This window comes from Euphorbia lathyris, chromosome 3, assembly GCF_963576675.1.
Source record: "Euphorbia lathyris chromosome 3, ddEupLath1.1, whole genome shotgun sequence".
Taxonomy (NCBI): Eukaryota; Viridiplantae; Streptophyta; class Magnoliopsida; order Malpighiales; family Euphorbiaceae; genus Euphorbia; species Euphorbia lathyris.
The window spans coordinates 6,168,881-6,240,969 of NC_088912.1; the positions used below are offsets into that span (position 1 = coordinate 6,168,881).

Here is a 72,089-nt window from a genome sequence, read left to right on the forward strand (position 1 = left end):
AGATCTTGATATTCACCAAGTAGGCGGGTCACCTCAGTTGGCGTCTCCCTTTCGCCCCTTTGGGCGGATTCGTGATTCGCCTTAACCATTACCACATACACCATCTGGCTCTCCTCACATTCGTTGACAAAGGATTTGTGTGTAGGACAGACTACCAAGGTAGACTTCTCGTCGGCCTTTGGCTCTCTCATCATTGGCGTAAGGACGAACTTCACCCCATTCTTCACAAATCTGTAAGTGTTCTCTCTTCCTGCGTGGATGGCGTCGTTATCAAACTGACAGGGTCGGCCCAATAATAGGTGGCAGGCATCCATATCGACCACATCACAACAGATTTCATCACTGTAATCACCAATCACAATAGGTACCCTACATCTCTGGGTCACCCTAAGTTCACTCACGTTTTTGATCCATCCCACCCTATAGGGGTCGGGATACGCCTCCACCAACAACCCGAATTTCCGAACGGCGCTGCTGCTCACAATGTTCTCTTGGCTTCCACTATCTATTATCACATTGCATCGCCCACCTTTCACAAGACAGCGGGTCCTGAATAGTCGGTGCCTCTGATCTCCCTCTATCCGGCTGGAGACTAACAAACGCTGTACCACATGAATGGCGTATCTCTCTTCATCCGCCTCATCATCATCTTCTCCTAAGGGTTCACAAAATACTTCATCCCCTTCAGCATAGTCATCTTCATACCTCTCCACCATGTTGGCGCTCTTCCTCCTAGGACATTCGTTGGATCTATGGCCTGGCTCATTGCACCGAAAACACTTAAAAGGTGCTGGCCTCACATACAGATTGTTGCTCTTAGGTGGTATAGGTGCTTCCTTGTACGGCCTAGTATATCCGACAGATCCCCTTCCCACACTGTTGACCTTGGCCCCACTGGCACTCGCCACCTGCTTGCCTTTGTCATAAGACTTCACATTATCTCTTCCTCTAGGCGTATACTCAGTAGTGGCGGATCTCCTGGATCTCCCAGTTAGGTGAGACTCAGCCTTGAGGGCTAAATTCCTGGCATCTTGTACCCGAACCACCATCTGTGTGCCAATACGATCCTGGATGTTGTATCTCAACCCTTCTAGATACCTAGAGGTCTTTTGGCTTTCAGTTTCTGATAAGTTGGCCCTTGCCGAAAGCCTCAAGAACTCGGAGGTATACTAATGGACACTTCGGGTCCCTTGAGAGCATCCCCTATAGGAGCTGTAAATATATTGCTCATAATCCGGCGGTAAGAACCGCTCCCTCAACATCGCCTTCATCCGTAGCCAAGATCGAATCGGATCTCTGCCCCTCTTCTTCTCTCTTCCCTCATCTGATCCCACCAAACTAATGCGCCACCCTTCAAGCGATACGCCACCAGCCTTACTTTCCTTTCATTAGGAATCCCAGCATACTCAAAGAAACGTTCCACTTCCGATAACCAGTCTAAGAATCCCTCTATATCCAGTTCGCCTCCAAAAGACGATAAGTTTATTTTTAGCTTAAAGGCATCATCTCTATCAAAGTTTCCTAGACCTGGGTATACTCTAGCAACCTCCACACGTCGGTTGTCAATAGGCCCAACATCCCTCATAGTTCTAACGGTATCATCATTCCCGATACCCTCAAAGTCATCACTATCACTATCAGCGTTATGCACAAGGACAAAGTTGGGTCTTCTTATCTCAGGATCCCTAGGACCCATTTGTGGAAGCTGTTGTTCAGGGACTCCTTCCTTTCTCTGGGTTGATCCTCCCGCGGTTGGTCGGATTAGAGCCAGAACCTCCAGTTTGGAGTTTTCTAGGGAGGTGGCTAGCTTCAGGAACCGTTGGTCGGTTTGCCTCTGTCGCTTATGGCTGGCTTGGATCTGCTCCGCGAGGTGCTCCCTCAGCTCCTCATACCTCCGGTCACTGGTCTCCATGGAATCTTGCGGTTGTCGGGGTTGGAACCATTGCCAAAAGAAGTTTCGGGTCAGGAAACGATCGGCTCTGATACCAACTGATACAGATTGAAAGCGATAAATGAAGGTTTTAGTCGTAAACCAACAAAGAGGTTCTTCTCTAGCTAAACTAGAAGGAGTGAATCCCAATAAACAAGGTATAAACCTTAGGTTCTCAAAGAGAATGATTTTGATTGAATAAAAGTTGTTTCATCCTTACAAAATGGGGGGTTTAAATACAACCCCCTAATGATAACAAAAGACAAGGACTACCCCTACTAGGGTTACAATAAGGTTATCAACAAAAGGGTAAAATAGGTGCTACGCCCCGGCAATCAGTACAAAGGTACAGGTACGGAGTGTCAGGGTTGTTGGTGAATTCCTTCGGGAGGAAGTAAACCTGGAGATCTGCCTAGGAGTGGCTTGAGGATCCTCCCCTGGTCAGATGTTGATACGCCTCCTTGTGTACTCCTAGATCTGCCCCGCTCATATGTCCTTGGGATCCGTCCTCCTAGGTACACCCTCCGTGGATGTGATGTCTGAGGATCCGTCAAGACGCACGTGATCAGTGATCCCAGTTAGGATGTCCGCATCAGAGACTTCAAGAAAATATGAAATAGTATTATTGAATATAAAAAACTGAACATTACAACTGAATTTATTGTTTAAATAGCAAACTTCAAACCATAATCCTAAACATAAAAGGAAAGAAATAAAGAAAATTATATAAAAAGCATAAAAATCAGTAAATTGCATTTTTTAGCAGTAAATGACCGAATTAGGCTAAAAGAAGATGGACCCATAGTTAGGCACTAGATTTGTCGGTTGGCCAGTTTTAATCAATATAGGGTCTGAAAATGCCAAAATCTGAAATTTTGGAACTTCTTAGAAATTACCGAACTGCCACATTGAGAAATGGCACAAGATTCAAACAAGGATGGAACAAAAAGAAACAAAAAGGTACTTGACGCATCACCAAAATCATAGCAAAACATAATATTTCAAATTAGATCACACAACCCTCCAAATCAAAACAATAAATCATATATTAGGCATTTGACATTTTTTTACTAATTTGACGGTTATTAAATTATTTTTAAGTTCATTTTGCATATCTATAATTCGATTTAGGGTCTTGCATTTTGTCTATAATTAAATATACAAGCAATTGAAAATATATGAAATTGGTTGAATTTTGCTAAAACTATTTTGATATATTAATTCAAATGTTTCATAAAAATTACAATTGAGTGGGTGAAACCTAACCACAACCAACAAAAAATAATTCATATATATCGTGTAAAAGTAATTTAAAGGGTATCAAAGTGACTTAAAAAATAAGAAAGTGACTGATAATATATAAAATGAAAATTAACTCCATCATACCCATTCTATCATGTAAAAATGACAAAAACTGCGGTTGGATGAAATTGCCTGAAAGTGGATAAAGTGATTATCAAATTTCTAGTAGTGAAAAAGCCGAATATAAATACATTTTCTTTTTTTTTTGAAACGAACCAACTTTTATTAAGAAGAAACAAGATCAGTACAAAGAATATGAGCCAAAAAACTTGGCGTAACAAAATCACTAAAACAATTAGCATTGGAACGAGCATGCCTAGCCATAGCATGAGCAGCACCGTTCGCTAATCGCGGAACATAAGTCACAGAAAAATCTTGACGTTCAACAAGTATCCTACGGATCTCCCCAATAACTCCCCCGACTTCCGTTCTATCAATTTACGGCAAATGAATACTGTCAGTGATGATCTTTGCATCCGATTCGAAACAAACATTGGTAAAAGACAGTGAAATGCACCATTCCAAAGCGTATTTGATTGCTAATGCTTCAGCCAACGGAACGGATATAACTCCCGATTCCCACATACTGCAGCAAACCAGAAAACGTACTAAATGATTACGCACAACAGCCCCTGCACCGAATTGGATTGTATCAGCAAAAATAGAAGCATCAACATTACATTTTAGTGTCCCCTCAACTGGCTTTTCCACTTATTTTCACAACCAGCTCGCATACCAGCACTGTTTTTAGCCATTCTATGATTCGCCTCCCTCCATTCAATTACCAACGTTTCAGCTTGTGCCACCACTGAACTAACATCACCTCTTTGACCCGACCACAATTTCTGGTTCCTATAGTTCCAAATAGCCCAAAAAACTGCAGCGTACTTACTAGCTATCTCGGAAGATGAATTAATCAACATATTGAGAACCCAATCTTCGATCCAATCCCCGTCACAACCAGGAGCATTCAACCCCGACAACTGCCAACAAGAAACCGCGAAGTCGCAACCCCCGAAGAGATGCCATCCATGCTCAACTTCCCTACCACAGATTACACATTCAATAGGAACCGCAATGTGCCGATACGACAACCGACTTCTCAAAGGCAGAATCCTTGCACATAATCTCCACAAAAACGAATGGAATTTTGGAGGAATTTCTAAGCTCCAAATCCGTTTCCATCCTTCATTCAGTTCAGATACAGGCAGACTAGGGTCGAGCCGGTGATATCCAGATTTAGCAGTATAAATGCCTTTAGAATTAAAATGCCAAATGATAGAATCATCCAAAAATGATAACGGCACAACCATATTAAGTATTATCCTACTATCCTCAATAGCAAACCACTCCCTAACTTTCCCTCTATCCCAAATCCGTGTGCCCGGTACAAAAAGGTCGGCAACAACCGCATCCTTATTCACATCCATACTAAAGGGTTCCACCATTCTCCTATCATCAGATCACAGCCAAGGATCTCTCCAAACTGAAATTTGAGTGCCCCTTCCGATTCTCCATCTCACTCCCTCCCTGATAACGGCTAATGAACTCCAAACGCTCCGCCAAACTAGACTGGGATTGCTCCCCAAGTTAGCTGAAAGAAGTGAACCGTGGGGGTAGTATTTGGCTTTGAACATACGGCTCACTAACAGGTTTGGCTTTTCAATTAGCTTCCAACTTTGTTTACCCAAAAGGGCGAGATTGAACTCATACAACTTCCTAAAACCCAACCCACCATTTTCCTTTCTAACACTCAACCTTTCCCAACTACACCAGTGAATTTTCCTTGATCCGTTTTCCTTCGTACCCCACCAAAATGAGTTCATCATCCTTTGAAGCTCCTCACAGGTTGACTTAGGGAGCAAAAAAGTGCTCATACAAAAAGTAGGTAATGCTTGTGCAACCGCCTTAAGTAAAATCTCCTTCCCTGCATTAGACAGAAATCTATAGGACCAGCTACGAAACCTTCTAGTCAACCGATCCTTTAAGAAACTGAAAATTGCTTTTTTAGACCTCCCAATCAAAGAAGGCAAACCAAGATATCTCCCAGTATCAAGTGGAAGAGAAATTTCAAGTAATTCTTTACACCTCTCCTGATTGTCAATACTGACATTGGTACTGAAAAAAATGCCTGATTTCTGCCTATTTACAGCCTGACCTGACAATATTTCATAAGATAGAAGAATAGTACTGACCGTTCTGCATTCAGCTTCAGTTGCACTAAAGAAAAGCATACTATCGTCTGCAAAAAATAAATGCGAGATGCTAGGAGCCCCAGTGCAAATACGACATCCAGTAATTAACCCATCCATCTCAGCCTTAGAAATTAATCTAGACAGGACCTCTACACAAATTATGAACAAATAAGGAGATAAAGGGTCCCCTTGTCTCAGCCCTCTCTTCGGAATAATCGGGCCAACCAATTCAGAATTCAAAGAGATTTCATAAGAGACAGTGCAAATACACAACATCATCCATTTTACCCATACTTCATCAAAACCCATACGCACCATGACAGCTCTAAGAAACTCCCAACTAACCCTATCATATGCTTTACTGATATCCAATTTCAAAGCTACCTCCCCTCTCCCCCCTCTGTGTTTTCTTTTCATAAAGTGTAGAGATTCGAACGCAATTTGCACACTATCGACCAAGGATCGTCCCGGAACAAAAGCCGATTGGCTTTCAGAGATGATATCCGGCAACACACTTTTTAATCTATTAGCCAGAACTTTTGCAACCAGTTTATAAAGTACATTACATAACGATATAGGTCTAAGATCAGTCATTTTCACCGGATTATCACATTTAGGTATCAAGGTAATAATGGTCTTATTTAGCTTTTCCGGGAATTCATTACAACCTAACCAGCCCGAACATGCCTTAAAAATATATAAACCCATAGTATCCCAAAAATGCTGGTAAAAACCCGGGTTCAAACCATCGGGTCCAGGGGATTTATCGGGTTTCATTTGAAAAATTGCAATTGAGAATTCCTCATAGGTAAAAGGTGCAACCAGGATAACATTCATCTCATTAGATACGAGGGTAGGAATAAAATCAATGTCATCAAAATTTTGGGCAGGGGAACCAGAAAATAACTCAGTGAAGTAATGAAGAGCAATTGTACCTTTATTAGATTCCTCAGTCTGATATATACCTTGGTCATCAACCAAAGAATGAAAATGATTCGTCTGTTTCCGAACCTTGACACACGCATGAAAAAACCTTGTATTCCTATCACCCTCCTTAAGCCAGAAAATCTTAGCTCTTTGCCTCCAATAAACAGCTTCCTGATCCAATGCAATGTTAAGTTGTTCCTTACCTTCTTTATACCTCATAATAGAAACCGCATCAGTTCGATCCCTATATAATTCCATTTCTCTTTTAAATCTGCTTATTTTGTTGACAAAACGCCTTTTATAATCAGCCCCCCATCGTTCTACAAGAGCCCTGCAAGAATTAATTCGATTCGGAACAGTGCTTCCATGAGAATTTTGCCAACATAACTGAACAGCTTCGTCGAACCCCACTTCCTTGCACAAAGCTACTTCAAAACGAAATCTGTAACGTTTACTTCTAGGGGTAGAAAAATTGAAAACAAGAAGTAAGGGGGAATGATCAGAATATGATGCCGTTAAGTTCGTTAGTCGGTAATTATTAAACCGAGCCATCCAGCCCCCCGACCCAAGAGCCCTATCCAATTTTTCACAAACCTAGTGATCCGACTCGTGACCTCTTTCCCAAGTGAACTTACTGCCCCTCATAGTTAGATCATGAAGATCATTGTTTTGAACCGCTGCATTAAATCTGTTTATAAGAAAAGCCGGATATATCGGACCTCCCCGTTTCTCATCCATATTTAAAATACAATTAAAATCACCGATGAATAAACAAGGCAATATTGAGGTTTGAACAATTGATCCAAGTAAGTTCCATGAATCCGCTTGCCTCCCTCTATCCGCAAAGCCGTAAAACCCAATTAACCTCCAATCCCCGACTCTCCTGTCCATAACAGACATCTCAATATGATGGTCAGAAAAGCTTTTGACATCAACCCCCGCCTCCTCCTTCCATAACATTGCAAGGCCCCCACTGTGACCTCTAGAACCAACCTTAAAACAACCTTTGAACCCGAACTGTCGTTTTAAACTTTCCATCCGAACTCCATCAACCAAGGTTTCCATCAGGAAAACCAACTGCGGCTTGTGAGTCTTCAGTAACTGACCCAGAACCCGAACTGCCCGGGGGCTGCCGAGACCCCGACAGTTCTAGCTAAGACAAGTCATTTACCTCGGTGGGTCTGATCTCCAGACCTCGTCGAATCCATAAAACCAGGAAAAGAAGAATCCGACTGAGTTTTGGAAACTTCATGATCCACCAACACACCCTTCGTAACCCTTTCAGGAATCGTTGTTACATTCTGATCAGCACTCTCTCTATCACTTCTTCTGCGTTTCTTAGCTTCTAACAATTCCATTTCATCCTCTTCCCCTGCGCTTTCCTCATCCTCTTTGCCATGTCCACCTGTTTCCATTTTGGAATTATTTCCAGCTTCCCAGTTATTCCTTCCACTATCAGTAACAGAATCAATCCACATCCCTTCGTTCTTCAGTCCAGGTTCACGCAACCATTTAGATACAGGCGGACAGCTACCTCTCCTCCCTTGAGCAACCAGCCATGTACCCCAGCCTCTCTTAACATTGCGGGTATCAGTATCGAACAAACCATCACAAAAACGCTCAGTATGTCCCAAAACTCCACAGAGAAAACAGAAGTTGCTCAATCTCTCGTATTTAAACTGTAAGAAAGAGCTTTCCACCTCCGGTCTTTTAATACGTTTGCAGCGTTTTAGCGGCTTCCGAACATCGATACAAACATGGATATGCATGAACTCAAGTCTCCTACTCGTTATCTTATTTAACGGATCATACTCTTAAAAAGATCCAATAAAATCACCAACCTGCTTCCCCACCGATTCTGAAAACAAACCAACAGGGATTCCATAAATCTGAACCCAGATATTCAACAATGATAAGTCGACTTCCTCAGGGGGCTGACCCCTCTCAACCTCTTTTAGCAGCAACATCTTGTTGTCAAAGGACCACGGCCCCCCTTCCATCACTCTGTTTTTATCAATTTTATGATAGAACTCAAAACAGAAAAGGTTGGGATTTAACGCAGTGATCCAAACCCCTTTCTTGGGCATCCAGATATCCTCAATACGCGACTTCATAGTTGCAAAATTGATCGTTCTTTCAGATAAGAACTTCCCCACCAATTTTAGATTCTCCCCATCATTCCGTATTTCCTTTCCTATTAATGGAAAAACAATCGGTTCATCCTCCTCTTCAGCCAAAGATAGGTTGTCAAAAGAGGTATCCATGGGACACTAAGCGAAGATGAACCCCAATACAAACAGACACAAAGGCTTCAACCTTGGAGAACACGTAACGCAATCCACACAACACCCAAATACTAGAAACCAAATAATTCGATCCCAACTAATTAGAGATTATTAGCCGCAGACACATAGGGATTCAACTACTTTTGATTAAACATATCAGAAAAGCCCTAATCCAAAAAATTCCAAGATTCAATATAGTTAAGCACAAAGCCCTATCCACAAATACATCCCCGATCGCCAGAAAACAGAGAACAAACCTCCACAGAGTCACGGCACTCAGCAACACCAGTCGCAGACCACGATACAGCAGCACAGATGCAGAAGAAATCAATCAAGACTCCCACGAGAAGGAGAGGAAAAGCGCTCCCACGAGAAGGAGAGTTTCATGAGTATTAAGTCAAATTCATAAATACATTTTCTTTAAACTAGGAAAGTATGTTGAAATTCGGTGGAGTTTTAGTAACATTTGTTATTAAAACCCATTAGAATTAAAGCGAGCCTGTTATAATTGTGGTTATTATTATTATTATTATTATTATTATTATCATTATTATTATTATTATTATTATTGTTGTATATACGGCATATTTTTTGGTCCATCACATTTCATCAATTTAAAACTAATGTAATGTAGGGTGTTAAAATAGGCTTATATATTGTGCCGTAAGTAATAAAATTGATAATTGTATCATATGAATTGGTTCCAAACAAATAATCATACATCTGCTATGGTGAGCAAACCATCATATGTATCAAGAAGGAGATAAGTTGTGGATTTCCGATTTTCTGTGCTTTCAGACCCTATTTTATAAAGAAACAGTCCCACTAGGAAAACTCACTGATGTGCTATGACGTTTGTGCCTTTTTAGGCCTTCAATTTCACAACTTAGAGGTGACGTTTGGTAAGATGTAATGACCTTGGTAATGGAATGACCATTATATTGAAGGCTTATTATCATGTTTGGTTGCATGTTAAAATTTTATTGTAATGGAATGAGAAAACCTTGAGTTAAATTTTATTGAAGAAATTTTGTAATCCTAGTTATATAGAAAAATGACTTGAATTCTCATTACAATGACATCTAACCTCTCATTTTTCAAATCTCACCTCTCAATCTTACATCTCATCCTTGTAAAAAACGCAAAAAGTAGAAAAACATGAAAATTGAAAACGAGAATGAAAAAAAAATGAAAAACCAAAAAAATGCGAAAAATGAAAAATGAAAAACAGGAAAAGGACGAAAATAGAAAACGTATTAAAAGACCGGAGGTGGAAAGCTCGTAACATAACTATCTTAATGAATAAATCTATCATTAAGAAAAATGATAAATTACATAAAATGATTGAAATGCAAAAAATTCAAGAACTATTAAACTCCTTTAGAATCAGTGGTGGAGTTAGGAGTTAAACGTCACAGGGGTTAGATTGTGTAAAAAAAATTTAATGCTACTTCAAAAAATTAAATATGGGGTTCTTCAACAGGCCTGGAGGGTCGGTTGACCCTCATCTCCCCCTCTGGCTCCGCTCCTATTTAGAAGTATGCAGACGCGAAGTTGATAAGCCTTGGCATCGGGGATACGACAGAACCTATACCGAAAATCATAGCATTGAGCATGTCAGAAGTAGTTGTTTTTCCTGAGATTTCATGTTTTTTTTTTTTTTCAATTGATAAGTCTTCTATATGATCTGTTACAGTTTGCAAATGCTCTTTCAACAGATGAAGGTTATAGAGGCTATGGAGTTGAGCAAGGAAACAAGGTACATGTAACGTTTTTCGGGTTAACTCGGGTTCTACACTACAACAAAATGTGTCGAAGTTCTACACTATTTTTCGAGCTTTCCACCTCCGGTCTTTTATTGGATCATTTTTCTTAATGACAGAAGTTGCTCAATCTCTCGTATTTAAACTGTAAGAAAGAGCTTTCCACCTCCGGTCTTTTAATACGTTTGCAGCGTTTTAGCGGCTTCCGAACATCGATACAAACATGGATACGCATGAACTCAAGTCTCCTACTCGTTATCTTATTTAACGGATCATACTCTTAAAAAGATCCAATAAAATCACCAACCTGCTTCCCCACCGATTCTGAAAACAAACCAACAGGGATTCCATAAATCTGAACCCAGATATTCAACAATGATAAGTCGACTTCCTCAGGGGGCTGACCCCTCTCAACCTCTTTTAGCAGCAACATCTTGTTGTCAAAGGACCACGGCCCCCCTTCCATCACTCTGTTTTTATCAATTTTATGATAGAACTCAAAACAGAAAAGGTTGGGATTTAACGCAGTGATCCAAACCCCTTTCTTGGGCATCCAGATATCCTCAATACGCGACTTCATAGTTGCAAAATTGATCGTTCTTTCAGATAAGAACTTCCCCACCAATTTTAGATTCTCCCCATCATTCCGTATTTCCTTTCCTATTAATGGAAAAACAATCGGTTCATCCTCCTCTTCAGCCAAAGATAGGTTGTCAAAAGAGGTATCCATGGGACACTAAGCGAAGATGAACCCCAATACAAACAGACACAAAGGCTTCAACCTTGGAGAACACGTAACGCAATCCACACAACACCCCAAATACTAGAAACCAAATAATTCGATCCCAACTAATTAGAGATTATTAGCCGCAGACACATAGGGATTCAACTACTTTTGATTAAACATATCAGAAAAGCCCTAATCCAAAAAATTCCAAGATTCAATATAGTTAAGCACAAAGCCCTATCCACAAATACATCCCCGATCGCCAGAAAACAGAGAACAAACCTCCACAGAGTCACGGCACTCAGCAACACCAGTCGCAGACCACGATACAGCAGCACAGATGCAGAAGAAATCAATCAAGACTCCCACGAGAAGGAGAGGAAAAGCGCTCCCACGAGAAGGAGAGTTTCATGAGTATTAAGTCAAATTCATAAATACATTTTCTTTAAACTAGGAAAGTATGTTGAAATTCGGTGGAGTTTTAGTAACATTTGTTATTAAAACCCATTAGAATTAAAGCGAGCCTGTTATAATTGTGGTTATTATTATTATTATTATTATTATTATTATTATCATTATTATTATTATTGTATATACGGCATATTTTTTGGTCCCTCACATTTCATCAATTTAAAACTAATGTAATGTAGGGTGTTAAGATAGGCTTATATATTGTGCCGTAAGTAATAAAATTGATAATTGTATCATATGAATTGGTTCCAAACAAATAATCCTACATCTGCTATGGTGAGCAAACCATCATATGTATCAAGAAGGAGATAAGTTGTGGATTTCCGATTTTCTGTGCTTTCAGACCCTATTTTATATAGAAACAGTCCCACCAGGAAAACTCACTGATGTGCTATGACGTTTGTGCCTTTTTAGGCCTTCAATTTCACAACTTAGAGGTGACGTTTGGTAAGATGTAATGACCTTGGTAATGGAATGACCATTATATTGAAGGCTTATTATCATGTTTGGTTGCATGTTAAAATTTTATTGTAATGGAATGAGAAAACCTTGAGTTAAATTTTATTGAAGAAATTTTGTAATCCTAGTTATATAGAAAAATGACTTGAATTCTCATTACAATGACATCTAACCTCTCATTTTTCAAATCTCACCTCTCAATCTTACATCTCATCCTTGTAAAAAACGCAAAAAGTAGAAAAACATGAAAATTGAAAACGAGAATGAAAAAAAAATGAAAAACCAAAAAAATGCGAAAAATGAAAAATGAAAAACAGGAAAAGGACGAAAAAAGAAAACGGTGAAAATGGAAATTAAAAGAAACGAGAAAAATGTAAAAAAAATATGAAAAAGCGAAAAGCTATATACTAATTTATTGATTTTGGTTAATCTAATTTTGCATTTGATTTGGGTTCGATTTTTCACATTTTTCGTGCTTTTCACGTTTTCCATGTTTTTGGTTGATTTTAATTATGTAAATAAAATTTTATGATTGCATTTAATTAGGAATATATACATATTGTAATGGTTATTAGATTCCATCATAATTGTCAACCAAACATGGTAATAGAATCATTATTCCATTCCATTACATTACAACTTTGATTACATTACCACCTTTATTACATTACATTGCATTATCTTTCCAGTTCCTTTTCAGCTTGTGCTTTAGCGCTCCAGGGTTTTGCCTATTTAAGGGTTTGTTTTTATTGTAAGAGTCAATTTGAATTAATGAAATCTTGATTTTCTATTTTCCAAACTTATTGGAATTTTAAAGACTACTAATAGGTATTCGCACGTGAATCAACTATTAACAACAAATATGTTTTTATTCTAATGCGCCAGATATGATTCTTACTCTTGAAATGAAAGCTAAGATACATCTCTCGAGTATGCGAAATGCAAGAAAATAGATAGTTTGGTTATTTCTTGGATCTTAAATTCTATTTGATGTGATTTGGTTTAGTCTTTCATTTAGGCAAAAACTGTAAGGTTGTTGTTGTGTATTGAGCATCATTTTGTGGAAAATAATGGTCTGTTAATGTATGAGGGAGATAAGTTCATTAGTTCAAACATACATATATATATATATATATATATATATATATATATATTTGTAGTTTTGGATTACAACACGATGGGGTGAAAACCTCATATCTTTTAGTACGATTTGTTGGGTCTTCTTATGCTACTTCCTGTAAATTAACATCAATTTCTCATGCTTCATTTCACATTTATCAATTATTTAGTTTCTAGCCCTCTTTTAGCATTTTTATCACTTTTATGTAGTTTTTATATCATTTTTAATAAGATAATATCAAGTTAAGCACTCATCTAAATTTTCCTTTATCTTTTAGGCTAATTGATAAACCAAATGTCACTATAAATCAAATTGATACTTAAGATCTAGGTTTGGTGAAATAATTTAGCCTTAGAACTAATGTTTTTGGAGTTTTAGTGTGATGTTGCAAGTCAAATACGAAAGAGGCAAGACCGTCCAAGACTTTGATGAAGGAAAATTCGCATTCGGACCTGCTGCAGTCCAGCTGGGTGAGTTGGCGGTTTAGCTGCTTGAGTTGGCCCTAAGTTATATTTTTTTAAATATGTTAAATGGTGCTGATGTGAGGGTGAGATGTCATGTCAACAATTTCGTAGAAATATGATTAAAAAAGTTTAAAGTGATATAAAATCGAAACTAAGTGATTTTAGAGAAATTGAACTTTCCATAAAAGCATATGATAGTGAAGGCACCCTCCCAGACAACCTCATAAAAGGATATACCCAAACCTCCTGCCATAGCAGAACCGAAACCAAAACCCAAACTTGCTAGTATAGTCATAACTGTTACATAGATAGTTGGGAAGAAAAGGTGGATGGAAAGTTGTGAGAGTTAATTTAAGTGTTAATCATTGTATTTCATTTTCCAATAACAATTATTATTTATCTTAGTTTTTTATTCTCATTTCAGACAAGTTAATAAAATTATAATTTATTTACATTCACTATGTCTGTTAAATTAATTTCTTTGTTACAAAATAATATATTTATAAACCTTTCAAAGTATCAACACCACTATACTAGAGCTCTTATTTTTCAATACAACAAAACAATTTTCAAATATAACTGGTCGGTATAATTCACACGATACAATTATCATCTTTGTTATATTTATCCATATATAATGCGTTTATGTGACAATAACCTATTTTAATGCCCTACATCACCATTAATTGTAAATGCACGATATGTAGCTGACCAAAAAAAATGGGAAATTGTAATAAGGGATAAACTTAATCCTTTTTTAATAAACATAATTATCCTTTTAACAAGGGATAAACTTAATCCTAAAAGGATAAACTTATATTCAATTTTGATCCTCATTATCATCAAAATTGGAAATAGATTAATTCCAACTTGTGCATGGAAAAAACAATGATCAAGTGGTGGATATAATAATTTTAAAGTCTGAAAGCTCAAGAATTATAATTTTATTATAAGGGAATATAATTATTGTAATGAATTTCTAGTTGTTTCAGAACGTGTTTTTGATCAGTATTGCAAATATATATTTATTACGTAAATAAGCTGATGTAGTGATTATGTGTTTGTAGACCAGATGCTTTTTTCTTTTTTAATTCTCAAGGCTAAATATTTTATGACAGGAAATTTTACATCCTCGGTGTGGTTTGAGATAGAGAGTTGGAAATTTTATATGTGTAGATAAGGTATCAAAATAAATTAAAAGTTTTTCAAAAAGTATCAATATGAGCTCCATTGTAAAATTGCATCAATATGAACTTACCGTTTATTTCTTTTAATAAAACCTAGACATAGTGTTTAGAGGGTTTATGAAGGGGTCAATAATTGGGATGTTGGAGTTTTTTTAATTCCTACCTTCCAATTTTTACTAAGAAAAAATTAAACATAATTATTTATTAATAAACAACCAGTTGGTCAGATGTATGCTTCATGGAAAAGAGTTGAATTCTCTATATAATTGCCATAATTGTCGGGTCAACATTAAAACAAACAAAAAAAATAATAATCTCAATGTAAAACCAATATATAATATTATAACATCGAAGAAAAGTGATTCTTTCCCCAATCAGTAAGCAAAAAAGATAAGATAGGGGTTTAATCGGTAAAAGGAAGTGATCTTTCCGCAACGCAAGAGAAGAGGGTGGTTACCAGGTCCCAGGAAAGCCTAAAAGAAAAGGCTGGGATAGGGGCAGGTGTAGAGGTAAAAGACAAGGATAAGAACTAAAAGACAAGGATAAGAGCCAGGTGTAGAGGTTAAAGACAAGGATAAGAAAGAGGCAGGTTACGAGGTTTCTTATTAATAGGGTTTGAAGAAGCACTTGGTGTAATTATGCTATAAATATGTAGACTATATGATCAATGGATACAAAGAAACTAAAAGCATTGAGAAATGTGAGGAAATAATAATATGGGAAACTTCAAAAACAACGTCATCGCAAATGGGAATATTAATGGAAATGTTAATACATCCAAACCTGCTGATAAAAAGAAACCCAAACCCCCACCTAAACGCAAACCTACCAAGACAGTTATAACTGTTACGAAGATAGTTGGGTGACTCTTTTGATGCAGTAAGGGAAAGTTGTAAGAGTTGATTTAAGTGTTTCTCATTGTATTATCATTCATGTTTCATTTCTCAATAACAGTTGTTATTTATCTTGTTTTTTAATCGCATTTTAGATGAGTTAATAAAATTTTAATTTTTTTACATGCACTACATTAGTTAAATTAATTTCTGTTGGGGGTAATTTAATTTTTGTCTTTTAGCATAGTTTATAATTTTTACTCTATAGTTAATTTCTTTTAATTAAATTCATTTTGCAACAAAACAAAAATGCGATAAAAATAGAAAATAATATCAAAGATTATTATCAAAAAAAGGAAACAGAAATAAAAAAGAAAAAGAAAAAGAAATAATAAAATTCAGAGATAAATTTGCACCATTTCTTTAGCAACCTGTCTAGCAACTTCGACGATTAAAATGGATCCCGAAACAGTGAAATATTAAACACCCAGTATTTTTCTCAGAAAGTTCGGGATGTTAGCTTTCCAGAATGTCAAAAACCGAGCAAAACAGAACTCTAACGAAGTCTGTAGAAATTTTCAAAAACCACTAGTTTTGTGTTTGAAGTTTTCTACCTCTCTACAAAACGTGTTTCATGGGCTCACCTCCACATTTGATGGGAATCATGGATGCAAATTTTACGGACCATTTACATGAAATTTATTGCTCAAAGTACTATAAATTGAACTCAATCCCTTCATTCCCAACTCAATTTATCTATCAAATTTCTTTCCAAAATCCGTCATTTTATCAGTCTTTGGCTTTTTAGAAATCATCCTTTAACATCTAATTAATTTAAACAAACTTTCAATTTCTAGAATTAGTTCTTCAATCTCAATTTCTTCAACAAAACTTCAAATTTTCAGAAACTTCAAGTCTGCTAAGGAATTGGATAATGGATCTTTTCCTTCGTAGTGGTTTATAGTCCGTCCCCCTTTCTTTGGCAGCTGCTCTCGCTTGGTTTTCTTTGTTGAACCTTCTATGGTCTACCTCTTTCTCGATATCCCAATTCTATCATTCGTTAGCTCTGTAGCCAAGCTCAGGTGGTGATTGATTCAATCAATTCCCAAATCGTTTGTTTGTAATTTAATTGATTCAATCAGGCGGTGAGCCTAGTAGCCTCCTCGAGCATGAGGGGGCAACTTAGTTTACTCAATCAATTCCCAAATCGTTTTTTAGTAATCTCTTAGTTAAGTCATTAAGATCATTACCAAATCCTTAATTCAAACTCTCTTAGCCTAGAAAAAATTTCACAATTGTCATATTCCTCCAAGCTGTAAACATTTTTCATGAAATTGAGATCTGTTGGAGAGAAAATCGAAACCTTATTTTCGAGTCATTCTTAGTCCACACACCTATTTCAAATCATTTTAGAAACTTTTTATTGATCCAAATCAATTAAAAAGACCCAGAAACAAGCTTTTGAATTTTTCATTATTGAACAATTCATTAAACAATTTTTCTGGAGAGTCATTTTCCAAAATTTATTCTGAGTTCCATAGTGCATCATTTTGTCCCAAATTAATTTTTATCTCCTTAGTTACATCAGTTTTCGAACTCTCAATTTTTATTTGGTGAAAAATGACCCCTACAGACTTCTTAATCGTCCTTAAAATACCATCCATGAAACAAAATCAAGCTTTTGATTTTTCAACCATCAAACAACTATTATGTTCGAGCAAATCTCAATAATTTATTCCGACTCCGTTACTCGGTATTTTTTTGAAATTCAAGTTTCAGACCCTTCCTTGCAGACTAACTTTAAATATCAGTCACTGTTTCGCTCCAATCCGACATATATAACTCCCGAAATTGAACCCGAAAGTCCGACGAAAGCATCATTTTAGTCCAAGATTTACTGCTGACCTGGTGGTAAATTGCTAGTTAGGTCCCTGAACTCCCTGAATTGCTCCAAATTCATCATGAATTACCCAGAAATGGCAACAGCCCCCAAGACGAGTTTCTAGAGTTCCATTCCTCATTTGCACGTATCCCAACAACGCTAAAAAGATCGGTTAATTTTAGTTAATCCTGTTGGTCCCTTATAACGTAACAAGTTAGTTCCAAAGGGGGGATAGAAACTATTTAAAATTTTAGTACGTTAAGGCTGACTTCTTTTTCTTTGAAAAAGAATTACACAGCGCGCTGAGTAAATTAAGGCACTAGCTTAGTCAACTGGTGACTAAGTCAGCTTCTTTCTTTGAGTCAAGAGATAGCACTTGAGTCTATTCCTGAACTCAGATACTCAATACACACAACTCAGCGTGACCTCTTTTCTTGGTCAGTTTTGTTTAAGCAAGCAATATATATATTAAGGAGTTTAAGGTTAGAAAGATGTTACTCAGCAGATTTATCCAGGTTCGGCCTCTAAGCCTACGTCCTGTCCCCGGAACACGTTCCGAGATTTCGAATTCTCTACTGAGCTCTTTAACGGTAGAGCATCAAACCTTTTACAACTTAGAAGCTGAGTATAACAAGAGTACCTTCCTCTATACCTCTACTCACTCCTAATCTCTCGCTGAGTACTATAACCGAGTACTCAGCATCTCCTTTCTAATCTCTAGAAATGATAAAGATTTGTGCTAAACAATAATTGCTAAGACACCTTAGATGATTGAATAATCACTCTAGACTTTTACACGAAAGATATAGAATTTGGTGTAAGTATTTGTTTTACTTTTTCTCACAGAACTTTGAGTAGAATTTTGGTCAGCGTAATGGCTTGATAAAGTTCTGTGTCGAATGAAGCAACTGAAAGGCCTTATTTATAGACGTCTGATGCATCAGTCATTTCGAATTTCGAAATAACTGTTGGAGGGAAACGGCTTCCTGTCGTTGTCACTCAGTCCTGCTCAGTGCTCTTGGCCAATCAGATTCAAGTATCTTTTGTCTTCGATCAGAGCTGAGCAGCTTTTAGTCAGTCTGACAGAATGTCTCTCCATTTATGGTAAGGTCAACTAGACAGCTTTTTGTGTCTTCTGAACTTTACCCAAAGTAGAAATACTTTGTCTGGAAGTTGTTCTTGCTCAGCTGCTGTCTTGTACTCTTTGTCGATACAACTCAGCAGCTTCGTTCCGAAGTTGGTTAACGAAGGTCTTCTCGATCCTTCTTTCGCCGAGCTGCGTTTTGTACACAACGACAGCGTTTTGCACACGCGGGCCGAGTGGTCTTGATCTGTTTGACTTGGGCTTTGACTTCCGTATTGGGCTTTAAGCCTTTTAGTCTTTATGTCTTATAAACAATTTAACTCAACATTGAACAAACACATTAGTGTAATAAATCAAAGCATTTAAACTTAGTGTGTTTAGAATATACTTAATTTTACTTAAATAATTTTGTCAAATCAAAATCATGTGGAAAGGTGTTTCAACAAATCCCGTACATATTGTTTTTACCATTTATTTGTATTTCTAGTTTGAAAGTTATTTTTTTTAAGTTGTAATTTTTATGCTTTAGACTTATTTGTAATACAAAAAACATTGAAAAATATCTAGAAAATCAATAAAATATAAAAAAAAAATAAAAAATTTATATCTTTGTGTCATTTTATTGCTTTATTTTTGGTACTTATATTAAAAAATTGTTTTCCCGACCAACTTATCAAGTAACGTCGGGATCCAAGACCGTTTTTTTATTTTCAATCCTTGTAACGGTCGTCAATCATTTTTCGTGTAGAATTCAAGTATTTTAGGCGAACTATATTTATTTATTTTATTCAATTACCATTTTACCCTTTGAGAATTAGTTTCTCTAGTACGCCCACATTATTTTTACCATTTTTAATCCCAACACTCGCGTAACAAGATTGAAACTTGAGATATTTCGAAAATATCGCCAACAATTTCTTTGTTACAAAATCATATACTTACACGCCTTCAAAAAGTATCTACACCGCCACAATAGAGCTCTTCATTTTTAACACGATAAAACCATTTTCGCAGATAACTGGTGGGATAATTTGTTACGTACAATTATGCCACAATAACCTATTTTAATACCCTACGTCACATGAATTATAAATGTACGAAATGTAATGGACAAAAAAACCTGCCGTATGTACACTACTAAAGAAAAAAAACAAAGTCTAATTTGTAACCAGCTCATTTTGTATATGCTACAAACAAGTTAATTGTGATGTGGTTTAATAACAACAACTGTTACTAAAAGGCCATGGAATTTGAACACAGTTTTGCGGGTTCTTTTACATTGTCTCTTACTAATATTCATTTATATATAACATATTTGTTTAGGCCTGTACATTACGACATTTAATTACAAACTGCCTTACTGTATACCCACGACTTGTATAAATTTACTCTTATATATGTAATTATCATGCACTAATGGAAAAATGTTCATTAGTGATAGAAACATGCTCACTGTCAATTCCATACAATCACCCTTAGCTGATTGTCTCCCACCTCAACTGCTCATTCCTCCAACAATCCAGAACGCTCCTCTCTTTCTCAATGATGCAAAACAATGATGATTTAAAGGATTGTTATGAAAACCGTTACTTGTCCCTTTTAGTCTTTTTCTCCGTTATTCTGTTTTACACGAGCCTTGACCCTGCTCCTCTTTTCTTTATATATTGTGGCTCTTTCCCTGTATTTGAATAAAAAGAATTTACAGAGTTTCTTGTTCAATCTGTTTTATCATATCTTCTTGCTCATATAGCTTTTAGCTTTATGAAAATTATCATGGTATCAGAGCAATAAGCTCATGCGTTTTCTCTTATTCTTTTCCATTTTTTTTCTCTCTCTGTTTCTAATGGCTCGCAATGATTCTCCTTACTTTCTAGCTGCGAATGAAAATCCGGCTCTTACCCTATGTTCATCTGTCTTGGATGGCGCAAATTATCACCAATGGTCGCGTTCGATCAAAATGGCTCTCATATCCAAAAATAAATTTGGATTTGTCGATGGTTCTTTAGAGCAACCAGATTCATAGGATATTAACTTCTCAAATTGGCAGAGATGCAATAGTATGGTGACCTCATGGATTGTTCATTCCGTATCAAATCAGATTGCCCAGAGTGTGATTTGGTTCGATTCCGCAGCGGATGTATGGAATGATCTCAAGGATAGGTTTTCTCAAGGAGATAATATACGGGTCTCTGAGTTGCAGAAGGAAATTCAAGCTTTGGTTCAAGGGAGTCTTGCTGTCAATGATTACTATACTCAATTAAAAACCTTATGGGATGAATTGAGCAACTACCGTCCTCTGCCCAAGTGCGCTTGCATTCCTATTTGTAATTGTGGAGCAATTCTGAGATTCAGATCTTATAAAGAGAATGATCAGGTAATTACCTTCCTTAGAGGCCTAAATGCAAATTTCAGTACCATTTGTTCCCAAATATTGCTCCAAGAGCCATTACCCCAACTTAATCGTGTGTTTGCTTTAGCTATCCAACATGAGAGACACCTTAACTCATACAATCCACTCATTTCACACATAGAGCCTACAGCCTTTGTAGCAACTCAAACCTTCCAACCACGTTTTAGTCAAAACCCAAATTCTGGTTTTAAGAAACCAACTAATGGCCCAAGCAAACTTCATATTTGCAACTATTGTGGAAAAGAAGGACATATGGAATCTAGTTCTTACAAGAAACATGGGTACCCTCAGGGTTATAATTCCAAATACAGGAAGCAAAATGCTAGAGCTAATCAAGTTCAAATGCAGCATCATGATGAAAATCAAGATGAACAATATGGTGAACAATATTCTCATCCACAAGCAGATCTGGACCACGAACCTTTTATGCTCACAAGAGGTCAATATCAGCAGATTATGAACCTGATTCCTGCAGATTCAAAAACAGCATCACAAAATGTTGCAAGTTCCTCTCACACTGTTACTGCTAATAGCAACCAGAAGCTGACTTATACTGGTATCACTTTATCGACTCAATTTGATTATTTTCATTCCAATAATTGGATTGTTGATACAGGTGCAACTGATCATGTTGCTTGTGACTTGTCATTTTTTACATATCATAAAACTGTGAGTAATTATTCTGTCCAATTGCCAAATGAACAAATAGTACCAGCTACTCATATAGGCACCATCCAATTGAGTCCAGATTTTATTCTTCTTGATGTCCTGCTTGTCCCACAGTTCAAATATAACCTCATATCTAGCAGCAAACTAACCCAAAATTCAAATATCTGCCTGTTGTTTACCTCTCAGAACTGTGTGATCCAGGATATGACACATCACAAGAGGATTGGATATGCTAGCCTAGTTAGTGGTCTCTATCAGCTTAAAGAACCACAGTTTGGCCATTCTTCCACAACCCTTTCAGTCCAAGTTCATCACACCTTTCCCCTTTGGCACTCAAGACTTGGACACCCCTCACCACAAAGAATTTCGTTTTTACAGTCTTTATTCCCTTCAATTTCCCTAAATTGTAAAGACCCTTGTGATGTATGTCATTTCTCTAAACAAAAGAAATTGAGTTTTCCCATTAGTACCACTCACTCTCAATGTAGTTTTGATATGATTCATGTTGATATATAGGGTCCTGTCAAACATTCTATCAACGGAATTCATTATTTTCTTACTATAGTGGATGACTATAGCAGATTTGTTTGGTTACATTTGATGCCCAATAAATCAGAAGCTAGAGATGCACTTGTTTCTTTCTGTGCTTATGTCTTTAACCATTATAACACAAATGTGAAAGCCATTAGATCTGATAATGGCCAAGAATTCAACATGCCCTCATTTTATGCTAAACATGGTATTATCCATCACCTAACATGCCCTGGAACACCACAGCAAAATGGTGTTGTTGAGAGAAAACACCAAGACATCCTAAACATTGCAAGAACACTGTTAATGCAAAGTAATCTACCAAATGACTATTGGCCAGAAGCCATATCCCTTGCTGTATACCTTATTAACAGATTACCCACTAAAGCCATTTCAAACAGCATTCCCTACACACTTCTCCACAAAACTAAACCTGATTGGCTTAACTTGAAAGTATTTGGTTGTTTGTGCTTTGCTTCTCCTCTTGACAGGTACAAAACAAAGCTCTCACCTAGAGCTCTAAAGTGTGTTTTCTTGGGATTCAAATCTGGTGTAAAGGGTTACAAAGTTCTAGACTTACAATCCAATAAAAATTTCTTATCTAGACATGTTCAGTTTTAAGAGGACATCTTTCCATTCTCCATGCCATCTGCTGAGCACCCAACACCCTTACCATTGAACATTGAAACTCTTGATCCCTTCCTTGATTTGGATCAAGATGATACTGAACCTCCAAATACACAACCTCTCACATTACCACCTCATCACTCACCACATGTACCATCCACTACACCTCAACCACAAATTCGCAGATCCTCTAGACAAACACATATCCCATGTTATCTTCATGATTATCATCACGAAATCAACCCCACCATCCAAAATAGAAATGATTCACATCATATCTCACACTTCATATCCTATGACCAACTTTCATCCTCTAAACGCATATTTTCCCTTAACCTTATGGCACATTCAGAACCTCAATCATATAAAGAGGCCATTCAATATCCACATTGGCAGGAAGCTATGAGAGTCGAGTTGGACGCTTTGACAGAAAACAATACTTGGACTCTTACCCCTTTACCACCAAATAAAACCACAATTGGCTGCAGATGGATTTTCAAAATCAAACACAAAGCTGACAGTTCAATCGACAGATATAAGGCTAGGTTGGTAGCCAAGGGCTTCTCACAACAATTGGGAATTGATTTCACCGACATGTTTGCACCCGTAGCAAAGATTTCTACCATCAGATTATTGTTAGCATTATCAGCTCAATTCAAGTGGCACCTTGATCAGATGGACATCACAAATGCCTATTTAAATGGTGATCTCAATGAGGATGTCTACATGAAAATTCCACTTGGTTTTCAAGCACCTGCATCTCCTCCAAACCTTGTCTGTAAGCTACAGAAATCTTTATATGGGTTGCGCCAGGCTGGTAGGCAGTGGCACATTAAACTCAGAGAGGCATTACTACAGTTTGGGCTTCAACAGAGTCAAGCAGACCCTTCTTTATTCATATATTCTTCAGGGGGATTCTTTTCTAGCTATCCTGGTTTATGTAGATGATCTGCTTTTAGCCAGCAACTGCAAAATTAGTCTCAGTAAGGTAAAATCTCACCTTAACAACACCTTTAAACTCAAAGATCTTGGACCACTGCAATATTTTCTTGGTTTTGAAATTGCCCGTAACACGGCATACATTTTTGCCAACGAAAATATGCCATCGAACTGCTAGAAACCTTCAACTTCCACAATGCTAAACCTGTTGATACCCCTGCAGTCCCCAACTTTAAATTTGATCCACAAGCTACCCCTCTTGATGACATTACAGGCTATAGGCAGCTCATTGGCAAATTATTGTATCTAACCCACTCTAGACCTGAGCTTTCTTACATTGTTAATCACCTATCCCAACACCTGTCTTGCCCATCTACTGATGATCTTCAAAGGGCCCATAGGATACTGCGATACATCAAAAAATCCCCAGGACAGGGTCTATTCTTCCCTTCGAACAATACTACCAAACTCCAAGCCTTCTCTGATTCGGACTGGGCAACTTGTCCTGCAACCAGGAAATCTGTCACAGGTTTCTGCATATTTTTAGGGTCTGCCCTTATCTCGTGGAAATCCAAGAAACAAACTACTGTTTCTCGCAGTTCATCTGAAGCTGAATATAGAGCCTTAGCTCATTGTACTTGTGAGATACAGTGGATTCTCTACTTGTTCAGGGACCTTCTGATCTCTCATCCTGGTCCTGCATCTCTCTTCTGTGACAACCAGGCTGCTGTTCATATTGCCCAGAATCCTGTCTTCCATGAGCGTACGAAACATATTGAAATTGACTGTCACTTGGTTCGACAAAAACTTATGCAACAGATCATTCCTCTTCTCCCTATACGCTCCGAAAATCAACTTGCTGACCTATTCACTAAATCACAGCATGGTCCTGCACTCCACTTGTTCATGTCCAAGCTTGGACTTCTGAATATCTATCAATCCAGCTTGAGGGGGCCTGATAGAAACATGCTCACTGTCAATTCCATACAATCACCCTTAGCTGATTGTCTCCCACCTCAACTGCTCATTCCTCCAACAATCGAGAACGCTCCTCTCTTTCTCAATGATGCAAAACAATGATGATTGAAAGGATTGTTATGAAAACCGTTACTTGTCCCTTTTAGTCTTTTTCTCTGTTATTCTGTTTTACACGAGCCTTGACCCTGCTCCTCTTTTCTTTATATATTGTGGCTCTTTCCTTGTATTTGAATAAGAAGAATTTACAGAGTTCCTTGTTCAATCTGTTTTATCATATCTTCTTGCTCATATAGCTTTTAACTTTATGAAAATTATCAATTAGTGACACCATATTAGCATCGGTCATTGTGAAATCCGACACGAGTAACCTTATTTGTAAATGAAAAATGTCTTTTTCGTTCGTCTTTAACTTTTAACCAACACATCTTTAACTTTTAACCAGCGCGTCTTTAACAACGACCTTTCTCTTGTGTTCGTCGGCAATATTTTAACATTGGGGTTAGTCATTTATACAACCGTCCTAATGTTGAACTATTAGCGACCGTCCTAATGTTGAACTATTAGCCACCGTCACAAAACCAACACTGACTCTAAAGCTCCTCATTTCTATAGGGGATATTTATAATGGCTTGAGCGTCATTTGTTTACTTATAACCGTCACTAATGTTGGAGATAAAGAGGAGATTTAATAATAAAAAAAGAACTCAAATTGATATTTATCAAAACATTACATCAACTCAACAACATTTTCGAATTACACTGCTCAATATAGACCCTCACTCTCTTCTACTATTTTTATTTGCACATCTCTCTACTTATATATATCTATAAATTCAATACAAGGCACTTATATTTATATATATATATATATATATATATATATATATATATATAAGTGTCAAACTTAGCACACATTTTTGACTAATTTGTCACAAGTCCAAATTCATAATTCATGCATTATTATTTTTGTCTCCTTTTTTAATAAATGCATTACCTTACCTATCACATGAACATGCATCTATTTTCTTTTTTTTCTTTTTTTTTTAATAATAAAATTAAGTTTATTAATTTTAACATGCCCCCTTAAACTTAATTTTTCGTGACTCCCAGTTGACCTCTCAAATGGCTGAACGTATCGTACTTCAATGGCTTCGTGAAAATATCTGCAATTTGATCATGAGTCTTCACGTACTTCAATTTCACCTCCTTTTGCTCAATACACTCCCGAATGAAATGATACCTCGTATCAATGTGTTTACTTCGATCATGAAACACGGAATTTTTTGCTAATGCCAGTGCAGACTTGTTATTGATAAAAAATCTCCGTTGGATCATTTTGGCTCATCTGAAATTCATTTAGCAATTTCCGGAGCCAAATTGCATGACACACACATGAGGTTGCAGCAACATATTCAGCTTCATAGGTTGACAGCGTCACAATTGCCTGCTTCTTCGAACTCCATGTAAATGCAGTATCACCCAGAAAAAATACAAAACCAGTTGTACTTTTTCGGTCATCCTTGTCACCGGCCCAATCACTATCATAGAATCCAACTAATTTGAAATCACCAGTTTTTGAATAAAGTAATCCCAAATTAGTTGTACCTTTCACGTAACGGAGAATTCTTTTTATTGCGTTCCAATGTGACACCATTGGGGCTTCCATGTATCGACTTACTAAGCCGACTGCATAAAGAACATCCGGTCTCGTACACGTCAAATATCTGAGACTTCTGACCAAGCTTCGGAATAATGTCGGATTGACTCTGTCTCCACCTTCATCTTTCGTCAACTTGATTCCACATTCGACTGGTGTGCTGACAGAATTACAATTTTCCATCTTGAACTTCTTTAAGATCTCTTTTGCAAAACCACTTTGAGAAATAAAAATTCCGCCGTCATTCTGCTTCACTTCAATGCCAAGATAATATGACATTAGACCAATGTCAGTCATCTCGAACTCACGAGCCATTGTCTTCTTGAACTCTTCAAACATCTTAGGATTGTTCCCTGTAAAAATGAGATCATCCACATACAAACAAACAAGTAACATCTCTCCATTTTTCACATTTGCATACAGGGCATATTCATGTGGGCATTTGACAAAACCATTTTCTTAAAAATATTTGTCAATGCGACTATTCCAGGCTCGTGGTGCTTGCTTGAGACCGTAAAGTGCCTTTTTCAATTTTAGCACTTTATTTTCTTGATCTTTCACAACATACCCATGTGGTTGCTGGATATAAATTTCCTCTTCCAGATATCCGTTGAGAAATGAGGATTTCACGTCCATTTGATGGATTCTCCACCCGTGTTGAGCAGCTACAGAAATTACCAGTCTGATACTCTCCATTATGGCAACAGGAGCAAAAACTTTATTGTAGTCAATTCTGGGTCGTTGACTGAACCCTTTCTCCACCAATCTTGCTTTATATCGGACAATTTCACCGTTTGCATCTTTCTTTGCTTTCAACACCCATTTAACTCCAATGGGTTTTTGACCGGACGGAAGTGACGTCAGCTCCCATGTTTTATTTTTCTCGATCGAATGAATCTCCTCTTCCATGGCTTTTCTCCATTTTTCATCTTTCATTGCTTCTTCTGGATCTGTTGGTTCATCATTAACAAAATGACAATAAAGAGTTAATTCATCATCGAGATTTCTTGTTACATCATAGAGATCTTTAATAGGTATGAATTTTTTAGGCTTTCCAGGCGGATGTTCATCTGAACTGTCTTCATTACTCGAGGACGAACTCGAACTAGATGAGCTTGCTGATGTCGAACTAGTTGCTGGTGTTGTGGCTGCGACTGTGGCTGGTTCTTCCTGATCATTGTCTTCATCCATGAAAGGATAAAAACTGTAACTGTTTTGTTTTTCACCGGTCCAGTCCCAAACTGCTTCTTCATCAATGGTGACATCTCTACTGATGACGATTTTCTGAGTTTGAGGATCGAACATTTTCTACCCTTTGGAATGTTCTGAATAGCCCACAAACAAATATATCTTGCTTTTATCATCTAGCTTCTTGCGTTCGTCATCCGGTACATGGACATGAGCAACACTGCCAAAAACACGCAAATGAGAAATATTGGGCTTTATTCCGCTCCATGCTTCTTGTGGAGTTTGATCCCAAACACTAACAGTTGGCGATCTGTTCAACAGGTAGACAACACAGTCTACTGCTTCGGCGCATAACTCCTTCGGAAAATTTTTGCTTTTTAACATGCTCCTCACCATGTTGAGCACCGTTCTGTTCTTTCTTTCTACTACACCATTTTGCTGAGGTGATCTGGGGACTGAAAGGAAATGACGGATTCCATGCTTTTCACAAAATTGCTTGAAAGAGATGGACATGTATTCACCGCCTCTGTCTGATCTGAGTGCTTTAATAATATGACCACTTTCTTTCTCCACTTGGACTTTGAATTTTTTAAATGTCTCAAAAACTTATGTTTTTTCCTTCAAAAAATACACCCAAGTTTTTCTACTATAATCATCAATGAAAAGTAGAAAATATTTATTTTTACCAAGAGACTGTGGATTGATCGGTCCACACACGTCTGTGTGAACTAGCTCAAGTGGCGCCTTTGCTCTTGACATGGAATCCTTTGGAAAACTGGTTCTGAATTGTTTTCCAATAAGACATCCTTCACACAGTTGTTGAGGCTGTTCAATGTGAGGCAATCCGTTTACCATCTGCTTCTGTCCCAACTGCTTCAGTACTCCAAAATTGAGATGTCTGTACCGTAAATGCCAAAGCCAGGGGGGACTTTGCACACAAGCTTTCAAATATTTGGCCACGTCCGTCTGAATGTTAATTGTGAACATTCTGTTTCTCGCCATGGGTACTCGTGCAATCAGCTCCTTTTTCTCATTCAACATGAGTAGTTTTCGGTCCATCATGTGAACTTCATAATTTTTCTCCAGTAACTGTCCCAAGCTCAAAATATTTCTTTTCATGCTAGGAACATAATAAATATTATCAATAAACTGGTGAGCGCCATTTTTGAGCCGAATAAGAATGGTTCCTTTGCCTGTAATATGAACCTTAGAGGAATCTCCAAATACAACATTACCGTGAACGGTTTCATAGAGTTCCACGAACATCTTCTTGTCACCACACATATGGTTACTTGCCGCATTGTCAAGATACCATATATTATTTTCGCGATTTTCTTCACCTTCGTAGGTAAGTAACACTGTGCCAGTTACTTCCTTATCTTGAATATTATTGGCAGTCTCCTCTACCTCTTTAGGCGGACTCCAACATTCCACCGCGTAGTGACCGTACTTGAGCAATTATAACATTGAATGTTGGACTTATCGCGTCCTTCATTTGGCCTCCAGTTTCCTCTTCCATGACCGCGTCCTCGGCCTCTTCCTCTACCTCTGGTGAATTGAGTGCTTCTGTCATTGTTGTTGTTGCCGTTTTCATTTTTTGCATTGACTTCTGCCACGTCCTCATCCTCTACCATTTCCTCCTCGACATCTTCCACGTCCTCTACCGGATTGACTATTTTCGCCATTTTTAAACACAATCTTCGTTGCTAAGACTTGTTCTGCGGAATCTTCTCTTCGTTTCTCAAACCGCTCCTCACGTGCTTGTAATGACCCTACAACCTCATCTACAGACATTTCGCTGATGTCTCAGGACTCATCCATAGCCACCACTACGTAATAAAATTTTGGTAGTAGTGATCGCATAATTTTTTCAAGCATTCTGGACTCTTAAATTTTTTCTCCATACTGCCGTATCTGATTTACAACAGATTTTACTCGGGATGAGTAATCACTAATGGTCTCCGTCTCTTTCATCCTCATCATCTCAAATTCTCTTCTCAGCATATGCAAACGAACTTTTTTAACTTTCTCCTCCCCTTGAAGAGAAACTCGTAGGATTTCCCACGCTTGTTTGGCGGTGGTAGCTTCGGCTACTTTCTAGAACATTAATTCATCCAACCCTTGATGGGTGAGAGTAAGCGTCTTTTGATCACTTTTGCGATTTTTCTGCAGAGTATCTTTTTCTGCATGTGTCAACGCTGCCTCGTTGGTCGGGACTACGTAGCCTTTTTCGACAATATCCCAGACATCTTGACATCCGAGTAACGCCTTCATTCGAATAAACCAACTTGAATAATTGGTTTTAGTGAGCTGAGGGTATTGATAAGAAAGTTTGAGACCGTCTGATATTTTTTATAGGGTCTGTTTTGCGGAAGACTGACTCTCGTAACGTGGCTCTGATACCACTTTGTTAGAGATAAAGAGGAGATTTAATAATAAAAAAGGAACTCAAATTGATATTTATCAAAACATTACATCAACTCAACAACATTTTCGGATTACACTGCTCAATATAAACCCTCACTCTCTTCTTCTATTTTTATTTGCACATCTATCTACTTATATATATCTATAAATTCAATACAAAACACTTATATTTATATATATACAAGTGTCAAACTTAGCACACATTTTTGACTAATTTGTCACAAGTCCAAATTCATAATTTATGCATTATTATTTTTGTCTCCTTCTTTTTTAATAAATACATTACCTTACCTATCACGTGAACATGCATCTATTTTCTTTTTTTTTTCTTTTTTGTTTAATAATAAAATTAAATTTATTAATTTTAACAACTAATAATTCGACGTTGGGGTCATCATTTTGTAGAACCAACTGCAATGATTAAATTATGTATATTCTAAATTTAAGTCTAGTTATGGAGTCAATTAAAAAAAATATAAATACAATTCATAAAAAAAAATTATATTTACAAATTTAAATTCTTCACTATTTACAAATAAATATTAGTATTAAATATTAAATGAATATGATATAGTAATATTCAAATTATGAATTTATTTTATTCATTTAGTGAACTACTTTAAATATAGAAAGCAAATTGTTTAACTGTTCCAAATAACTTCTTAAGCTACTTAATGTATTAATTAGAAATTTAAATAAATAGTGTAATGTTAGTTTAGAAAATAAATATTAATTTGTTATTTGAGTCGGTATTTAGTAAAGGAGCAACCCTCAAAAATAGAATGGCTTCAGTCTGACCAACTGACAAAAATGACTCTTATAACTAGGGACAGATCTACAGTGGGAATAAATAGGACACTTGCCCCCACTAAGTATGATGAATTTTTTTACGAGATGCATTTTTTTTAATTCTCAAGGCTAAAGATGTTTATTGTAAGGAAATTTTAGATATGTGGATTCTTGACAGCCCTAGTTTTTTGATTCGATGAAATGTCCAATTATTCTAGTTAAAAGTTTTCGATAGAGGGAAGTCTTTTATTTATTATATTATCTCTTATAATATTTTTAACAATAGGAATAATTCTTCTTACTATTAATTTACAATAATAGTAAATGTACCTTTATTAAGAAAATTTATTTATAATAAATAAAATTCAAATTATTTACAATCATTTCACATCTTATACCATGGATTAAACATCGAGTTCTAAACAATTGGTGCTTTAGGTTATGTTCTTGCTCAACCGACATTAGTACTCTCTTCACAATGTAAACTCCTCGTTCATCCCAGGATAATCCACTCTTAATAGGCTCATAATACACCTCATCATCATCTTCCTCCTCACCTTCATGTATTACCATGTTAGCACTTCTTCGTTTCAGGCATCCAATGGATCTATGGTCCGTCTCATTGCACCGCAAGCATTTAAAGAGAGCGGGCTTTGAATAAGGGATATTTCCTTTAGGGGTGGTGCCATTCTAAAAGGCCTTACATCCCCGCTAGGTGATTTATCCCACTCGAAGTCTTGGTGCCACTTGAACTTGCAAACCCTTTACATCCACTATCACATTTAGGGTATGTTTGGTTCAACTGTTAGCTAATAGTTGTTGCGGTTGCTGTTAGCTGTTTGCAGTTGCAGTAAGCTGTTAGCTGTTACTGTTAGTTGTTTGTTATTAACTGTTTAATTAGTAGTGTTTGGTAAAATTATATTAAACTGTTGCTGTTTGGATTTAAAATGTCTAAAATGGACATCTTTTAAATTAATCAACGATGAAATTATAAAAGAAAAAATGTGAAAAAATGCACATAACGTTTACAACTAGAAATAATTTTACTCTTAATGTCTAAAATGGAGCAATTTTACCCATAACGCTGGCAGTTAAGAGCAATTTTACCTCTAACATTGGCAAGTTAGCTCGATTTCAGATATTATTATAAAACATAAATATTTTATTTCTTATTATACACCAATTGCACATACTAGTAGTTCTAAAAAAGATATTTCATATTTTTTTTGTGATTTAATAATAAAATTGAAAATTAATATTTATAAATTCGATTAAATATCAGAATTTTTTTGTCCAACTTGTACAAAAGACAATATTGAGGTATTTTTGCACCTTATCCTATTATAAAATAAAAAAATGTGTTACACAAATTAATAAAAATAATCTATATAAAAAATAAAAAATTTATTGAACGCAACAAAATCTTGTTTTCCGGTAATTATGTTGTAGAAATATAAATAATGTTAAAGAATAAATATATTTTGTGGAAATAAGAAGAATAATTCTGTCAATAACAACTAACTGCAAACAGCTGTTTATGAAAAGCTCCAAATAGGAGCTATTCGTGAAACGCTCCAAAACGCTGCAGTTTCCAAAGAAAATGCTAAATGCTGCGGTTATATAAACCTAACCAATTACTATATTTCCTGCGGTTTGGAATGAAACGTTAAACGCTCATCCGAAAAGCTGAAACAAACACCCTCTTAAATTAATTTCTTCGTTACAAAATCATATATTTATACACCTTCAAAAAGTATCAATACCGCCACACTAGATCTCTTAAATTTTAACAGGAAAAAAATGATTTTCACATATAAGTAGTCGGGTATAATTCCCAAATACAATAACCTATTTTAACGCCCTACATCACACAAATTGTAAATGCACCAAATGCAAATGCAAATGCGCAGATACACTAGTAAACAAAAAAAAAAACAAAAAATAAAACCCTCATTTCTAACCTGCTGCAAACAAGTTAATTGTAATGGAGTTTAATAACAACAACTATGACTAAAAGGCCATGGAATTTGAACACACCTTGTCAGGTTTTTTTTATAACAAAAAAAAAAAAAAAGTATATTTGTATCCGGATTTTACATTTTCGGTTACTAATATTCAGTTATATATAACATATTTGTTTAAGGCCCTCTTTTTTTTGTTACTTAATTTCAGTAACAATCAGTTCAATTCAGTTCAGTACCAATCAATTCAGTTTAGTTCAATTCAGTTTAGTTCAGTTCAGTATTCAGTTTGAGCATTCAATTTCAATATTCAGTTTCAGTATTCAGTAATTTATCATTATTTATTATAATTATAATTATTTATTATTATTATTTATCTATAATTTATCATTATTTATTATTATTATTATTTATTTATAGTTTATCATTATCTATAAATTAGATAAAAGTCAAGAAATGATAGTTTATTAGAGTATATATCGTTTAATAAAAAAATAAAATTAAAGAATGCATCCATATTTGAAAATTAGGAATTGCATGCATATTGTAAATTATTACTGAAATTTACCGAATTTATCAATGTTAGGGATACAATTGCACCATTTTAGACGTTAAGATAAAATTACTCCTGATCCAAAACATTAGGGATATTTTTTCACCTTAACCCTTAATTGTAATAAAAAGTTAAGAGTTTGTATTCATATAAAAATTTGTATTTAATTTCGTATGCTTTAAATTATATGTAAATTTGTGTTTGTATGTAATTTGTATTTTTAATTTAAATTAGACTCATTTTTATTTAGGTTTACAGGCTTTTATCGAGTCAAGATTTTATCAAGTCGAGCTTTTATTTGATATTCAATTTAATTTTATCTCTAATAATATTTTTTTTATGAATCTTTAATAATATATTTACTTATTATTGATATTATTATTATTATTAGAATCATTTTATTATTATTATAAGCTTATTAATGTCCAATATTATCATTAAAATTATTTTAAAGTCTAATATCATCATTATTGTTAAGTTCGGTTAACTTTAGTTAAGTTCAGTAGCATTCATTGAAATTCAGTTCAATTCAGTTCAGTATTTAGTAGCATTCAGTTCAGTTCAGTTCAATTAGATTCAGTTCAGTAACATTCAGTTCAGTTCAATTCAGTTCAGTTTTTTTCAACGATAAAGAACAGAGCCTAAATTTTTTTCCAGATTAACGACAGGATATACTTATCCCTTAGTGAGTCTCTGATTACCTAATTCAAATAATCATCTTAAATTGCTACAATTTAAACTGGTTTAGTTGAATTCATGAATAAATAAAAAGACAATATGCTTGACGCAAAAGAGTTGAATTCGCAAAAGAGTTGAATTCATCTCCATATAATTGCCATAATATTCGGGTCAGCATTTGAATATATATTAGTTTTTCTTTCAAGCACAATAAATTTATGATAGTTGCTTAAATAATGTAGGGGTAAAATATAAAAATAGAGATTATTCCTATACAGAGTATTCCTATATACTGTATTCCTATATAGAGGTTTTACTGTATTGACAAAATATATTAAAAGAAGACAACGTCATCGCAAATGGGAATATTAATGGAAATGTTAATGCTGAGAAAAAGAAACCGAAACCCCCACCTAAACCAGCACCACCCAAACAGCAAGCCCAAGCTGTTGGTGCAATCCTAATTTTCCCTCGGAGAGGCTGCTGATGCAGCAACAGATTAAAACTTGATAAGGGAATTCCAGAAATTAATCGGAAAGGGTGTTGAAATTATTTTGGAGTAGAGTAACTCAAGTCGCCACCAATCAATTTAACGATCTAATTTGATACTAAGTGATTAGGAATTGATCATTTAATGGTGTACAATAATTTTAATAATTTGAAAAAGATGTAATCTCATTAAAGCCATCTTGAGGCTTCGTCCTGCCTTCGATTCTCTTACCTTCTCCCATATTTATAGGGAGCAAAATCGCGTCGCGGATCGCTTGGCAGCTGCTGGGCATGGGGGGATGTTAGGTGTTTCTACCCTTTCCGTTCCTCCTTCTTTTCTGTTACCTTCTATTCTTGAGGATAGGATTGGGTCAGTCTTCCTAGACTGATCCCCGGTTAGGTAGGTTTTTATTTGTTTGTTTTTTTCTTCCCTTCTTACCAAAAAAAATCGCCTGTGATAATTAATCACTTATGTTGTACATTCATATGATTGCTACTTATTCCTGTTTGTTTATTATTCTTTTAAAAAAATTATTAATCATATATATTCCAGTAGTTTTTTATCATATTTGTCAAAAATCTTGAATTTATAATCATGAATACAGTTAGAATCTATAAATGCTTATGTCTAATGTTCATAAGGTGCATCGACTAGTTTAAGATTATGTCTAATGTATAGATGCTTCCTTGGCTTGTTTTCCATTTGAAATTTCAGCAAACCTGTACAATCTGAAATTATTATTCTTGAAAAAAATGTGATTTTCGAAAATAAAAAATGTGGTTTCATGGTAAATATCGTTCTGAACAACTTTAATTCTTAAATATTTTCATTTTGAGGTCTTTAACGGTCATTTTGAGAAGTTAGTTAAAATTCAGTGGCCAACCATGTTAAAAAGTGTGAAGTTCAGTAGCCATACCAGGAAGAAATGAAGTTGAGTGGTCGTAATGTGAAAATGAATAAAGTTCAGTAGACATGGGTGTAATTTAACCTACATTTACAGCCAAAAAGAAGTAATAAATTACTTACCACTAACCAAAAAAAGTAATTAATGATTAAAATAAACCTCTGCCTCATGGCACAGGTTAGATTATCTGTTTATTAAAACACTGCAAACACCAGAGCTTCTCAATGTCTCCAATAACTATCTTATCGTCTTGGTAGTCATATAAACTCATTGATGGTAATTTTTCCTTAGTCATATAATTCTGGTACCTGTTCTAAATGTTGTTGGTGAATAAATTGTTTTTTTTAATAGAAATTGGGACCGGACAGAATTTGGGCGGGTGAGCACTAATGGCCTAAGAACTGATAAATCCGCAATATATTAATAAAAGAAAAAAGTGAATGTTTGAACAAGAGAGGAGGAAGGAGAACAAACAAAAAAGAAGGGAGAATGAGAAAAGTTTAGGAAAGTCAAGAAAACCGCAAGTGAGAAATACTACAAATGTCATCATTGATAAACCTGTGGGAAAAAACAGGAGCTGAAGCCCACCAATTGATCACTGAGAAAGATGCTCCAAAGCCAGCGTATCAGCAACTCTATTTCCTTGCCTAAATATGTGATAAAAAAGAATGTTCATCATAAAGCAAATACTGGGACAATGCAACCACTCTTGATGAATACTCCAAAGCTGATGCCAATTTTTCTCTCAAACAAGTTCAATTGAGAAAATAGCGGCTCTCAATTCAGGCAAAAGAATGAGGGGTAGAAAAAGCTTATAATTAATGGAGTCTTTAATTTGGTTTAGTGTCTTGTCCAAATGTCATTTTTCTATTTATTAAGAGTTGTATTGTTTCTCAATAGTCATGTGTATTTATTAAGAGTTATGTTTCTTACCAATAATCATGTTTGTAATTTATAAATATCTATCCATATAAGTAATAGGTAAAAGAATTTTTTCTAACAATTATACTCTTCCTTTTTATCTCTGGATGTTTATTTATTTGATGCAATACAAAATTACTTGTTCAGATATTTTGATAGATCTTATACCCATAGAAATGAATTTCAACCATAACAAAGTTTAAAAAAAAAAATAAAATTAACCCTACAATTTATATACAGTTAAAAATAAAATTAGTGATTGTCCGCCGCTTATCCTTCTTCGCTAACCAATCTTTAATAAAAAAATAATTTATTAAAAAAATAAAATTAGTGATAGATAAAAGTATATAGATAGGTCATCCCAATAATTAAAACTAAAGATATAACATTTGTTATTTGTTATTATCACATTTAGAAGAAACACTTTTTTTTTTTTGGCTAAATACTAATCTAACCAATTTGAGGGGTCCATTGAAATATTTGATACACTCTCCTTTTAATTTAACCAAATTAGAACTTTTATCCATTCTCGAAAAAAAATACCCTAACCTCCTCCAACGTTATTTTCCCTCTCATTTCTTTCAAATTCTTATAACAAAATTTAATAATTCAACCCAAGATATAAACATATTCATACATTATTCAAGTTCATGTAAATATTTTTTCTTCATTTTACATACACATTATTCAAGTACACAGTTGGTTAGTTGAATGTTTTCTCGTTGAACCCGTCATTTTCGATTTTCTCCATTTTTGTCGCATCAATAGTTGCTCCGGTTGCATCTGTCGTATCTGTGACAACAGTTGTCGCATCTGCGACAAAATATCTGCTATCGCGGATGCAACAGCGCAGATGCGACAACTGTTGTCGCATTTGTGACGAAATTCGTTCGCCTCTGCAACAAATTCGTTCGCATTTGAAACGATACCGTTATAGATGAAGAAAGAGGCAAGACCAATGAGAAAAGCAGACATATAAGCCAAAATCATACCATTTCTACTGGAAAGCTTCATGTGTATTGTGTTTCCTTTCCAAAATTTAGAATACATTAATAATCTCAACAATAGTACATGCTCACTTGTGTCGCGCTTGAAGATAAAGCGACACAACTAAGTATTCTGTGTCATCACTTGTGTCATTCTATAAGAGCATGCGTCACAAACGAGTTACTTCTTGTATCGTCTGTCTTACCGTGTGACACAAGAGCAAGCTTGTGATGCGCCTTTAACAAAGCGACACAAGGAGTGTGTTATCTTTGTGTCGCTCCTTTCTAAAAGTACGACACAACTAATATAAACTACTATTTGAATATAATTATTTTTTCTTCATATTTATTGAAATACTAAGGAAATTATTCAACAAAAACGAACTTCTTTCTTTCTTTCGTTTAGATTTCCTAAAATTTTCACCATTTTGGTCTAAAAGTAGTGAGTTGATCTAGAGTTGAAAGAGAGCGAGCGAGTGGAATTAAGAATTGGCAATCACGTGAGTTCCCAAATCAACAAGGGGAAGGCTCTGGGAATTCACGTGAGTTCCCAAATCAAGAAGGGGAAGGCCCTTCCCAGAGGAAATTTGGTAGGGGCAAAATCGAAATCAAAAGGATAGAAAATACAACAGATAGGCAAGTCACTTTCTGCAAGCGTCGCATTGGTTTGCTTAAGAAAGCTTATGAATTATCTGTTCTTTGTGATGCTGAAATTGCTCTTATCGTATTCTCCACCCGCGGCCACCTCTACGAATATGCTAATAACAGGTTCGATCTATCTATCACTCTCCATTCAAATCAATTAGGGTTTCAAACCCTAAAATTTTCAATTCGCTAAAGAAACCGAATTCAGCACACATATTCGTGAGATCACCATATTCAAATGACATTCATATAAATATTTCATCTCTACTTTTGGTTTTGGCTGTGACTCTCTTTGATTTTTTTTCTACTTTGTTTTGAGATGACGAATAAGACGTTGAGAGGAAAGTGAACTCTTACAATAACTATATATATATTAGTCTCCAAAAGCTTAACAATAATTATTACAAAGATAGTTGGGTGACTCTTAGACCCCATTTCGCTATTTGTTATTACATTTTGAAAAAACACTTGGTGTAAAAATGAGGGCAAATTCAGTTCCAACCTCATCACCAATGTAAACCAGAGTCTTCCCTTATGATGCCCCAAGAAAAAGCTAAAAGGAACCATGTAAGAGTCAATCTAAATGTTCCTTATAGCATTTGAAAATTTTCGGTTTCAGTTACAGAAATTTCCATGTTTTCCTAATTTAAATGTTAAAAATTAACAAACTAGTTTATGGCTTAATATATCATTTCTTTTTTAATTTGTCCAAAAAACTTGATTACCGGATAACCTTCTGAACTTTAAGTTAAATCCCGAAGATATCAAAACAACTACAATACTCACCTTACTTACATAACAAATATGATATTTGCAATACTGATCAAAATCACATTCTCAACCAACTAGAATTTCATTACAATAATTATATTCTCTTATAATAAAATTATAATTGTTCAGCTTTCACACTATAAGTTCAACTTTAAAATGTATTTGTGGAATTAAAAACGAGAACACCAATATTATATCCACACCATAATGTAGTTCAACTTATGCTTCTATGATAGAGATAAGGGAAAATTACAAATCAAGGCCAATTTAAAAACTCATTTACATATTTAGCTTAGTACTCCAACTTCTTACCAATCTAGACAGTTTAATCTCATTTGAAATCTTCCTATAATAATAATAAGGGTAATTAATTTATTAGTCCCTATATTTTGACAAAACACACTGTTTAGTCCCTATATTTTCAAAAACACACGGTAAAGTCCCTAACGTTTTTCCCTAACGTCTAAAATGGTGCAATTTTACCTCTAACGTTCATAAACTGGGTCAATTTTGAGAAATAATTCATTAAACTGTCTTATCGGTCATGAATCTTGTCATCTACACTTCACATTTGTGTCATTCGATCAGTAATAAATCACAAACATATGTTGGGATGTGAAAAAAATAAAAAAATAAAAAAATATACATTTTTGTACAAATTGGACTAAAAAATTCAAAAAATTTACCGAAATTTATAAATATTAATCTCCAATTGGTGTAGAATAAGGAATAAAAATATCCTGTGTTTTATAATAGTGTCTGAAATTGATCCAAATTATCAGCATCACCGGTGAAATTGCTCATGACCTAAAACGTTACGGGTATTTGTGTATCTTAACCCTAACAATAATAAACATGTTTTTATAATCAATCTGCGCATTTGTTCATAATTTAATGTTGTTTCTCATCCCCACAAATAGAGAGCTGGCCATGTTCATATTATAATGTATGATTGAATTATGATCAAGTGGCAGCTATAATATTTGTGTTCCCATTTCTAATTCCACAGCTATATTTTAAAGTTGAAGTAATAGTCTGAAAGCAAAAGAATTATAATTTTATTATAAGAGAATATAATTATTGTAATGAAATTCTAGCTGTTTCAGAATGTGATTTCACACTATAAGAAATATGGGCTTTACCAGCCATTGTTAGTTTTATTTATTTAATTGTTATTGTTCATAATTTAAATGTCAAACTTAACATATCACAAAAACATAATGAAAAGCTGTTGGGTTGAAAGTTATTACAGCAATGGATCAGAATAATGTTGCACTGACATTCATCAATGTAAAAAACAACAGTAAATCAGATCAGCTTTCGCATCTTACTAATAATAAAAATTTTAAAACCAGAATCATAAATAAAACTTATTTTACACCAAATTAACACAAAGTCATATATTTGTTTGTCTTTTGGTAAAAACCAGAAAACATAAATCTATCTTAAAGAATGTTACATGTGATTAGCCAAAAAATAAAACGAATACAAAACAATATATGAACAGTAAATAGAAATCAAAAGAAAAGAGTTAGCATTATTACCTGAGCAGAAAAACAAGAACAATATGATTAGACATAAAGCAGAAAACTTTCAGAAAATCTATTTTTCAATAACCTTTGAATTTAAGAGTTTCATTCTGTACAAATAGAACTCTAATGGACATGTCTCTTCTCGAATGAACGCACTGTTCGTGAACGAACACTATGTAATTGCTTTATGATTTCTTTAAAATTATGATTTCTTTGTTGCTAATTTACTTTGTAATTGCTTTATGGCTTCTTCATGATTTGCCCTATTGATAGTTTGGAGATCAATTTAGCATGTCTACTCCATTTTATGGGAGCATTACTTGTGGTGGATTGGGGCTTTATACGAATCTGAATTTCTTTTTTTTTTTTTTTTTCCGAGAAAGAATCTGAATTTCTAATGTGACATTTGGTTAAATCCTACAGTTGCTTCACGTCTAGGAATTCATGTAGCTGGTCAACGGGTGTTGCTCATCTTTAGCGACGGTCTTTGGCTTGTGGTATGTTATCTCTTACTTAATAAAAGTGCTAAAAGAGCGCTAGAAGCTAAATAATTAATAAAAGTGAAATAAAACATGGAAAATTGATATTAATTTATTGGAAGTAGCATAAAAAGATCCCAAAAACCGTACTAAAAGGTAGGAGTTTTTCACCTCTTTCATATTGTAATACAATACTACAAAAGAATGTCTAATGAACTTATCTCCCTCATTATCTAATACATTAAAACAGCTTTAATGTTTTTGAGTAAATGAAAGACTATCTATTTTCTTGCATTTCACATTCTCGGAAATCCATATTTCATTAATTCAAATTAACTCTTACAATGAAAACAAACCCTTAAATAGGCAAAACCCTATAACCCTAAAGCAAAAGCTGAAAAGAAAGTGGAAAGATAAAAGAAAAGTCCTAAAAATTCGCCCAAAATATTAAATTGAAGGCCTAAATAATAATATTTGCCTAAAAAGGTACAAACGTCATGACACATCAGTGAGTTTTCCTCACGGTATGAATACATCTCCTTCTTGATAGGTAGTTGTTCGCGGATAATAGTTTGCGCACCATAGCAGATGTAGGATTATTTGTTTGGGAACCCAATCCATATGATACAATTATCAATTTCGTTAGGTTTATATCAGATATACACAATTACGACACAATATATAGCATATTTTAACACCCAACATTACAATAATTTGAAATGCATGAAATGTGACTGGCCAAAAACATGGGGTATATATAATCTATACTATATATAATAATGAAAGCAGAGAGAATTTATAAAAAATGTTATATAACCTTTTTAGTTTAGTTGCCATCGTATGAGCAAAAAAAATTATTTTAAAAAAATAAAATAAATAAGTTAATAAACTTTTATTATTTATTGTCAATTATTAGCCCATTAATTAAAGTAATAAAAGAAAGTATGAGTTACAAGAAGATAAAAAAAAAACACTAAGTGAAGGAAATCCAAAAGTCACAAATAAACCTATGTATAAAGCATGAAATATAGTATTCCGTCATTATATTCATTGGCCACCGAAAATCAAAGACCTCCATTAATTTTTATTATGTATTAGTTTTCTTATTAATCTTATAATTTTGTTCTTACTTCAAATAATATAGTATTATAATTTTGTTCTTACTTATTAAGACATTTAGATTTATTTAAGAGTGGTTTCCATTGATAAACTATATTAATAGCATTTTTTTCAAAAATTTAGAGAATTTAGACTTTGATATCTCCAATTGAAGAAATCGGATGGAAATAGAAGAGGCATAGGCAACTGAAATCGAGAAAAACAAATGTGTCAGAAATTATAGGAAATCGTTATATTTCCGAAGGTAATTATTCAATTTTTTCATGTGTAGTAATTATTTTGTTTTCAATTGTGTTGTTTCATACCTCTCGCTGCCTTATCTATGTTTTCTTTTTATTTGTCTTTTTTTCAAAATGACTAAATAAAGATTTGTATATTTTCATTTTTTTTAATGTGTAATCGTTTCGATTATTAACTCTAACTAAAATATGGATTTTCGGCTTTATATGAACTCAATTCTTAGGTTTAATTGGAGTTAGATTAATTTTCCAAATTCAGAACCTGTTAAGTCCACTCATTTTTTTAATTTGGGTTTAGCTAACTCATATAGATTAAATTTTTTATTTTTATGCATTTTTGGTACGAACAGATATAAAATTTCACACAATAGTTGTTTATTGAAGTTGGAGACATATTGAAGAAAATAATTAAAGAGGTATTGAAATATTATACTTACAATGAAATTTATTTCAATTATAAATCATGTTTTGTCATGATTACCATTCTAAGTTTGTTTGTCATTTTCAGTGATGTATTCTATATCTATATTTTATATATAATAATGGAAGCCCAAAAGTCACAAATAAACCTATGTATAAAGCATGATTCAGTGGCAGTTCGGTAATTTCTATAAAGTTCCAAAGTTTGAGATTTTGGCATTTTCGTACCCTATATGGATTAAAACATGCCAACGGGTAAGTCTAATGCCTAACTATGGGCTCCATTCTCTTTTAGCCTAATTTGGTCATTTATAGCCTAAAAATGCAATTTATTTATTTTTATGCCTTTTATGTAATTTTCTTTATTTATTTCCTTTTCTGTTCAGAATTATGGTTTGAATTTGCTATTTAAACAAGAAAATTCTGCTGTAATGTTCAGTTTTTATATTCATATTTCCTTGAATTCTCTGAATTTTGAAGATTGATTAATGAGTATTCGTACGGGAATCAATGATCTTTAACATTTGTGATATTATTGCCGCTTCATTTTTCCTTACAAATAATCGGGCAAGAGTTTCTCATGCCACTACAAGAAAACAGCTAGTTAGCTACCACAATATTGATAGCTAATTCGGTAGCTAAAGCAGTTTACCAACCGAATTTAGTGGTTTACCGACCAAAGCCATTCAATCGGTAAATGCTTAGTCGCTGGACAAACACCGACTGTTTTCTTACGATAGTCGCAAACTCTAGCGACTGTTTGGTTTAGTTGTTGAGTGGTCGCAATTTTCACCGACCACATTTGTGACTACATGTAGTCGCTAATGGGCTAGATGGATATGTAAACTGGTCGATTTACTGACGAATTTCGGACGGAATTTCTGTCGGTAATTTACTAATCTGTATAATTTTATACATCATTATAATACAATTATAGACATATTTTACCTTTCACAATAAACAATATTCATTAAAGCTAGAAATATATTTAGAAATAATTAATATTTTAATAAATGAAAGTTGGGATAGGGCTAGCACCGGACATCCTAACTGGGTTGGCACCCTAGAGCCGACATACCAAATTTATTATAGAAAACAAAGAATAACAAATACAATAAATTCAGCCCGAATGAACAAAAAAAATGCCTAACTACACAAACCTATAATTACAAATATACCTAATATCATCATTGATCAACATTGCAAAAGTCGGGCGAAGAGGCCCACCGTCGCGCCTATTGTATGAAGAACATAATTAGCAAGTTTGTCCGTAACTATATTGTCTTTTCTGTAAATATGTGTGCAAAGGAACTGCATCTGCGTCACCCGTTGCCTTGACCCAGCCACCTTGCGGAGGGGACCAACAAACTGCCAGAATGTTGGAGGAAGAGCAAGTTGCCATGTCATATGAAAATCAATACATGTAGTCGTCATTCTCGAACGAGATATGCTGATGGAATCAGCTTCCCTCACATGTCGTTGTGTAATATATAAAAGACATATTTTTAGCCAAATAATCTGATTAACCACTAAACTTAAAAGTGGTTAACATGAAATACCAGTAAACCACGTGTTTTTCCTAGTAGTAACAGACATACCTCTCGAGGCATGAGCATCTTGGGAATAATACCTCCATGCCTCCGCACGAATGTTCTTTTGGGCTTGGAAAGTCTACAAGCACAAGACAACTCTACTTCATGATCAATAAATAGAGTTGCTAAGATTTGAAATTGGTTACGAGACTTGTGACATTCGAAGATATAACCAGATAGAGTACTAGCACTACAAAAAAAGAGGGCTTTAGTGGCCCTTTTGTAGCAGCATTTGAGTTGAGTGCCCCAATGGGCTTTTGGCCACTTTTTATTGTGGCTAAATTAGAAACTGCCCCTATGGGCTTTAAATTATATGATTAGTTATGAAAGCCCATGTACAATTAGGTTTTTTTTATTAGACTTCTAAGTCTACCGCAAACTTAAGTCTGACTTCCAGATTTCTTCACTGCCATTTCAAAAATGACCGAGGTCGAATCTAAGCTTCTAAATCGGTCGAAATCCACAGAATTCGGACGAATCTAAGCTTCTAATCGGTCGTAAGCTTCTAATCGGTAATCGGTGGAAATCCACGGGCAAAGGTAATTTGTGTCCATTCCCTCTCTATCTCTTCGCGACCTCGGTTTTTGTTTGGTTTTTTGGCGAATTCTGCTTCATTGCTTGGGTTTAAGATTGTTTGGGTTTATTTGGTGTGTTTGTACAATTTTCTCTTTGAGATTTCATAATCGTCTTGTTTATATGCATTTGGGGATTGTTGAACTTAATAACTCTGTTTTGAAAATTGACCTGAGTTCCATGATCATAGAGTCTGGCAAGCACAAAATCTCCTCAACGTGCAATCATTTCAGCCTCTATTAGTAGATTTCTAGACTTGACATCTTTGTGCATTACCACTTGCTCACATTCTTCGTGCAGGTATAAAAGCCCTGCTGCTATTCCTTTAACTACATTGAATCTTCCTGCAGGTTTGGATTTTTTAATAGATGATTAATTTGGAATTATTGTAGTGGAATAGACAAGAATTAATTCAGTTTTTATTTTAGCATTGCTATTAATCAATTTAGCGATATGTTCATGATCCTTAATTAAATTGATGCTTCATGTGTTTCAGTTTGTTGTTGTGATTCATACTTTGTTTATTTTGATGAAACTGAAGATAGGATGGGCTATTCTTGTTTTAACCATTGTCTTAATTTAAAGATCGGTGTACTCGAAAATTTTGGCTATGGATGCTTGGGTTTTTATCAGTTGGCTGAAGAGTTCTTGTTCAATTTCTACTTCTACTTCAATTTCTACTTCATCAGTTTGAATATCCTGCTGTCTCTCCTATAAAGGTTAGGACTGAATTATATATGTGGTTGGGGAAGTTTGCTAAATTTAGACATTCTATTGTGAAAGGAACTTAAATTAAATCACTTTTGGTTGAGTTGTTTATTTTATATTATTATTATTATATATGCACATGTATGCTTGAGAAATCTAGATTGGTAATGGTTATATGTAGGGACAGAAAATAGCCAATTTGCCTGTGTAAAAAAGAGTCCAGAACTCATATTTTTGTAAGCATTCACAAGTGGGAAATTTGACTATATTAGGCACAACAATGTTGACCAGATAACATTTTTTTTCTTTTCTTTTAGAAGTTGTTTACAATTTAAAGGGAAGATAACGTATTATAATATTGGTTTGCTTATTTCAGCCATTAAATTCATCTTTGCTTCTTTATACATTAAATTTTCTCATTCATGTATATGAATTCAGTTATAATTTGCTAATAAATGTTACTGAAAAGTTTTGTATGTACTATAGAATTGACATGTTTCTGTTATGATTTCTACTTTTGTTATAAGTCGCGATATAGCTACTAAGTCGCGACATAGCTACTAGGTTCTTTGTTGGAGGTACTTATTTCTACTTTTGTTATACATTTAATTAATTTATAATTTTACCCTTGCACTGCCTGTTAAATTAATGTATATCTGAACCTATGATTAGTATTGATTTTATTCCATTTTTCATTGTATTATGTAGGAATGGATAAAACTTGGATGAATCAACCTAGATCTAGTAGTCAATATAGAAGAGGAGTAGAGAATTTTATTGAATTCGCATTCCGAAATGCTTCTGAAAATAGGAAAATCATGTGCCCTTGTGTTAAATGCGTTAATTGTTCCTTTCAAATTGCCGTAAAAGTAAGAGAACATTTGATATGTGATGGTTTTCTTAAAGCATACACTAGATGGGTATTTCATGGGGAGGAATATAACAACTCACCTTCTTCACTTTTTTCAAATGCTACACATCAGTTCAATGTCGAACATGTGCAAGAATGTAGTATGCAGAGTAACACTAGCATACCAAATAACATGGAAATATTATTGCGTGATGCCTTGGAGGTTGTAGATCAAGTTAATGAAGAGGGGTCAAGTATGGATGGAGTAAGATGTGAAATAGGAACCGGAGAGGCAAATGAGGAAAGTGATGGAGAAGAGGAGCTTGGACAAAATAGTAGAATTGATGACGATGAGTTTAAGACTTTGCTAAAAGATATTAATGAAGAACTCTATCCAGGGTGTAAGAGTTTCTCTAAATTATCTTTCATATTGCACTTGTATCATCTCAAATGTTTTAATGGGTGGACAGGGAAATCATTTAGTATGTTATTAGATTTGTTGCTTGATGCATTTCCTGAAGGTGTATTGCTTCCCAAATCATATCACCAATCTAAGAAAATAATTCAAACGTTGGGTCTCAATTATGAAAAAATTGATGCTTGCCCAAATCATTGCACATTATTTTGGGGAGAGAGAAAAAATGAAGAATTGTGTAACAAATGTGGATCGTCTTGGTGGTGCTAGAATAGGTTTTGAAACTGTGTTCTATTATTATTACTATTATTATTTACCTTATCTTTCTTTTGAATAGGTTTGTGGTGCTAGAATTAGAGGGAATACGCCTTCATTCTATCAAGTGCCATCACATAACTCATCAAATTCAAGCCACTACTTTAGTTGAAATAGGTATGTTCTTAATTATTTTAGCACTAATTTGTTTGTTTGAACTTCTAATGTGGAATTAATAGTCATGATCCCAATAAAAGATACAAATTATTAAATTATGGAATTGCTGCACTATCCTCATGCCTTTTCCAGATTTACATGTGAATTATTGTATAGTTACTTATTGCATTAAAGGGCTAAAAGTCAATTTATGGCTTGCATTAAGGAGCTTGTGTGGATGTGTTGGGTGGATTTGTTCATATTGGGTTTGGGTGTATTTGTTTATATTGGGTTTTTGTTACATGTTTAGATGATAATCATGTTGTTTATTGATTCCTTTTTTTTGTTCAAGAATCGTCTTGCTGTTTTTGTTTGGTTAAATAATGTATTGGTGCAATTTTTGTTTATCATTTCATATATGATGCATAATGATCCTCTATAGACACATTTTGTTGTAGTGTATGTACTTGGGATCTTTGGGGGATTGATTAATCATGTAGTGCTAACTTGTTTTCCATGGAGTGCTGATTTGTTTTCCATTCCTGATCAGTAAATGGTTGTAGAGAAACACTTGCAATTGTTATTTTAGAAATAACTTCCATGCCCGTTTCTCTAATTGATTAATTATTCAAAAGCAACCTTGCTGAATTTTATATATTATTTTCATGATTATATATATAAAGCAACCTAATCTCTTGACGTTGATGATTTCTTACATATCATGTTTGTGTTTTATTCCAAATGCAGAGTGGGACTGGATTTGAAGTAATATGGACACTAAATGGTTATTGAAGAGACGAGGTGTGAGCACGGATGAGGCGAAGTGTCTTAAAAACAATAGGAAATCTCAAGTTATATTTTTTTTGCTATTGAATTGAAATGATCAATATAAAACTAGTGATATTGAAATGACATGTTCCATTAAGTTTAGTTTCCTTTAAAATCATGTATTGAATGATAATGTATCAAAATTTAAATATTTTGATATTATATTTTTTTTATGAGTTCTTTATTTAAAATTAATCATAATTATTATTAGGTACCAATTGGAATATAAAACCTGTATAAAAATAATAACAATAATAAAAAAATAAATAAATCACAAGTAGGGGCGGTTAAAACCGCCCTTAGAATAAAAAAGTAGATATTGAAAAAGAATGTGTAGGGGCGGTTTAAACCGCCCCTATAAAGTCCGTCGGTAAAAATATTCTACCCCGACGGAGACTATTTTCATCGGTAATCTGTAGCTCCGCACCCCTTTGGAGACAGATTTGGGGCGGTTAACAAAACCGCCCCTAGAGCTTGTAGGGGCGGTTAAAACCGACCCTACACGTGAAAAATAGTGCCTCCATAGACACATTTTGTTGTAGTGTAGAACCCGAGTTAACCCGAAAAACGTTACATGTACCTTGTTTCCTTGCTCAACTCCATAGCCTCTATAACCTTCATCTGTTGAAAGAGCATTTGCAAACTGCAACAGATCATATAGAAGACTTATCAATTGAAAAAAAAAAAAAAAACATGAAATCTCAGGAAAAACAACTACTTCTGACATGCTCAATGCTATGATTTTCGGTAGGCTTATCAACTTCGCGTCTGCATACTTCTAAATAGGAGCGGAGCCAGAGGGGGAGATGAGGGTCAACCGACCCTCCAGGCCTGTTGAAGAACCCCATATTTAATTTTTTGAAGTAGCATTAAATTTTTTTTACACAATCTAACCCCTGTGACGTTTAACTCCTAACTCCACCACTGATTCTAAAGGAGTTTAATAGTTCTTGAATTTTTTGCATTTCAATCATTTTATGTAATTTATCATTTTTCTTAATGATAGATTTATTCATTAAGATAGTTATGTTACGAGCTTAATTTATCAATTTGGGTATCCCAAACCACACCCACAAAGATATCAATTCTTGATTTCACAAATCCACACTTAAGAAACCTCAATAGTCCAAAAATCCTAACAAGATTCCATTTTACATCTACAAATTAGATTGGTAATAATTGAACTTCAATCAACTAATTTAGCTCAATCAATTTCAAAAAGAGTAGTTTAAAGTTTACAATATGGACAGATCAATACTTTAATTGAAATTCCTTAAAGGCAAAAGCAGTTTAATTTAGTTTAATTTAAGTTAGTTAGCAACCATAAAATTTGAATAGATGTGAATAGATGAAATTCATTTGATTTGATGTAGACAGCCAAAAAGGACAAAGATATCAGATGAAAGGAATGAATGCTTTAGGAAAAGTAGAGAGAGAGAAACCAACCTTGTTTGTTCTTATGCTTTAGGAATTAAGGAGACCTCAGGAAACAAATAGCCATTTCGTAGCTCCTCCATGTTCGTATTACATACCTTTGTCCGAAAAACTACAAAACAAAATTGAATAGAGTTATGGAAACATTATTCATATAGACGCTATCACAAGCTCTAAGAAAAGAAATTGTACCTGGTTCTTGTTTCCGGACATTCGATCTGTATGATAAGCAACAAAATAAATTAAGCACAATGCAGAAAATGAAATGTGTATGCAAAAGCAATCACATGGGATTGTAAGGATTGAACCCTAATTATTCATATTTCTAAATTAAACCTTTAAATTCTAATTTTCACACGTAAAACCTCTTACTAATGGTTTTTGCCAATATCATGTAGATAATATATTGTCCTCTTTGATCTAAATACAGTGTCTTGGATCTCACAGATTTAAAACATGTCTAGCAGTTTAAAGTGTTATGCAATGTTGTATTTCTTATTTTAACTCCATTGACATCTAGCAGTTTAAAGTGTTATGCAATGTTTACTAAATACAACTTCCAGAAAGTGGCATTCATGATTAGAAATTAATTAGGACTCCTCGTGCTGTCTTCAATTATAACAACATTGACCCACAAATTCCAAAAAGAACATTTTATAACCAAGGACTATCAAAGTCTATGAAAGAATTCGTCTATAAGCAACAAGCAAAGCAGCACATTTAAAGTGATATTCTTAGAAAATTCAAACTGAATAGAAGAAACACATCAAAGCTCCAATCTAGTAATAAGATCAATCTTTAGAAAATCCCCACTTAATTTCCACCAAACTGCGGAACCAACAGCTTTTTCTACCTCCTGAACAAATTTACTACCTCCTCCAGCAGAAATATACCTACAAGTGATTTTTTTTATGAAATTTCCATTATAACACGGCATTTGGAACAGAGAAGTTAAACGAAAATTCACAAGATATATTTCCAATCCTTGAGCTGATAAGGAATCTATCATAGAATGAACTGAAAACATCAGTTAATCATGTGACAATTTTGAGTTTATTTCTAGACACAACAACGAACACGGTGAAAGTACAGGGTTGATATACTTTTTGAGCGAAAAACAAGAGAACCATTATAATCAGGCAAAAGGAAATCTCAAAAGCACCAATCTCATACCCAACCCACAAATTAATATATATGGCAAAGGAATCGCAAAAAACCTACAAAATTGAAGACCGAGCTTCTAAAGAAATGAGAAGTTCAGAGGTTTAAAAGTTGGATTAGGTCGGAGAAGAAGAGAGAAGACGGATTAGATCAGTGAAGAAGAGAGGAAAGGATTACCTTGAGGGTTTAGATTGGAGAACATGCTGCCTGAAAAGAGCGGTATCAGGCCGAAACAGAAGAATGATTAAGTCGGAGAACAGAATAGTGAAGCCGCCGCTTATCGAGCTCGAAGAGCAGAAGAGAGAGATTTAGGATTTTATCTTTATCTTTTCCCTTTTTATATTTATTTTTTCTTTTTTCTTCATTTTTACTATTTTATTTACTTTTTTTTTTATTTCGGTAAAACAGGAGCCAATTTTACTTTCACTGTTGTCGACTGGGAAAACACATTAGTGACCAAATCGGTCGCAATTTAGCGAGCAATTGTGATCCGGTTGCTAAATTCAGTAGCTAACTAGTTGTTTTCTTGTAGTGTGCTTCTTTAACCGGTTGACATCCTTGATGCACTACTACAAATCGCCATCCAATGAGATCGCTAAAGCATATATTGATTTACCACACTTAACTTAAGTAGGTGAAGAAATAAGTTGGTCTCAGACCAATCATTTCCATAATTGGGTGTTAGCAATAACTCGTAGCACTAGCATCTCGGATCGCGAAGTCCTTAATGTCGGAGATTAATATAAGATATATGATTGGGTCTTAACTATTAGCTCGAGCTTTTAGTTCAATCGGTTCCATGACATGGTATCAGAGCTTTTAGGACCAAACGGTCGATGGGCCTGTGTTGTGCACGCTACAAGCCCAATGGGTATTTGCGTGTGCGGGTGTGTCAGGGATTAATATAAGATATATGATTGGGCCTTAACTATCACCCCTACATGCAAATGCCCCTTGGGCTTGCAGCCTGCACACATAGGCTCATGTTGATACCATGTTATGGAACCGATTGAACTAAAAGATCGAACTGATAGTTAAAGTCCAATCATATATCTTATATTAATATCTGACACTAAATACTCGGTGACTAGTCCAAGACCTCCTGCTCTTGACACCACTTATTGAGATATTGAATAAAATAGATTTTATTGTTATGTAAATTTTACACAAATAATTTAAAGCTCTCGATTTACTCTTACTTGGACTCTTTTGGTCACTAATTGAGCTTTTCCTTTCTTACAAACATAAAGGGGATCCTAAGCATCTATTTATAGTATCTTAAATTGATTTTGGACTACAAATTAAGTACGTGAAGAAATAAAAAAAGGGAAAAGTACAAAAATAAACCTTGTTGTTACCCCTGTTTTCGATCCGCACTTTTGTGGTTTAAAAATTTACAAAATGGTACATTCAGATTCATTCCGTTAGCAAACACATGCCAAATTTAACTAACAGTGTTAAATGTCAAAAGGAAAAGAGTTCCTTATATTTATTTATTTTATAAATTAACTTCTCTTATTATCTAATTATCACAAACAAACCCCAAAATAAAAAATAAAAATCAAATATAACATCTTCTCATCGCTCTTTAATTTTTTATTTTTCTTCTTCTTTCTTTCTCTCTCGTCTCTCTTCTCTTTGTTAATTTATCCCTCTAGAATCAATTGAATTTCTATCTCTTTCTAAATCTAATCTTTGCTTAGCTTAATTGATTAAATTAACAAAGACCAACAATCAGCTTTCTCCTTCTTTGTTCAGTTATCTACTTTATTCACATAATTCATTCATGAATCTTGCAAAGGAATGGAGAACTCTATCACCCCCAGAGAGAACTCTAATCACAGTCAAGCCGTGGAAAAACTCAAACGAGTACAAATTGGGGGCAATTTCCTGTATTATTACTCCTCTGTCTGGACGCCACAAATTAGCAAGCTTAATTTTCATGGCATGAAAATTCACTAGCTTATCCATGAGAAACTTGCCAATTAGACACAAGCCTGGCCCAACTTCAATCGGATCTTGTAGTTCAATTCCCAGTCCAGTCCCGTCTGTTCTTCTTCATCCAGGTGAAGATTCTCCATATCAACCTCCATTTGTTAAGAGAACAGAGAACGGAGAAAACTCAGCCAAACTACAGGAAATCAAATCAGAAGAAGAAAACCCCCTCCCTTAACGACTTGGTGAGAGGGGAAATCGAAACAAAACCTGATAATAGCTGACCTTCTCGCACGTCTGAACTAGGAAAAATTACAAACTTAGTCATATGAATTTTGCAAAGGAAGGGAGAAAGCTGATTGTTAGTCTTTGTTAATCTAATCAATTAGAGTAGTAGAGTAGTAAGCCATTAAAGATTAGATTTAGAAAGAGAAGAAAATTCAATTGATTTAAGAGAGATGAGGTGGAGAAGATGTTATATTTTAGAGAGATAAATTAACAAAGATTAGATTTAAAAAAAAATGAGGAAGATGGTGCATTCGATTTTTATTTTTTATTTTTTGGTTTGTTTGTGATAATTAGATAATAAGGGAAATTAATTTATAAATAAATAAATATCTTAACCAAATTAACTATTTTCCCTTAGACTTTTAACATTGTTAGTCAATTTGGTCTGTCTTTACTAACGGAATAAACCTCAACCTACCATTTTATAAATTTTTAAACCACAAGGGTGTGATCGAAAACATGTATAACCACAAAGTTTATTTTTATACTTTTCCCTCCATCAACGAACAGTACAAGATCTAGATATTATAGTAAATTAATTTAGAAATAAATTTTATAGACTACTCTTGAAATTAAATTAGTAATCGTTTTTTCAAAAGTCGGCCTTGCATAACAATTAATCATTTCAACCTTTTAAAATTAGGATGCTATAGAGGGATTTCATTGTATTTTGGGATCAAGTAGAACAAAGGAAAAAGTATAGAAATAAGTAAGAGAGAACAGACCACAAGCCAAAGACCGTCGCTAAAGATCATTTTCGCATCGGTTAAAAGTTAACAGTAGTTGTTATTAAATCCCCATTACACTTAACTTGTTTGTAGCAGATAGAAAATGAGTCTGTTATAAGGTGTTAAAATATGTTATTATAATATAAAGTCGTATTATATATGATATAAACGTACCAAAGATGATAATTGTAACATGTGAATTGTAGCGGACAAGCTATTCCTGAAAATCGTTTTGTGGTGTTAAAAATTTAGAGTACTAATGTGGCGGTATAGATACTTTTGAAAGCTGTATAAATATATCATTGTCTAGAAGAGAAATTAATTTAACTGAGATAGTGAAAATAAAAAAGTGATGCGGACATCCTAACTGGGATCACTGATCACGCGCCCCCTGGCGGATCCTCAAACATCAGATCCACGGAGGTTGTACCTAGGAGGGCGGATCCCCAGGACATACGAGCGGGGCGGATCTAGGAGTACACAAGGAGGCGTATCAACATCTACCCTGAGCGGATCTCAAGGTTTACTTCCTTTCGAAGTTATTCACCAACAACCCTGACAATTCGTACCTGTACCATTGTACTGATTGTCGGGGCATATCACATATTTTACCCTTTTATGGATAACCTTACTAAAACCCTAGTAGGGGTAGTCCTTGTCTTTTATTATCATTAGAGGGATATATTTAAACCCTCATTTTGTAAGGATAAGATAACTTTTAATCAATCAAAAATCATTCTCTTTGAGAAACTAAAGTTTATACCTTGTTATTGGGATTCACTCCTTCTAGTTTAGCTAGAGAAGAACCTCTTTGTTGGTTTACGATTAAAACCTTCATTTATCGCTTTCAATCTGTATCAGTTGGTATCAGCGTCGATCGTTTCCTGACCCGAAACTTCTTTTGGCAATGGTTCAACCCCGACAACCGCAAGATTCCATGGAAGCCAGTGACCGGAGGTATGAGGAGCTGAGGGGGCACCTCGCGGAGTAGATCCAGGCCAGCCATGAGCTGTAGAAGCAAACCGACCAACGGTTCCTAGAGCTAGCCACCTCCCTAGAAAACTTCAAGCTGGAGGTTCTGGCTCTAATCCGACCAACCGCGGGAGGATCAACCAAGAGAAAGGAAGGAGTCCCTGAACCGCAGCTTCCACAAATGGGTCCTAGGGATCCTGATGTAAGAAGACCCAACTTTGTCCTTGTGCATAATGCTAATAGTGATAGTGATGACTTTGAGGGTATCGGGAATGATGATACCGTTAGAACTATGAGGGATGTTGGGCCTGTTGACAACCGACGTGTGGAGGTTGCTAGAGTATACCCAGGTCTAGGAAACTTTGATAGAGATGATGCCTTTAAGCTAAAAATAGACTTACCGTCTTTTGGAGGTGAACTGGATACAGAGGGATTCTTAGACTTGTTATCGGAAGTGGAACGTTTCTTTGAGTATGCTGGGGTTCCTGATGAGAGGAAAGTGATGCTGGTGGCGTATCGCCTGAAGGGTGGCGCATCAGTTTGGTGGGATTAGATGAGGAAAGAAAGAAGAAGAGGGGACAGAGATCCGATTCGATCTTGGCTACGGATGAAGGCGATGTTGAGGGAGCGGTTCTTACCGCCGGATTATGAGCAGTATATTTACAGCTCCTACAGGGGATGCTCTCAAGGGACCCGAAGTTTCCATGAGTATACCTCCGAGTTCTTGAGGCTTTCGGTCAGGGCCAACTTGTCAGAAACTGAAAGCCAAAAGACCTCTAGGTATCTAGAAGGGTTGAGATACAACATCCAGGATCGTATTGGCACGCAGATGGTGGTTCGGGTACAAGATGCCAAGAATTTAGCCCTCAAGGCTGAATCCCAACTAACTGGGGGATCCAGGAGATCCGCCACTGTTGAGTACACGCCTGGAGGAGGAGGCAATATGAAGTCCTATGACAAAGGCAAGCAGGTGGCGAGTGGCAGTGGGGCCAAGGTCAGCAGTGTAGGAAGGGGATCTGTCGGAGATACTAGGCCGTACAAGGAAGCACCTATACCACCTAAGAGCAACAATCCGTATGCGAGGCCAACGCGTTTTAAATGTTTTCGGTGCAATGAGCCAGGCCATAGATCCAACGAATGTCCTAGGAGGAAGAGCGCCAACATGGTGGAAAGGTATGAAGATGACTATGACGAAGGGGATGAAGTATTTTGTGAACCCTTGGGAGAAGATGATGATGAGGCGGATGAAGAGAGATACGCCATTCATGTGGTACGGCGTTTGTTAGTCTCCAGCCGGATAGAGGGAGATCAGAGGCACAGACTATTCAGGACCCGCTGTCTCGTGAAAGGTGGGCGATGCAATGTGATAATAGATAGTGGGAGCCAAGATAACATTGTGAGCAGCAGCGCTGTCCGAAAATTTGGGTTGTTGGCGGAGGTGCATCCCGACCCCTATACGGTGGGATGGATAAAAAACGTGGGTGAACTTAGGGTGACCCAGAGATGCAGGGTACCTATTGCGATTGGTGATTACAGTGATGAAGTCTGTTGTGATGTGGTCGATATGGATGCCTGCCACCTATTGTTGGGCCGACCCTTGCAGTTTGATAACGACGCCATTCACGCAGGAAGAGAGAACACTTACAGATTTGTGAAGAATGGGGTGAAGTTCGTACTTACGCCAATGATGAGAGATCCAAAGGCCGGCGAGAAGTCTACCTTGGTAGTCTGTCCTACACACAAATCATTTGTCAGCGAATGTGAAGAGAGCCAGATGGTGTATGTGGTAATGGTTAAGGCGAATCACGAATCCGCCCAAAGCAGCGAAAGGGAGATGCCAACTGAGGTGACCCGCCTACTTGGCGAATATCAAGATCTGTTCCCCGAAGAGCTGCCAAGTGGGTTACCACCTTTGAGGGACATCCAACATCATATCGATCTTATGCCCGGGGCTAGTTTACCAAGCCTCCCCCATTATCGAATGAGTCTAAAGGAAAATGACATCATGAGGCAGAAGGTGGAAGAGCTCATTGAGATGGGATACGTTAGAGAAAGTATGAGTCCATGCGCCGTCCCGGCCCTACTTACGCCCAAGAAGGATGGATCTTGGCGGATGTGTGTGGATAGCAGGGCTATTAACAAGATCACTATTAATTATAAGTTCCATATTCCAAGGCTGGATGATATGCTAAACCAACTTGGCAGATCCCGAGTTTTCTTCAAGATTGATCTCAGGAGTGGTTATCATCATATACGAATTCGATCTGGGGATGAGTGGAAGACGACTTTCAAGACCAGAGATGGATTGTATGAGTGGTTAGTAATGCCATTCGAGATGACTAATGCACTCAGTACTTTTATGAGGCTGATGAATCAGGTGCTTCACCCGGTGATTGGAAAATTTGTAGTTGTGTATTTTGATGACATCCTGATTCATAGCGAGACCTTGGTGGAGCACGTGGAGCATTTACGGATAGTGTTTGACCTGTTAAGGAAACACCAGTTATACGCCAACACTAAGAAGTGTGACTTCATCATGGAGAGCCTGGTTTTCCTTGGGTTCGTGGTTAGTGGCGATGGGATCCAAGTTGATGGGGGAGAAGGTAAGAGCCATCCGAGAATGGCCCACTCCGAGGAATGTGGGGGATATCAGAAGTTTTCATGGGCTAGCAACATTTTATCGCCGATTCATCAAGAACTTCAGTGCTATAGTGCCTCGTTGACAGAATGTTTGAAGAAGGGAAAGGGGTTCGAGTGGGCGGATGCCCAAGAGAAGAGCTTCGCTCTGATCAAGGAAAAGTTGAGTACAGCGCCAGTGCTGGCGTATCCCAATTTTGATAAACTGTTCGAAGTTGAGTGTGATGCCAGTGGAGTTGGGATTGGTGGTGTCTTGATGCAAGAAAAGAGGCCCATTGCATATTTCAGTGAGAAGCTCTGTGAGGCACGGCAAAAGTGGGCAACTTATGATCAAGAAGTTTATGCTGTAGTAAGGGCGTTGAAAGTGTGGGAGCATTACTTGGTGGGAAAAGAATTCATCCTCTACACTGACCATCAAGCTCTCAAGTACCTGGGAAGTCAGAAGCAACTTCGAAGCTCCATGCATGCCCGGTGGTCCGCCTTCATAGATAAGTTCCCTTATAAGCTTATCCATAAGGCTGGAAAACAGAACAAGGTGGCGGACGCCTTGAGTAGAAGGGTGTCACTAATAAAAACAGTCAGCCTGGAGACCGATTGTTTTGAACACATCAGAGGAGAATACTTGGTGGATCCTGACTTTGGTAGTATCTGGGAGAAGTGTCAACACCAGCATGGGGATGGAGCGTATCATCTGATGGATGAGTATCTCATGAGGGGCAACCAACTTTGTTTACCCTGCATTTCCATCCGCGAGAAGGTTATTCGTGATCTACACGGCGGATCCCTTGGAGGACATTTTGGGCGAGACAAGACATATGAAGCAGTGAGTTCCCGTTATTTCTAGCCTAAGATGAGGAGAGATGTTGCCTACTTAGTAGAACGATGCTATATTTGCCAGACCGCCAAGGGACGCACTACAAATACTGGATTGCAGTTGCCTTTGCCTGTGCCAGAGACCATATGGGAGGATCTGTCCATGGACTTCGTCCTAGGGTTACCCAGAACTCAGAGGGGCATGGATTCCATCTTTGTCGTGGTTGATCGGTTTTCAAAGATGGCTCACTTCATACCTTGTCGAAAAACTAATGATGCCTCAGGGACTGCTAAGCTATTCTTCAAAGAGATTGTCAGGCTACATGGCGTACCTAAGAGCATTGTCTTGGATCGTGATACGAAGTTCCTCAGTCACTTCTGGCGAACGTTGTCGGCTCTGTTTGATACGTCTCTGAAGTTTAGTACCACCGTCCACCCTCAAACAGACGGATAGACCGAGGTGGTCGATAGAATTTTGGAAAACTTACTGCGCAGCAAATGTAAAGATAAGCCCAAGATGTGGGATGTGGTCTTAGCCCAAGCTGAGTTCGCCTACAACGGCTCTGTACATTCGAGAACCGGGAGATCCCCATTTGAGGTAGTATACACAAAGACCCCAAATCACGTCCTTGATATAGCCCATCTTCCTAAAGGAAACGTGACTGCCAACCAGCTGGCTAAGGATTATGTGCAGATGCACCAAGAGGTGAGAGAGACTCTTGAGGAGAGAAATCAGAAATTAAAGGCTAAGGCGGATGAGCACCACAGGGACCTATAGTTTGAAGTTGGGGATGAGGTTATGGTATATTTCGATAAAGAAAGAAAGACTCGCCATCGCCCCAAGCAGCAAGCTTCAGTCTAGGAAATACGGGCCATATAAGGTCACCAAGAAGGTTAATGCCAATGCCTATCATATAGCATTGCCGAATTGGCTCGGTAAAATCTCACCAGCGTTCAACATCCGTGACCTTAGCCCGTGGAAGCCGGATGTTCCTTTAGAGTTCAACAAGGACGAATCAGTGCCGAGATCTTTTAAAGAAGGAGAGAATGATGGGACATCCTAACTGGGATCACTGATCGCGCGCGCCCTGACGGATCCTCAGACATCAGATCCACGGAGGTTGTACCTAGGAGGGCGGATCCCCAGGACATACGAGCGGGGCGAATCTAGGAGTACACAAGGAGGCATATCAACATCTACCCCCAGGCGGATCTCTAGGTTTACTTCCTTTCGAAGTTATTCACCAACAACCCTGACAATCCGTACCTGTACTGATTGTCGGGGCGTATCACCTATTTTACCCTTTTATGGATAACCTTACTAAAACCCTAGTAGGGGTAGTCCTTGTCTTTTATTATCATTAGGGGGATGTATTTAAACCCTTATTTTCACTAGTACAAAAATGCTTATTTGTGTCGCACTTTTTCGGGTTGTTGTGTCGCACTTTTGTGCGACACAACAGGGGTGCGACACAAGAACTTTGCATCGCACTTGAGAGCGACACAATCTACTCATCTGTTGTGTCGTTTGTCACACGCGCGCGACACAACATATGATAATTCTTGTGACGCGCCTTAAGAGTGCGCGACACAAGCTCATCGGTTAATCTGGTACACTTTGTATCGCTCCTTCACCAAGCGCGACACAAAGTATTGATTTTTTTTTATTTTACAAAATTTTCCAGTATAAATTTTATAATCAAAATTTATTTGATTCTATAATATCTACATGATATTATAGAACATACACAATAAAACTACAAGTACCACATTGCATAAATACATATATATTCAAAATATAATCACAATTAACTTCATTTCTTCAAGAAATAGTTGTATATAACAATTAATTCAACTTGTCATATTCAAGTTTGTAGCCAAATAAACTAGGAAGATGAACAAACACTAACAACTTCCACAAAAACACTAATGCAAATATCTAGCGACTTGTGATTTTGATTACAAAATAATCGGCCCAAATATCTCGAACATCATTTATCTCCTCCTCAAAATATGCCATTGATTTTATTGCAAAATCCTTCAAAGAAAGTAAACATAAAATATCAATGTATTAAAGTAGCAAATTAACTTAAAGGAAAAACACGACTAGAATGAAAAAAAATTTGTAACTCTTACCCTTGTTAGATTCTCACTTTTAGTCGTGATATTGCACAATTTTAAACATGTTGCGCATTATATAAAAGCCACACTCCGTTGCACCTATTGCACCTATTTGCATATGCCACGCGACGCTTAAATGCACGTAAAGCTGATCTACACAGGACAGAGACGAAGTTACGAGACATTTATTCATCCAAATTGAATGTTTATGCAATTGAACCTAGTATAGGAGATAACCCATACTAACATGAATCTTAAGTCATCAGAGTCATTAACCATTTGAAGGAGAAGGGGTGGTTTCCAATTGTCAGTGTCTGTGAGGAATAGATGATTCCCAGTCCTCCCAACAATCAAATGAGCTGTTTGAGATGCTCTTCTCTCAAGAAAAGGAAGACCACAAAGGAATGGGAGCTGTACAATCAAATAAAAACATATTTACAATTGAAAAGGAAATCAAACGATTAGAAAGAATAGAAATGAAACAAAATATAACCCAAAATAAAATAAAATAGATAAATAAAGCTTTTTTTACATAGTTTGAGTATAGCAGCAAAGAGAAGTTTTGAGTTTCTAAGTTGCCTTCTACTTGTTATCGATATCTAGTATCTACTCTCTTTCAAGCAAAACACTTGTCCTATCAAGATTACTATCTTCCTTCAAAAACTTAATTAGGTTGCGCAGTATACTAGGAAAGTAAAATTCTTTAAACCACAATAATGATCACAATCTGTTTCCCCTATAAGAATAAAAACCACAGATTTAAATCTTTCCAAAACAATCAAAGGATAATAATGTAAGAAAACAGTTATACGAGTAACGAAACATATTTGAACTAAACACAGGGATATATTGATCAGTTGACCTGTTTATTTCCTCTTGAACCAAGATGTGGTGTTGCAACTGTTATAAAGTTCATGGGTTCCAGTCCAGCAATTATGACTTAATCATGGCATGGCACTGAATTCAAATTTTCTTTATTTGAGGGTTTCCCAAAAGAACTTGACAAATCCAGTTTCTGTGACTCTTGATACAACATTGCAACAGCATATCTCGCAACAACACCACCTAATGAGGGAGCCACAAAGGAGATCCTCTGCACCTGAGGCTTATTTTTTACAACAGCCAACACCTGCATCAGATGACACTTAAGAACTCAAAGCACATATGGGATCGCTTGTAGCCTTGAAGGCCTCTAGTAATACTACCCACTTTGAAAGGATGTACTAAAACTAGGAAAATAGAGCTCAATGAAAATGACTTAATTTTAATTCCTAGACATACCTCTTTAGCTAAATTGACCCTTATCCAAATAAAAGAATAAAATCTACGAGTGAATTCATACTTTTTCTCATTTGGAATCTCTTTTTTTTTCTTCTATATATTTCTCAACTAGGGTTCACTCACATGAAGTTGAAAATTTTATTTTGGGAACTTTATCAGCTTTTTGTACAAAAGTTTAGCTCCTCCAAAATCAAATACAATCCAAAAGGCAGCATTAATTAATCATACAATTAAACTAATGGAGAATTATCAACCTCTAAAACATGGTACAAAGCACTGCTGTAATAAATAATACAGAAGCAGAACAAGGAATCACTCTTGCTGTGATTTTCATACCTATTCTCTCACCAGTTAATTTATCATTAGTCAAATCACTCTCTTCGGAATAATCTTCTAAATGAACGTCGATTACGATTCTTACTCTTGAGATCTTTATCTGTTGTCTAAACGTGAATTGGATGTTATGATGCAGGGATTGAACCTTATCCCGAGGCTTGCTTGGTTACAAACAGTTATACATTCAGAATTCGGGAACGTGGGTTCGAGATTAACAGGGCTAACAGTGGAATTTTTACAGGTAAAAGAATAGAAACCATTAACAGAAATCGTTAACAGAAGAACATTAAATCATTAACAGAAGAACGAAGAACAGAAACCATAAACAAGAACAGAAATCATTAACAGAAGAGAAATTTCCACAAACCTGTGAAGCTATGCAGTAGGAGGCGTTGAAGTTGTCCGATTCGAGGCTTGAGGTGGCACAAGCCTTGCCATGGCGGAAGAAATGTCAGGCGGCCAGCCGTTTAGGGAAGAAAGGAGGTGGCTGCAGTCGATTTTTGGGTCTGATTACAGGGTTCAATGTTTGGGGGCAGTAAAAATAGAACGTTTTCTTTTTTTTTTATTAAGTTTTTTAAACAGACAAAATATGTTTCATGAGTTTATATTTTTTTTAATTTCATATCAATATGGATAAATCTGTAACAATTTGTTAATCTACTAATATTTTTTTAAAAATTATTTTTTATATTTAAAAAATTATGATTAATATTAGTATTATATCAATTATTAATTAATAGTTTTATATTAATTAATAATAGTTATAGTATTATTTTTTAATATATTATTATAAATAATTAAATTATATTATATTTTTAATTAATTTGTATGGGATAATTAGTTTGTAAGTTTATATGTATTTACATGCTATTTGATTTTCACTTTTTTTTTTTTTTAATTCCTTAGTATTTTAAGAAATATGAAGAAAAAATAATTATATTCAAATAGTAGTTCGTATTAGTTGTGTCGCACTTTTAAAAAGGAGCGATACAAAAATAACACACTCCTTGTGTCGCTTTGTTAAAGGCGCGTCACAAGCTTGCTCTTGTGTCACACTGTACGACAGGCGATACAAGAAGTAACTCGTTTGTGACGCACGCTCTTAAAGCATGACACAAGTGATGACACAGAATACTTAGTTGTGTCGCGTTTACAGAACGTGCGACACTAGTTACGCTGTTGTGTCGCTTTATTTCAAGTGCGACACAAGAGGTTCGACACAAGTGAGCATTTCTGTACTAGTGTTTGTAAGGATAAGATAACTTTTAATCAATAAAAAATCATTCTCTTTGAGAAACTAAGGTTTATACCTTGTTATTGGGATTCACTCCTTCTAGTTTAGCTAGAGAAGAACCTCTTTGTTGGTTTACGATTAAAACCTTCATTTATCGCTTTCAATCTGTATCAAAAAGAAATTAAAAATTTAGTAACTGGTCTGAAATGGGAATAAAAGAACAAGATAAATAACAATTGTTATTGGAAATGAAATACAATGAGGAACAACTTTACGAATTATCCATCCACCTTACGAACTATCTTTTTAACAATTATCACTTTACGAACAACTTTGGGTTTGGGTATGGGTGCTGGTTTGGCAGGAGGTTTGGCTGTATTATAATCTCGATTTGCAATGACGTTGTCTGTGAAGTTTCCCTCATTATTATTCCCCCACATCTCTTTCTGCTCTTAATTTCTTTGTGCTTGCATCCATTGATCATATGGTCTACATATTTATAGGCCAACAGCATGTGTTTCTTCAGAATATAATAGCAAATAGTAACAACTATCATCAATTAATTGTATTACCTTGACAAATAATTTTTTTTTTAATGTTGACCCGAAAATTATGGAACTTATATATCACTACAAGAAAACAGCTAGTTAGCTACCGCAATTCTAGTAGCTAATTCGGTAGCTAAAGTGTTTTACCGACTGAATTTAATGGTTTACCGACCAAACACATTCAGTCGGTAAGTGCCTAGTCGCTAGACAAATGCCGACTGTTTTTTTTATGATGGTCGCAGTCTATAGCCCATTTTATGTAGTCGCTGGTTAGTCGCTGGTTAGTCGCAATTTTACAACCAAATGTTGCGACTACAAATAGTCGCTAATTGGCTACGTGAAACATAAGCTGGTTGATTTTCCGACGAATTTTTTCTATTATGATGTACTATATTATATATAATTACAATTGTAATTACAATTATAAACATATTTTAACCTTTCACAATCAATTAATCACAATATTCATAAAAACTAGAAATATATTTAGAAATAATTAATATTCTTTTTTGAATGGAAGTAGGGGAAGGGCCAACAACGGATATCCAAACTAGATTGGCACCCCAGAACCGACGACCCCGGATTTATTCAAGTAAACAAAGAATAACAAATACAATAAGTTCAGCCCGAACAGGCAAAAAATGCTTAACTACACAACCCTATAATTACAAACACCATTAATATTATCATTGATCAAAACGTTACAAAAGTCGGGCGAAGAGGCCCACCCTTGCGCCACTGTTGTTGCAGACCATAATTAGCAAGTTTGTCAGCAACTATATACGTTGAGTCTACCTCAAGCCGCGTAGTTTATGCCATCCAAAACTCCAAGCCTAATTGACTGCATACATAGCACTTCATCACCACCTCTCTTCTTCAATTTAACATTCCATTTCAACTTAGACCACTTCAGTCTCAAACCTCACTGTTTAGAGCTGCATCCCTGAAGTAGAAATAAATTTAAGTCTAAGGTTAATGCTTTACAAAAAAATATTCAAATCTAAGTTAAAGGCTAATATCATGTAATGACATGTTAGGAGGAACAAGTGTTATTCATTCAAGCATATTAAATATACGTCATGGACAACATAGTACAACTACTGCAATGAGAATATGAATTTCAGTAGGATATGTAAAGTGACAAATAGCAATAAATTGTATTAAGAAGAAACAAAGACAAATAGCAATATATCAAATGGTGATTTATAAACACACCTCAATCCAAGCTGCAAATTTAGGCCTGCCTGTTGTGATGTCATGGTTCATAACTTCTGAGAAGTAGATTTGGACTCTATCAACGAATGGTAAATACGCTATATCAACCTGAAAGAAATTGTCATATCACCACAAGTTAGCCAATAAGCAATCAATCAATACATGCATTATGAAATAATTTAGTTTGGAATGCGTTTCCGTTTCCTACATCTTTACAAATATTGTTTCTCGGTGTCCATTTCGATATAACATTGGTGTCAAGACAAGAAGAAGAATCAAACAACACTAACTTACCAAACAGAACTGGCCAACAAGCAAGAATGGTCCAACATCAAATTTTTGAAGAGCATTTTCCAAGTAATTAAAAACAGGAGCTAAAAATAAATTAGCAGTACAAGTAAGCATAGTTCATATGAAGACAAGAGAAGACTGCGCATTTAAGAACAGAAAGTTCCAGAACTGACCAGTTTCTTGTATTAAATCTCCCTTCATTGAAGCAAACAAAGTTCTGATAACATTAAATGATCAAACATTGATCCAAGAAGCCTTAGAAATCTATAAAATCTATTCCAAAAAATAAATGGTGGTTATAAGAATATTCAATAAATCAGAAGAATGCACCATTTCAAATCAGAATCTATACTGCCAACTTAATTTCAATGTCTCTAAATTAGACCACATTATACTATAGTTCCATGCAAACCATAATAAGTTTAACCACAAATTCTTAGATCCATGAAGAAGTATTCTTACAAGGTGTACAAGTTCCCACTAATACATTAAAATCTTCATTTATGTTTTAGTTTACTGATTGGATCAATAAAATTTGACGTTTGTCCTTGTTAAGATTAAGACAAAAGTAAAAGGTTGTCACATGGACTTTTCAACAACAAACTAAGGCTTTTGGGTTGTTATTTCACATTGACAGAAAACGCTAATGAAGAAGAGTTTATGAGCAACAAAAGTGTCTTAACATTTTACCTCCAAGAGATGGTTGATTCATTTTCATTTTCATTTCCTTCATTTCGCTTCCTTTTCCTACTCAGCCCCCCTTCCCAGTCACAATAGAGTGTAACTCCTTTGCCAACATCATCCGAGTCAACTCCGCCTCTATTTCCATCCTTCTCTTCTCTTCCTCGCACCGACAAGTCTCCCGTGCTCTCATCATCTCTATCTCTGCGTGCTCCATTCTCACCAATGAATCCCCAAATAGTCTTAAGCTTGCCGCTAGACTGTCTATGGGAGGCGAATCGCAGCTTCTGGACCCTGAACTTGTTGGTTCATTGGAGGATTCTTCACTGTCCCTGATCGCTGACATTTTTTCTCCGATTCTAGAGGTCAGGCCTGCCATCCTTGCAAACTCGTCAGTCCAGTTCAAACTTAGACTGAATATACAGAATTTATACAAAAGAAAGAATGTCAAACAAAAACTAATCTCATTTCCTGGATTAATTTGCCTAGAAACTCAAAATTCAACTATTCATGTTCCAGAGCTAATAATAAACTGAAATTAGAAGCCAATCAGTTCACACTGATACAGAACAATCAGTTCATCAGTACAATATATTTCCTGTTGTGCTAAATTTGTTTTACCCTAAAATTTCTTGAATTAATCGTTCGAATTTCTCCAAATTTAGGGCAGGCTTCGTACCTATACATCAAATCCGCAACTATTATACTAATAGATTCTTCGTGAGCACATCATACAGCCACAAATAACTTTAAATTTTGTTGAATACGAGGAAATAAACGCCGAAATAGAAGCACAGAACAGAATCACAGAGGACAAATAAGATTAGGAGCTGAAATCTTCTTACCTGAGAAGAGGATCTAACGTCGGGCTTACCCAAAATTGTCATATCCTGAAAAGTCTAGATAGTGAAGGCCGACTACTCTTCTCCTTGACCACTCCTTGCGATTTCACTACGCGCTTAATTTTATCATCATCCTCACTTTTACTAAGCCTGGAAGAGAGCAGAGGGGGCTTAGATCGAGATCGGAAAGCAGAGGAATTAGGCCGGGGAAGAAGAGATGAGATAGGGCTTCAAGATCGAAAACCATGGAAGAGATGAGAGGGGGCTTAGGTCGTGATCGGAAAGCAGAGAAGAGAGGAGAGGGGGCTAGGTCGAGGTCGAGAGCAGAGAAGAAAGGAGACGGGGCTTTAGATCGAGGTAATTAGGTTTTTCTCATATTCATTTTATATTTTTTTTTTCTTTTTTATTTTAAATTTCTTTTTTCTTTTTCTTTTTATTGCAAAACACGGGCACAAATATTTCTCCCAAATTTTGCGACTGGGTAAAACATTAGCGACTGCATCGGTCGCTGATTAGCGACTGAATTATAAATGGTCGCTAAAAACGGTCGCTAACTAGCTGTTTTCTCGTAGTGTTATACGAATTCAACTCTTGTCCAAGTGGGTATATTGATTATAAAAATATACCATTATTCCCCCTTACATTGATCATATAGCCGAATTATAGCATGTGCTTTTTCAAATTATAATAACAAATAACAAATATTCTTAAATCTTATATTTAGTTTTAATTATTGGCGTATATATAATTTAGGTTGCTTAAATGATAGGGTGGTTCCAAGTGGGAATTTGGATATCCAAGTTTTATCTTGAAAAATGCAGTGATTAGTATTCATTACAAGTTGTTCATGATTGTCGATTTAATTCAATCTTGGTAGCATCTGACTCGGCATCTGCAATTTCACTGCTTAGTGGGGGCCAACTACTGACAAATTGGCTGGGCATTATTATTAATGATATTTATGAGGTTGTCTGATCTTTCATATCCATTGAATTTGTATATGAGAGAAGAAAAGCTAATATAGTGGCGCATTCTTTAGCAGCATGGGCAAGTTCTATTGATGAAATGGAAATTCTCATTGAAGATTTTCCTTTATGTGTTTTTTCTTGTATTCAAACTGATTGTAGTTCTTTAGCTCGTTAATACAAGTGTTTATTTATCAAAAAAAAATGCAGTGATTAATGGGCTAAATGTGACCAAAGAACAAGGAGAGAATACTATCAATTCATAGACGTGAAGCAACTGTAGGATTTAACCAAGTGTCACACTAGAAACTCAGATTAAGTATATAGCCCCAATCAATCGATCAATCCATGATATATATATTTTCTCTTTCTACCAATAATATTCATATAATAGTATTTAAAACGATTTTGATTGGTGGGCAGTAATACTTTTGGAGTAATGTAAAATTTCTCCACTTGTAGATAATAAAAAAGTGAACAAAAGAGCTTGTAATAACTGTTGGAATTTTTTATATATAAATGAAATTAATAAAATTCCAATAGTGGGTTTGGTTCATAAACAGTTGTGTTCCTTTAAATTATCAAAGAAATAAGGAAACTGGCCACGATTTGGCACCAGATATCCGGAGGTGTGAAAAGAGCAGCTGTGAGAAGCTTTAAGCATAGTCCTGTTAGTTTGTAAACACTGGTCGTGTTCGTTCACTAACAGTGGTGTTTATTCGAGAACAGACATATCTATTCCAGTTGTATATATACACAAGGAAACTCTCAGATCCAGAGGTTATTGAAAAATAGATTCTCTAAAATTTATCTGCTCTCTTTTTGTTCATATTGTTCATGTATTACTGCTCCAGTGATAACAAATCTGCACACTGTAAGAGTTGGTTTGTCTAATCTGTTGTATCCTGAGAGAGGATCCACAAAATCTATCTTTAAGGAGGCTGCTAATATATACTTCAGATTTGGCTAACTCTATTGTTTTGATTTTTATCTACTTTTCATATATTTTTCTGTATTCCTACTGTTTTTTGGTTAATCACATCTAACATTTTTAATACTGATTTATGTTTTCTGGGTTTTTTCAAAAGACAAATAAATAAGTTTTATTTGTGATTGGGTTTTAATTTTTTTTTTTTCAAAGCTGATTTTATTTACTGTTGTTTTTTATTCTGAACTGCAACATTGTTGCTTTAATAACTTTCATCCCACCAGCTTTTCATTATGTTTCTGTGATATGTTAAGTTTGACGTTTAAATTATAAAAAGTCTCTGCTGCACAAGTAACAAAAAAAAAAAAAAAAAAACTCTGAAACAATGGCTGGTAAAGCCCATATTTCATGTAGTGCGACCAAAATCACATTCTGAAACAGCTAGATTACAATAATTATATTCCCTTATAATAAAATTATAATTCTTTTGCTTTCAGACTATAACTTCAACTTTAAAATATAGCTGTGGAATTAGAAATGGGAACACAAATATTATAGCTGCCACTTGATCATAATTCAATCATACATTATAATATGAACAATGATGTGCAAGCAACAGTTGGAATTAATCTATTTCCATTTTTTATTGTAATAAGGATAAAAAAATTGCATGTAAGTTTATCCCTTGTTAAAAGGATAATTATGTTTATTAGAAAAGGATTAAGTTTATCCCTTATTACAGTTTCCAATTTTTTGTTCATAATTAAATCCAATCAACATGGCCAGCTCTCTATTTGTAGGAAAGAGAAGCAATATTAAATTATGAACAAATGCGCAGATTGATTATAGAAATGTTTGCAATTATTTTGGGTAAATCTATAATTAAGTTTTTAAATTTTTTCTCTAAAAATAAGTCTTTGAATTTTTATTGTTTTAAAAATTAAGCCCTTTTATCATTTATATTTTCAAAATCTAAATATTAAGAACTCAAATCTTGAGATAAACTTAAATAAAAATATTTAGAAATATATGCCAGCAAGGACAGCTTTAAAATGTGAAAGCGAGGGTTATGACATTCAAATCATTGATCCGGATAATATTATTCCAAACCCATATATTTATTGCAGTCAAGGAACTCTCGTTTTCTTCATTCGGATTTTGAAATTTTCTTCCTGCTTTTAGTCGAATGATAAGCTATTTTTTTGCTTTTTTTATTGAATAAATTATTTGATTGATTTAATACAGTAGATTTAACATTTTCTTCTTTTTATGTAGTTTTTTCTTTTTTCTCTCCTTATCATCACATAGATCTGACTCATTAAAATATCATGAAGTCGTTGCTGGAGAAAAAGACTCTAAAGTCGATTGTTGGTGGATTGTGTTTATGGTCGTTATGCTAAAAATAGTTTAAAGCATTGTCTAGTGTTGTATCACGATATTGAAGATGTAGATTCGACCTTCTCTAATGTACCTTTGGATTATAATTTTTTAATTAATTATGTCAAGATTTAAGAATTTTCATATGAATAAAATTTATCTTTCTTAAAAAATACATTGGTCCAGGGCATTACTTAAAGAATTGTTACATTAAAGTGAAAAGGAATGATAAGTGGAGTGGGCTAATTAGTATCACCAAGCTTTGCCATTGATTTACATCAAGTCAATTAAATTTCAAGTCATGATGGTTGTGCAACTCTTCTCTACTACTGGCCATGTGCCTCCACCGCTAGCCATGTGCCTCTACCGCTGCCGAAGCCACAAAATGGACGATCATATTTGTGTGCTTCAGTTATTCATCTTAAACCAACAAAAATTTCAAACTTCTGAAACTAAACTTGAAAGATGAATAACTCCAAAATGGATAATCCATTTTCTAATTCAAGTAAAAGTACTAAAATGTCTCACTAGGGCTACAAGCAAGTAATAAAGCCTAGGGGTATGATAGGAATAAGTATCTAGAATGATAGGGAGGTAAATAGGATGAATGGCAAAATGTAAATAGTAGAATGGAAAGAGAGTAAATATGAGGTGGCAGCCATTGTCTCTCATGGCATCAACTTGGTGGAGAAGGCAACATAAATGACTCCACATGTCGTGTCATATGACTCGCATAGTGTGCGACTCCTTCGATGGATTCTTGAAGTTCTTCGTGCTTTATTTGCACGTCTAGTTGCGTGGCACATCGGGTGGTATCCCCTACAAAGTATGACTTGGCATGCCATTCTGTTGATGGCCTTTCCCCTTCTCAGCTCCATCAGTGGCATGTCGTGTGGTATGTGACTCGACCTGTCACACTGATTCTTCCCCATCCTGGTTTTAGCTCCCTTGGTGGTACGACATGTCACCTCAATTCTTCCATTTGGATATGTGAACTTCTCCTTGTCTCTCTCCTGCGGTAACACATCGCCCTTGGTATCTCCCACTACGGGTCTCATGTTGGAGGTGTCCGCATCATTCAACATTTATTGAAAAGATTTAGACCCCAAATCTAACATCGAATACGAGCAGTCCCTAGCACGTTTTACCCGTTCCGTGAGCCCAAGGATTCTCGTGCTCTCGTTAAGCTCACTAAAACCACTCGCGATCATGAACGACTTGTCAAGGTCCAAAGTAACAACCAATGGGTCTATCTCATGGATTCGAGTGATGGGAACCTCATGTTCATCGTCCCAACGAGGGTCAACTCCATTCCTTACTAGTGACACTAATACAAACCTCCCCCTCACGAGCTAATGCTTCACAACTGTTGGAAATTAGGCTAACGTATAGCAGCGAAAATATAACTTTTTTAACCTATTTCCATTAACCCTAGGATCCGTTAATCGTTATTTCATATAAAGACGGATAAGAAGAATTACCTTTTGATGATCAATCTACCGTTGTTAATAAAGTGCCCACAACTCTTCTCCGAGTTCCCAAGCACGAAATAAAACACGGAAAGATTAAGTTAGAATCAACCGTTGAATAGCAACCAAAATAGATTGCCTTTGATTAATCAACACAAGATCAAGGATAAAAGAAATAGATGAAATCAATTGATCGGAAGCAAACCATAGAAAAATCTCGTCCTCGAACTAGGGGTCGAATATTCTCTCTCTTGCACTAGGGTGGATTTCGAAAATCTCTCTAGGGTTTGCACACTTGGATTTCGAAAATCCTAAAGGAGGGGGTATTTATAATCTCTTGTATCTAATCCCTAGTTAGATAGAATTAGGTTACTAAATAGGAATTCAATTCGGAATAGAATTCCTAATTATTATCTCATTATATATCTAACATATTAAGGATAATAATAATAACCTTACTGGATAATAATAGGAGTATTATAATCTAATTAAAACTCCTAACTTATTTATCTCTTAATTAATTTAATTCATAATCCTAATCTAATTAGGATTGATAAAAAATCAAATTAATTATTCATGTACATACTACATGAATTTCGACCCCCCCCCTTTGGTCCATGGGCCTTATTGGGCTCAATTGGGCTTCCATCAATTAATTAACATCTATCTCTCTTTTAGGTTCCAAGTCTTATGTGTGACCCATTAGGTTCCTATTACTACTGGCCGTATGCAACTTTATTAAATTAATTTTCAAGGAATTATATTTAATCTTTGCATAACGGAATGATGTACAGAGTATGTGATTAGCAAGTCCGTAATCATTCCCCCAGAGCCATAAGAAGACATGTTGATTCTGTCGTTAACCTTTCCGTATTAGTTACAGTATAATTCGGTCCTTTATCAACTACATCCTT

General features: G+C 35.5%; 1 protein-coding gene and 2 long non-coding RNA genes across 7 annotated transcripts; 1 reads left to right on the plus strand and 2 right to left on the minus strand.

Annotated features, from left to right (window-relative positions):
• Window positions 1-20,252: 20,252 nt before the first annotated feature.
• Window positions 20,253-33,029, plus strand: LOC136221649 (uncharacterized). Of its 2 annotated transcripts, none has more exons than XM_066009056.1 (2): window positions 20,253-21,595; window positions 21,895-23,938. In XM_066009056.1, the coding sequence occupies exons 1-2, from the start codon at window positions 20,689-20,691 to the stop codon at window positions 21,942-21,944; spliced, it is 957 nt and encodes a 318-aa protein (XP_065865128.1). In that variant the 5' UTR covers window positions 20,253-20,688; the 3' UTR covers window positions 21,945-23,938. The 2 variants fall into 2 exon arrangements, with proteins under 2 accessions (XP_065865128.1, XP_065865129.1); XM_066009057.1 differs by lacking the exon at window positions 21,895-23,938 and adding an exon at window positions 25,894-33,029 and having other exon boundaries at window positions 20,254-21,595.
• A 10,595-nt stretch (window positions 33,030-43,624) lies between these two features.
• Window positions 43,625-50,815, minus strand: LOC136224747 (uncharacterized). 4 transcript variants are annotated; one of them, XR_010686597.1, is made up of 6 exons: window positions 50,692-50,805; window positions 49,546-49,571; window positions 49,366-49,465; window positions 48,500-48,562; window positions 44,879-48,151; window positions 43,625-44,213 (listed from the first exon to the last, which is right to left on the minus strand). It is a non-coding gene; the product is annotated as an uncharacterized lncRNA (long non-coding RNA). The 4 variants fall into 4 exon arrangements; XR_010686596.1 differs by having other exon boundaries at window positions 43,625-48,151; window positions 49,546-50,246; window positions 50,692-50,815; XR_010686595.1 differs by lacking the exon at window positions 44,879-48,151.
• A 13,056-nt stretch (window positions 50,816-63,871) lies between these two features.
• Window positions 63,872-65,644, minus strand: LOC136223718 (uncharacterized). Its single transcript, XR_010686079.1, has 3 exons — window positions 65,604-65,644; window positions 64,623-64,730; window positions 63,872-64,350 (listed from the first exon to the last, which is right to left on the minus strand). It is a non-coding gene; the product is annotated as an uncharacterized lncRNA (long non-coding RNA).
• Between the last annotated feature and the right edge of the window lie 6,445 nt (window positions 65,645-72,089).

Bases quoted from the DNA above. Each gene is read 5' to 3' on its own strand.
- LOC136221649 (XM_066009056.1), top strand. From the start codon at position 20,689: ATGGTGACCTCATGGATTGTTCATTCCGTATCAAATCAGATTGCCCAG. The intron at 21,596-21,894 runs GTATCACTTTAT...TTTACCTCTCAG, and splicing joins CCAGAAGCTGACTTATACTG to AACTGTGTGATCCAGGATAT.